Source organism: Sipha flava, unplaced genomic scaffold (assembly GCF_003268045.1).
Source record: "Sipha flava isolate LNK unplaced genomic scaffold, YSA_version1 132_pilon_pilon, whole genome shotgun sequence".
In the NCBI taxonomy this organism is placed as follows: domain Eukaryota; kingdom Metazoa; phylum Arthropoda; class Insecta; order Hemiptera; family Aphididae; genus Sipha; species Sipha flava.
In genome coordinates, this window is record NW_020271758.1 from 1 (window position 1) to 61388 (window position 61388).

Here is a 61388-nt window from a genome sequence, read left to right on the forward strand (position 1 = left end):
GTTGTCACATTGAAATCGAGTTAATAATGATCATAACGATTTTAGTTAGATGTATTACGTTCCTATTCTCCTTGACAAGTTTTCTTTCTCTAGAAAACTCCTAGGTGTTCAAGTGTTGCACCCGATTATATTGCAACACTTCCTTAGGTTAGGTTATGAAGGGTACGTTCACACAAGCGTAATAAAATGGTGATCTCTTCGACAAACCGATGAACTGTTCGCCGAAAAACCAAATTGTCTATACGTATGTTCGCTTGATGTCCGTAAAACAATAAATAATTACTGTATAAGTAAAAATAATAGTTAATATTTTTCTATCGTGTGTTTATAAAAATGTTTGTAGATACATCCAAACACGTCGTCGTTATATCGTTCGACGTTAGGGTGGGATCACACAGCGCGTGACGCGTCGCGATAACCGTGGAATTACGGTGTAAAGTGGTACAGTAGACGTGCCGTCTGAACCGGTATTGCGCGTATAGGTTTGTATGAGCGTCATGCGTCAAAAGAAAATTGGTGCTACGCGTCTCATCAATCTAACAGCGCGTCGGTATCTATTATTTGTTTATCAATGTATCTATTTATAATTTTTCATACATTGAAGTTGATTAATAGTTCATACATTGATGAATAGTTATTTAAAGATGCTATAAGTAATAAAATTTATACATTTATAAATGTTATGTAATTGTTTATAAATATAATGTGATTCCTAATATTTTTAAAATGTTAAAATGTATAATACTTTAAAATAAAAATATATATCAATTGAAATTTTTTTTACATTTATACTATACTGGTATTAGTAACCTTACCAAACAAGTATTCTTAATTCATAATTTGTTTTTTGAGCCAAAAAATGATCCAAAAGTCAAGAAATACATTATTTTGAAAACGGACAGTTGACTACACTGCATATACTTCATGTTGATTTAAGCACAATAAGCAGATATATTATGTATATAATCATTACCATTATGCTTGTGCCATGTGTCACAGATGGTCTCGAATGTGTTCCAGCATTCCTTGGGTACTATAATGTGATAAAACCCAGAAAATTTTAATTTTAATGCGTATGAGTTGATCAACAGATATTATTCTGTTTATGAATATTATAAAAAGATTTGGCTTCCCAAGGAAATTAATAAAACTACTTAAAGTTATCCAAAAATACATGACGATTTAAGCAAAACCAAATATATTACTAATTCATGCATTACATATTTTGTATACATTTAAAAAAAGACACCACGATTAGTAATTAAATATATATATATATATTAATAATAAATAAAGCTTAGAATTGTACACATATTTATATTTTTTTACACTATTTAATTTTTTTGATATACCACTAGCGAGTACGAATACCAATCGAATCGGTCTATATTGCGGTCAAACTAGTCGAAATCAAACAGTATTCGTGGAGCGAATTTACAATTATTAAATTTTTTCATATAAGTATTCAGGTATCTTCCGCGCAGATAATATTAAGTTACTATGATGCAATAACCATTAAAAAAACAACGACCTAGTCCTGATTGGTCTTTAAGTAATTAAGAAATAAATTGCAATTTGTAAAGTAATATATCTATTTCATAAGGAAAATTAATTAACTGTAAAAATTACCATTTCAAAAATAATTTTATCTAACTTTACCATAATATATATAAATACAGTTATAAAAAAAATTGAACTTTTATCAAATATGATAACTATTTATCATCAACTAAGATATTTTGTAACTTTTTGATGTGGATAAAAAATAATGCCTATAACCGAATATATATTTTATAAAACAAATATTATTATTAGGGAAACATCATCGAAATGACAATTCATATATTTTTTATTATTCTTAAAATAAAAATTTAGTAAGCATAATAATAGTAAATACAATTTTTAAACTCTCTTAACGTTGCAAATAATTAATTTACATTTACTTAATATAAGATTCTTTAAAAATATATATTTAATTCAAATGATTATGTGAATATTATGGAAAAATTAATACATCATGAATGAAATCACAAAAACTTAATATGATTTCGTAGTTAAAAAAAAATTACTAAAAAATAATAATTACAATGCAACAATAATTGTTATTCTAGAATACATCTAAACCTTTTAATGCCGCCAGTTCAAATAAAACTCATATTAAAATGTAAAATATACAGAGATAGGTACACTAAATGGCCCAACACAACAGTGAACATCTACAGCTTTAATTGCAAAATGGTATTTTCCTCCAGCAATAATCTAAAACAATTTTATTTAAAATTAAGTTATATTCAAAAGTAATAATAAATACACTTACATTATTTAATGAGCAAATCATTGGTAAAGGAAGAGCATCGACTTTTCCAATTTCTTTCCAAAAAGCACTTCTAGGAATATCTGTAGGTGATTCTTTGTAAGTGAATATTTGATAGTTAGAAATTTCAGCGTGTGTGTTGTTAAGATCCACATTCCAAGAAAGCACTATGGCTATAATAAAAATAATAAAAAAAAAATAATAAAAAAAAATAAAAAAAAGGTAAACAGAATTTAACATCAATAATATACAAATACCATTTGTATTTACAGATACATTAATGGTCATTCTTGGTGCAGGTGGAATTTTTTTTGGTGTATGAACATATTTTGATAACGGAGGAGCAGGCAATTGAGCAGGATGCTGTAATATTAATTTATTACCACTCATAAAATTAATTAATTAACATTCAACACCAAAAAATTAACTGTAACTATACTTTTGGTATAGGAATAGCAGGAAGTACAGGTTTTAATGTTCCATCAGAATTAGATGTAGATATTTGACGTGTAGTGATAGCAACACCACGCTTAACAGATTTCATAACAGGGTTTATAGGAGAACTTTGAATTTGTACCGACTTCAAAATCGATCCAACCTGTACAGGCTTTAATTTCTGCCCAACACATACAGATTTTTGTACTAAATTGGAAGTCATAACTGAAATTATAAATATTTGTAATTACAATGATAATATATAATATACTCCATTACACATAAGATCAACGGTCTATCGTAAAATACGGGACTGTAGATATGGTTTACTGGTACACTCACCACATAAGCGAGTGCTTAATGAGCGCTGTTACCCATTGAAAATGTAGTAAAATTAGACACATATCCCTTCCATCACTGACATACATTTTTTGAGGTAAATAAACTTGTTATTATATATTGAATATTATTTTAATTTTATATCCATTGCCTACCAATCTTCACATTTGTATAGGTATACCTACTTTAAACTTATGGATATTTTTTCTCCAAATGTTGTCCGTTTCAATATAGACTCATAATGTATCCCACTGCATAGGATCAATAATTTTAAAAAAAATAACTAAAATTTTTGCTAAAATACAATTCACACATTTGTGTACGTATTTTCTGTAATACCACTATAGTACAAAAAAATAAAATATTAAATTTTAGCATCATAATACGCATACATATTCGTAAACAAAGCTGCTTTGTCAAAATGCAAATCTGGAAGATATTTTTTTTATATAAATATACACTGATTCCATTACTATAATAACATAAAGGTCATATTGCTAATGTGGTAATTGACCACGATTACAACAAGCAAAGTTTGTGGTTGTTTATGTAATAGTGTGGTAGTACTTTCTTCGAACCGGAAGTATAAATATTTTCTGAATCGACTAAAAAATCGGGTATATATACTTTAATTGTTTAAATATTATTTGATATCTACGATAGCAGATAAAACCAACTTAAACATATATGTAGGTTAAAAATATTTGTAGCTATTGATCACGAAATATAATATAAATATATGATAATCACAGTATTAAATACTTTGATTAATTGTCAAATAGAAACATATACAATACTATACAACACGTTCCTCACCAAATTGCTAAATAACAAGATTGATGATTCATTTTTATTAAGTCAATTAAATTTCAAAGTTAATAGCCACCACACTCGTAACAATCATTAATTCTATATTCCTCATTCTTCTAAAAAGTTTACGTCATACGACCCCATAAATATTTTAATGTCCTCGGGAAATAGTTAATTATATTATAAAACATTGAATTTATTTTTATTATCATTGTCGTTGTTATTATTATTATTGTTGTCATTATCATTGTTATTATAATTATTATTATTATTATTGTTCGATTTATTAATCTTTTCATTTTTTATTGTGTTATGTTTTACTATTTTGAATTGTATTATGTTATTGTTATCTTACAAATATATTGTGAACTGGACTTTTGTCCGTATAAATAAATAAATAAATAAATAAATAAATAAATAAATATTAAAACAATAAAGTGTCAATAAGATATTAATGACTGAGCCTATCGACAAACTTGTAATTCTAAAGAAACCCAATATAAGTTATTCAAAAATTTTGTGTTTAATTTGGTATTTTTTGTTTTTTTTTTCACCTAAATATAACTGATATATAAATATGGTAAAAGATATTACCTATAAAATACAACTATAACAACATGTTTACATAAACAACTTTCTAGCAACTATAAAATAGTCCACTCTTAACATGACATAACATTTTATACATAATTAATTCAAATTAAACACAAATAATACTATACATAAATTACATAATTAAATATCATTTGTTAGTGTATGTTTTTTAGCGTTGGGATATTTTTTCCTGTAATCATATATGGTCTGTACAAAAATTGCTTTTGTCTTCGTTCTTAGTAATTAAATTATTGTAATCACTAATTAATTTTATTCCACGTTCTGCTGCATCATTAACAACTTTTAAATTTGTAAATTTATCAAGTCCTTGTAAATAATGCTGATTGTTTTTCCATAATGCAGGATCTTCATTTAAAAAATCTGTTTTAATGTTAAACCTATGAAATAGTTTAACTGATGAGCTGTTGATAAAATCACTTATACATTTACATTTGAATAGGTTCAAGTTTTTAATATCAATGGTGAAACAATTAATATTATATTCACCGGTGTCAATTGTACTTAGTGCTTCTACCATTTTTTTCATTTCTGATAGTGGAACGTTTATATCAAAAAATGCAAGTACTGCTGTTTCAGGACTTAGGTACCAAAGATGTCCACACATTTTTTTTAATGTTATTAATGCAACTTTTTGATCTATATTTTCATACTCTTGTAATTTTTAAATAAACATAAGATCTTGGTATGGTGCTTCAATTGTTATATGCGCTCGAAACAAACTTTTTATGTAAATAGAAACAATAAAAATGCATGTATCTTGACATGCCTTTTGTTGACGTGGCGACATTTTGAATTGATTACGAAAAATGAATATTTTTAAGCAGTATATTGCCTTGGCCATCCACTAAGCATGATGGGAAGCACCTGGAATACGAAATGATATTCCACGATGTGGAGTTCCTCCGAGAAAAATAATCCTAAGTTCTAGAAGTTCCCTGTAATCCTCACGAAATTATTCATTTTTCGAATTATCGAGAGGGAACCCCTAAAAGTTGTTCGCGCCCTTCACATAAAATTAGTACTGGTAGTCTTTCCACTAAATCTTTACCGGTCAATGAAGGTAACATTTTTTCATCCCAATGTAAAACGGATTCTTTAAATAAATCTTTATTAAAACTTAAGCGTAGTTGTTCTGCTTGCAGTTTTCGTACTTTTTCACGAACTTGGGGAATCGATGAACGGTTTATTACTAAATTATCAACATTATGTCCTAATGCCTGAGCCGCGTTAATTAATACATGAGTTGTATCTCTATCGCTTACCTTGCATCTATCTAAAACAATTACAAGTTTTTTGTTGATGAATATTGTTCTTCCGCGTTTATTAGTTGAAGGGCCGACTTCATAAGATTCTTCACACATTTTCATAATAATAGAGTTATTGGTACCTTGTATGTTTTGGCCTAACTCACAATATTCAGGCAAACTTTCTTCTGTATCACTTGAAGAACATAATTCCACAGTTTCAACTAAAAGTAATAAATTATATTAATTAACATACGACAAATTATAAAAACACAGAGTACGAAATACGAAATACTTAAGATAGATTTCATTTTTTTTTCATTCAATTTTATTTTTTTTCAGATTCTTCTAATTGTTTAAAGCGTTTAAATTATCTTTTTTGACTTATCCAATCGACGCCAATCAATGCTCCTGAACGACCTTTTTGTCTCTGAGTTATTAAAAACTGTTTGTCTTTATTTATAGTCATTATGTCTAATGCATCTGCATGGGCAATGTCGAAAAGTTCGTCAAAACATTGTACAAACTCATTTTCATTATTAATTTGAGTATTTGTTCGCCAATTTGAATTTTTCTGCAAACTTCGCCATGTATTGTACAACTCTTCCAACAGCGGTACACAATTACGAACTTATCTAGTATGAATTCGAGCTTTTTGCCAAAATATTAATGTTTCGTCAATCACTAACCGCACACTTTCACGTAAACTTAACTTGACTTCTCGAATGTTAAAAAATAAGACCGATAAAACTTGTTTGTTTGATGATAACTTGCATCTAACAAGTTGATGAGAAGTAGTACCTATTAAATAAATACTTCTACGAATATTGATTTTACTTTGCATTTTTAAAATTAAAATCAATAAGCATGTTTGTCGATGGTGTGTTGACGGTTCTAAACTGAGCTCTGACGAAAATGGTCGAATCGAATTAATATAAACAACGCGTCTAAAAGCGAGTTAATAATAAACTTGTAAAGATACGCATAACATTCGAAAACTACGTATTGTCGCATTACCCAGTGTATTAACTATACATATTACAAAAAACGCCTGCAGGTCAACGTCGCGATAACGCGTGTAGGTTTCATGTCTGCGCAAGTATAGGCATGTTAGAACATGTCTAATTAATATTGTACAGCTTTGCAATTATGTGTTAATTTGTAGCGTGAGTTTTAACAATGTTAACACTGGATAATTTAATAGCTACTAGAAAATTGTTTATGTAGTCATGTTGTTGATTTTCTTGATACAAAGTATATTATGTACAATTGTACAAACTGAACATGTAAAATACAACAAAAATTGAGTTTTTTTATTTTGTGATTGAATGAGTAGTTGCATGCAAAAAATACAAGTAACATTTATTATAGTATATTTAATTTAAAAAATATTTTTTTTTAATACTTTTTAGCCTATCTTAAATATTTAAGGCTGAAATTACAAAAATCGAAAAGCCCACCCTTCTTTGAACTTTAATCCTTTTGAGGCACGCCTTAGGGTTGAACAATTATTACGAAACTTTACACAATTTATTTTATTATAGTTTTAAACAAATTTCATGGGTAGCCCAATCTTCTATAATATTATTTTGCAACGATTTTATTTGTAATCTTGTACCGTTACATAAGTTCGGTGGTTGAAGATTACGTAATAATGTAATTGGAGCACCAATTTTTAATTTTAGCTTATGAGGAAGAAATCCCGAAGGAGAAAGAGAATTAAGAAATTCTTGTAGATAATGAATAGCATCATCTGTTGATGTAACTGTATCAATAGATAGATATTCACGTGAGTGTCCATAGAATTTTAGAAGGATGATATCATTAATTTCTCCTGCTGTTACATTTCTGAGAGAGATAATAGCTCTTTCACATAACCACTGATAAGATTTATTGGACAGATTAAAAATATCAGGATAAACTGTAGAAATCAACTCTTCCGCGTTATTGACCACCCGTCCAATAGTGTGATTGACAGAAATGTAACCATTTTCATTTTCTAAAGTTCCATTTCCAATTTTCAACAACTGTGCTGAAAAAATATCGTCCCCTCCGCATAAATAAACTCTCATGTTTATTCGCAAATAAAGTTTTTCAACATAGTTCTATATATGAGAAGATTTTAAGCAAGCATTAACGACATCAGCTCGAGTACCTTTAGGGATTACTGGTAAGGTTTGACGGAAATCACCAGCGAAAACAAATGTTATGCCACCCATAAACTTATTATTACACCTAAGATCTCTTAATGTTCGATCAATTGCTTCGATATGTGATCTATGACTCATTGTACACTCATCCCACACAACGAATGAGGTTTCTTGAAGAATTTTTCCAAGAGGGCCATTTTTACGAATCGGACAAACGTATTCTGTATCAAATAATACATTTAACGGTAACTTGAAAGTCGAGTGAGCAGTTCTGCCGCCACTAAGGAGAGTTGCTGCTATACCAGTTGAAGCTACTGCTAATGCAACTTCACCGGAGGATCTAATTTGAGCCAACAACAAATCAATTAGGAATGATTTTCCTGTACCACCCGGATATTCTTGCATACTATTTCATAAAGTATAGGATCTTTGTCTTTGTTTGGTATCTCGGCAGAAATAATTTTATCAATTTCATCTGGCTGAATTTTCGTTTGTAACCACAAAAGAATGTGGCAGTGTGGCAAACCTCGTTTTTGCCATTCAACACTGTAAACATAACAATTTACATCACCGAAAATATATTTATTTTTTAATACATGCATAAACTTTTTTAGTTTGAGATGAAAAACTCTAGAGATTATATCGTGTCAAACGACTTTTGGTCTTGAAATAATTCATTTTTTATTTCCGGCCATTCCAGGTTGCATGTGAAAGTAATAAATAAATCTGGACGGCTAAATTTACGAACAAAAGTCATGACATCCTGATTTTTTTCATGCATGTAACGTGGGGAGCCAGTAAAATAGGAGGGAAGAATTACTTGTTGCCCCACGTTATTAGCATTAATATTTGCATCATTGTTAACAGCATCTCGGAGGTGAACATATCATCCGCACGTAGTTGTTTTTGATGGTTACGAATAAAGTGTAGTCTTTCAGAAATCATTTTTGCTATCATATCTACGGCGAATTGGCTGAAAAATGTTTTGTAATAATGTAGATTATTTAGACTTGTTTCTCTAACCATAAACCTCTAAGAATAAAATTGCATGCAGGAGACAGTTTTTGTTCGATTTTGGTTATTTTTCTGTAAAATATTAACCATCTTCGCCTCTAGTATATATCAATGGATATTGCAGTGCATCATAAGATCTATTCAATTCGGAAACTCGACTCAAGTGTCCACTCCGACCGTGCAGAACTATATCTCTGGGACCTTTATCTTCATTAACTAATAATACAGCTACTTCATCGATGGTAGGTGCATTATATTGACCTCTGTGTTCATCTTGAGGAACTCTGTCAGCATGAATAATTAAATTAAAGTTTTGCAACTCATCAAAAGACCTCGACTTCAGATTAGATCTGAAGCTCTGTATGAAGTGATTATTTTCACGCAAAACTGTTTGCAATGATTCAATGCTTTTTAAATTTGGAATCATATTTGTTCGAATAGATATTTGATCCGACTCTGACATAAAATATATTTGTAAAAATTTAGCATTATTTCCAATTTCGGGTAATAAACTACCTATTAACTAATGCACTTGACCCTGAATTTTAAAAGAGGGCATGAAGTTCCCTTCAGCTATTTCGTATGCTCCAAACGATGTCATTTGAAACAGAGTATTATACCGTCTAGAATTATCAAAGAAATGTTTTGATAGAGGGTAAGAATTATCAATTAAACTTTTAATTAGGTCTGGAAGATCCTCAAATTGGCGTAAAACAACTTTACCGTAATAGCAGCAAAGTCCATAGGTTTCATCTTTCCGTTTTTTTGCATGGCACTTAGGACATAATATAGTCATTCGTCCAATTTGAAGCGCTTTAATATTTAAATAATCAACTCGGATTGATAATTAAACGAAGATTTCATACTCAAAGCGTTACGTTGCTCCTGTGCAAGTGTTTGAGAACGTTCTGGTGTGTTATTTTGATGTTTTCTGTTATACATTCGAGTTGCATTGGCAGTTCTTCTGCCAATGAGTGCTCTTTGTGCTCTCGGCATGATAATGAATTGGCCACTTACCCGCAGTAGGTAAATAGATAAAATACTATTTGCGGAAAAACGCGTTTGGCGTCAGGCGGATCGTAACACTATTAAATAATAGTGTTGATAAATACTATTTATAATCGATGGTAACACGTTTGTTGGCAAGAATATTATTACATAAGAGTATTTTTCGATAACGCAAAACGTGATCGGTATTTTCCATACACTTCTTATAATATTAAAACTATTATTAATTTCGACAAATGTTTTTGGACGCGCGTGTACTATTGATGAATGTCAATTAAATAATTTGATGACCTGTTAGATATCTAACACTATACAAAGGTCAAGTTACAGGTAGCTGTAAACCCGCGGCCCGCTTACAAAGCCGCTAACACGCGACTCTTCTACAATTGATTTTAATTTTTTATGAACTTTTTTACTGACAAAAGTGGTACTAAAACCTTCAGCAGAGTGTCGGGTTTCAGCCAAAAAAAATTTCAGCCAAATCGGTTCAGTAGTTTTCTCGGTTAGCGCGGTCTAAGAAAAACCCTTACAATTTTATATATAGTATAGATAAATAGATAGATAGATAGATAGATATATTATTTGATTAGATTTTTTCAAATATAAAATAATAATTTTCACAATTTTTTAAATAATTATTAAACATTTAGTAATTTTATAATTCAAATTATATTTTTAAAAAATCAATCTTATTCTGAAATAATATAATCAGTGTTTAGTTATACCTAGTTATGATCAATAACTTTTTACGTTTTTAAAACATTTTTGCCTTCGGGCGCCGGGGAACTTCTGTTCATTTTTTTTTTTTTCAATTAGTTTAATAACTTCTTTTCATTTATTTTCAAAACCAGTAGCTCAGAAGAAAAAACATGCTGAAATGAGTGATAGTGATAATTCTGAATGCGACGGTGAAAAAAAAGCACCATTGCGGAGGAGTGTCGAAGTTACACCCTCGACTTCTTTGACTACTGAAAAATGTTTTGAAAATGACTTAAGAGAATGGATTAGACGATCTTCACATATGACAGCAACACAAATAATGGAAATTTTTAAACTTTGTTGGATCCCGTCAAAAAACTGCAATTTTACTAAATAAATAAACTACAAGAATATTTAGGACTGATTGGTTGGAAACATATTCTTTTTGGCTGAAATATTCTAAAAAATTAAAAGGCGCATTATGTTTGTATTGCGTCTTATTTCAATCAATAAATGTATCAGTAGTTTTAGGATCATTTATTATTAAACCTTTTACATGTTATAAACATATACATGAACACTGTAAGAATCATATAACCAACCAATGGCACCACAATCCTGTTAAATCAGCAAACAGCTTCATAGAAGAAATTCCTATTAACATTAAAATGGTGTCAGGACAAAAAAATAATAGAAGAAAATAGGAAAATTATTATATATGTATTATATGAAACATTCAATTTTGCGGAGTTCACGGCTTATCATTGAGAGAAAAAATTCGGATGAAGGTAACTTCCTTTGACTACTTCAAATTTAAATTAGTATTTTTGTTTATTACCAATAATTCAAATAAAAACTTTTTTCAAATAAACAAATTATTTATAGGGATTTTTCAAGCTCTACTTCATTTTCAAATCAAAGCAGGTGATCAAAATCTCAAACAGCATTTAGAAGAAGGTAAGAAAAATGATGCTACTTATACTTCTCCACAAATTCAAAATGATATAATTCGGTTATGTGGAATGGTAATCAAGGACTACATTTTAAAGGATGCTAAAGAGGCTTCTGCTTACAGCTTGATGAAAGATGAAAGTCAAGACGTATTGTGAAAATACCACCTTTAATTGGCATTCGATTTTTGATGAAATAAAACAAGTAATCCGTGAAAAATTCCTAGGTTTTGTAGAATTTGATGCAATGGATGCAAAAACAATTGCTTTGACAATAGACAATTTTATTACAGACTCAGGACTTGATCAAAAAAAGTTCATTGGACAGGGTTACGATAGCTGTGAACCATGTTGGGTAATGATAATAGTGTACAATCTATTTTACGAAAAAAATACACACATGCATTATATTTCCATTGTGCAAGTCATAAATTGAATTTAGTTAATAAATGATTTAAAACTTGTACCTGAAATTCGGAACACTATTGCTACAATTAAAGACATCATCAATTTTTTCCGTAAATCAACTTTAAGACGAAAATATGTGCCCCACATTCCTGCGTTTTGTGAAACAAGGTGGTCTTATAAATACAAAAGCATAGCACTTTTCAAACAGAATTTTATTAACACTGTTAATGGACTGGAAAAATTGTCAAAAGAAGACAATTATGTAACACAAAAAACAGCATTTCAACTGAACAATGCGGTAAAAGATTCAACATTAATTTTATGCTTAATCCTTATATCAAAATATTCAGCTTTACTAGAGCCTGTTGCTAATGTTCTACAAGCAAAACATTTAGATCTTTTCTCATACACTGATCACATAAAAAAAATTCTCAACATTGTGAAAAACAATTGTAGAAATGCTGAAGATGAAATTGAAAATCTTTTAGCAGATTCTCAATCATTAGCGCAAATTATAGGAGTTACGTTTCAGAAACCTAGAGCTATAGAACGACAAAAAAATCGCTCAAATCCGCCATCGATAAATGAAACTGAGTTTTGGGAAACATCACTATTGATACCGTACCTAGATTTTTTTATATCTTCGATAGAACGCCGATTTCACGATGAAAATTTTCCATCTTCTTCACTGTTTCTATTACATCCTGAAAATATGCTAAATACAAATATTCAAGATTTTAAAAAGAATATAAAAATTTTTACCGACTATTACAGTTTACAAAACTTTAACGGTGAAGCTGAGTTAAGGTAATTGGAAAGACAAGCAATTATCAAATAAAAAACTTGAATCCCTTGATTTGTGTGAAGTATTCAAAGAAACGGGCTCCTTTTTCCAATAATAAAACAAGTTCTCCATATTACCTTAGCACTACCATATACAACAGGTATGATTGAAAGATCGTTTAGTACGCTTAAAAGTCAAAACGTGACTGCGTTCAACAATGCCGGAAAATCGTTTGAATGGTAAAAACTAGAATGTGTGTAAAAAAATATTTAACTTATAACTTTTATGAAAAATTATATTGTAAAATTTTGTTTAAATTTCATTTGCAGGTCTTTGTATGTTAAGCGTACACAAAAAATTAGTTTTAGAAAAACAAAAAACATTTGAGGAAAACATTTTAAATCGTTTTGCTTTGGATTCACGACGTTTAGCGTTGCTTTAAAGTTTAAAGTTGTATTAGATAATATGAAAATTAAGTTAAGATAAAAATAAAATTTATATTATTAATAAATAACTGTAAGATAAAGTTCATAAAAATGTGTTTTCAATGCATACGTGCCCTACCCATTGTATAGAGATAAAATGTATGTGATAAGATAGGTTTTTCATGTTATGCTCACTGTCATAACTTGTTATTGTTGATATAAAATATTCAGCGGTATCTCACATCGCACTGTACCATATGCGTAATATTTTTGATATCCAATATATTTCTATGATTGAAGAAATTTTTGTTTTTATTTTTAAATTTAGTTCACTACAGTTATTTTATATTATATTATGTTATTTATATTTACTATTATATTTGAAGTTTCTTGTATTTCTTTTGTTTTCGAAGGTTTAATATTTTGATTATTTATTATGATAAAGTATTTTAATTGGAGTTAGGTCATAGTTATTTTTACCTAAAAAATGATTTTAAACGTTTTTTTTTTTGTTTTTAATCTTGTTCTTAAATATGTTTTTTATTATAATATATACATTTTAACCTTAAAAACAGATATTGAAAACTTCTAGAATAAAATAAAAAGATTTAGAAATGAATTGTACTACAATTTTTAAAAGTAACAATTCATTCATTGAAACGCTAAGAAATAATAATAATTTTTTTGAAAAAAAAATGTAGAAAGATTATTAATACTATACCTACTGATAATTAATATACATAAAATTATTTAAGAACTTAATCTAAAAAAGTCCAAATATTGTTATCAAATGATATGTGGTATGTCACACCGCACTGTACCAATTACTGTTTATTTTTTCAATGTACCAGTTCGGATTACGAATATACTTATATAGATATATTATAGAATAACTATTTGAGTTAATAATTAACTTTCCGACATGATGGTAACCTTTCGCCACTTAGTGGTACTAACCACACCACAGTTAATTCATAAATCATCAGATAGCATGTAAAATATCAATATTTAATCTACCAATTTAACTCAGAAATATACAAGAAATATACGAGGAAGATAAGTTTTTATCTACAATTGTAGTTGATGATAAATCAATAAGGGTTTCCGTTACAGTTTCAGTCTCATTAATGGCTTTAATTGGATCAGGAATATTTTTGCATTGGCTAGAAAAGTGACCAGTTCGGTGGCATTGGAAACATGTTACTATATCATCAGTGATAAATATTCTGAACGTAGTGTTATCTACAGTTACGGTGATAGAATTAGGTAGTTTGGTCACGCTATCTTGATTTATGTATATTTGTCTTCTGAAACTTAGTATGTGTGAATATTGCTATGTAGCGAATCCAGCTTTCATGTGTGTAATTTGCGACGTAGTTTTGATTCCTATTTGATGGAGAGCATTTAATATGAGTTGATTGGGAATGGTAGGGTAAACATTTGATAAAATGATTCTCTTAGAAGCGTTTATCAGTCTTCGAATAGGAATATCAATTCCATTAATATGAATTGATGAATGAGTTTTTAGTAAATTATCCATAACGGCTTGGCTGTTAAAAGAGACGCAAAATCTGTTATTGGAAATACATGAAACAAATATGATATTCTCAGCAGGTATGATTTTACTGATTGCCGATACATATTCAATTTGTTTAATGTTAATGATAGAATTGAGAACAATTGCTTGGTTCATTTTCGGTAAAGTAGTACTTGAAGCTATCTCTGCAAATTTTTGATTGTTAAGTGTGTGTTGAGGACTGTTGATGTTGTTCATATCGTTAGTGGAAATAGGCTTATCGGCCATTGTTGGGATATTATTTAATTGGTGTTACTAATGCAATAAATATAAACATATTACCTGCACGTTGAGTGTACGGGTGCGTACTGCTATCGAAAGCTATAAATGCGATAATATGCGAAACAGACGTATGGCAAGGTCGAGCAGTGAACACGAACTGGATAAATAGTTTGTATGAATAATTATCACCGTTTAGCTTCATATATAATTTTGAAACTTATACATAAAAAGAAAAACAATATCTTTCCTGGGATATATATATATATATTTTTTTTTTTATTAGGAAGCTTTGAATATGTACAATTTATTTCGACATTTAGAGATATAAGTACAATTCGGTATTTACAATAAATTATTTATTTAAACAGATAGACCAGTCTAGAGGATGAAGGATAGAATACGATTAATTATGGTTTCGGAATGGGAATTAAGGATAGATGGGGGAGTTAACTGGATGTTTTGAGATTTTAAAAAGTTAAATAGAATTAAACGATTATGAGATAATGAAGGACAAATGAAGATAATGTGGGAAAGATCACAAATTATTTCCTCAGGATGTTTAGTGCAATAAGGAGAATCGTTTAGAGAAAGTATATAGGAATGAGATGGGAGTAAATGATGACCAACCCGTAGGCGATTAAATTTTATAATCGACGTTCTCAATAATTTTAGATTATCGAACCAAGTTTTTTTTAGTATACTGGGAACAATACTTTTGTATTTAGAGGCAAAATTAGCCGGTAGATTATTCCAATAGGAGGACCAGAGATAGTTAATATGTTGACGCAGAATTGGAAGGAAGTAGGTGGAAGGGATTTTACAAGGGAAAGGCAAAGAGATAGTAGATGTGGACCTAGCCAGATTGTCTGCAATTTCATTTCCAAGAATGCCCGAGTGACTGGGCACCCATTTTATATTAAAGTTATTTTGATTAAGAGAGAAAAGAATACTCTTTATGCGGAGGATAAGTGGAGAGAGACGAGAATTGAGAGGATAGCTAATTAACGACGGAATACTGGACATTGAGTCAGAGACGATTAAAAAACTGTTAGAGGGTAGGGAGAAGATAAGTGTGAGAGCTTCAATAATGGCAAAACATTCGGCAGAAAAGGATGAAGTGGATGGGGTTAGATTGTAAGAATAGGAAATATATAGTTTAGGGATAGTAAAAAAATAACCTGCAGAAAGAGGGGAGACGGATCCATCAGTGTAGACTAAAATGAATAAAGGGAAATTGATGCTAATATAATCAAGAAAAAGGTTGTTGACAGTGGAAGGAGGAAGGAATTTTAGCCTATCCGGGAGAGGTCAAGGAAGCAAGGGTCTTAACAGAGGGTAAATATAAAAGAGAATCATAAGAAATATCAAAACAAGGGAGTAAATTTGAGCTAAAAATATATTCAGGGAAAGAGGATAATGAATTAGCAGTGAGTGAGAGAACAGGAAGTGATTTTTGAACATAGCGCCAGTTAAGAAATAGAGAGAAAAAGGTGTCAAAAATGATAGAGTTAGAGTTTGAGAGGGATTTAAGTAGAAATTTTCCTGCTAACCAGCGACATCTAATATTAAATGGAGGACAGACGGTTTCAACTTCGATGGCTGGAGTAAGAGTGGATCTTAGGTAACCCATAATGGTTCTGAGGCAAGAAGATTGAAATTTATTAAGTTTGTTAAAGACAGAGAATGACGTTGAACCGAAGAGAAAACAACCATAGTCGAGTTTTGATCGGATTATCGATAGATATATTGAAAGTAATGAAGAAGGGTGAGATCCCTACCAGGTACCGGCAACAGATTTAAGGAAATTAGACCAGTTGACAAAGAATTTGGAAAGAGAGGCTATATGAGGAGACCAACGTAGTTTTGGATCTAGAGTTAATCCGAGGTAGGTGACCTCGGGAACTAAAGGTATGATAGTACTATCAAGGAAGACACTAGGATTTAGATAATGATGTCGAGTAAAGATAACAGTTTTGCACTTTCCAGGGGCGACCGTAAAGAGAGAACGATTAAGTATGTCGTTAAGATCCATGAGAGCTATGTTTAAGGTCTCGATAGCGAGATTTAAGGATTTGTTGGTAGAAAAAATTACAATGTCATCTGCGTAGATGAGGAACTGGTGGTCACGTGAAGAGAGATGTTTGGCGATAAAGTTTATGTATATATTAAAAAGAATGGGACTTAAGCAACTGCCTTGTGGGAGACCAGTACAAGTGGAGCGAGTATTGTGAGAACCAAAACGAGAAAAGAAAGAGAGAGACCGGCTAGAGAACAAAGAACGAATTAGGTTGCACAAAGTAGGTGGTAGGTCTAAAGAGGAAAGATGAGAAATTAGAGTAGGGATATGAACTGAATCAAACGCACCTCGAATATCGATAAAAGTAGCGACCAAAAATTTTTTGTCGTTGAAGGCATGATAGATATGACCAGAGAAGATCGAAAGACATTCGAGTGTACCTCTGCCTTTACGAAAGGCAAATAAATTATCAGATAAAATTGCTCCAGATTTAAGCCACCAATCTAGGCGTGATTTGAGCATGTGTTCGAAAATTTTGCATAAAGCTGAAGATAGGGCGATGGGACGAAAAGAAGAGGTAGAGTTTCCTTTAGGTATTGGAATTACGCGAAAAGAAGACCAGGATGAAGGAAGACGTTGATAGGACATCATTAAGAATGCGGAGTAATACTTCGAGTGCGTTAGGAGGTAAGTTTTTTAGCATAAGAGGAGAAATGTTATCAAGACCAGATGCAGATAAATGACGGGAAGATATAGCATTCATTAATTCAGACAAAGAGAAAGGATTTAAGAAAACATGAGGTTGCAAGGGTTGAGTAATTAATTGTTGATTATTTTCGTCTTCAGTGGGAACGTAGCAAGGGGCAACCTTGGAGCAAAACATATCGAACCAATCATCATTGATAGGACGAGGAGAGGGAACAACACATTTTTTAAAGAGTCTGGCGGTGTGCCAAAGTTGGTGGATAGTAGCAGATGGATTTAAGTTGGTACAAAAGTTTTTCCATGCTGTGCGTTTTTCTTTTTTTAAAATCCGTGCTGTTGTCGCACACGATTTACTATAGGCAATAAGATCAGCCATAGAACCTGAACGGCGAAATAGTTTAAAAAGAGATGATCTATTTTTGACAGCCTTAGTACAAGAAGAATTCCACCAAGGAGGGGAAGGAGGAAATGTATTGGAATAGGTTTTTTTTACTGGAATTGAGTTGATCGAGGCTTAGTTTATGATATCGATAAAGGTAGAATAACAAATAGTTGGGGATGTTGTATCTTGTATATAAGAGATACTATTTTGAACATATTGAGAAAATGCAATCCAGTCGGCTTTATTAAGATTAAAATATGAGGAGTTAGAGAAAGAGGATTTTGCAGACTGGTTGAGAATGGGGGATGAGGGTTACGAGAGTAGTTAATGGTGATAAGGATAGGGATGTGATCGCTACCATTAGGGTCATCCATAGTGGACCACGTTGTATTCCAAACCAGATCAGGAGACGAGAAGGATAGGTCGATGACTGAGTCATTAGAGCCCGAGCGCCCGATACGAGTACAGTTACCGTTATTTAAAATACATAGACCAAGGGAGTTGACAATATCGTAGATATGAGTACCTCGGGGGGAAGAATAGGATGAGCCCCACGAGGGGTGGAAGGAGTTAAAGTCACCGCATATTAAAGAAGACGGAGAAATCAAATTGAATAATAATTGCCATAGGTCCACAGAAATATAAGTATCGCCGGGAATATAGCAGGACCATATGGAGAGAGATGGAGAAAAATTGGACTTTAGTAATTCAACGCCAACAATGTTCACTTTTTTTTCAGTAAAACGATTTTTTGTAACCGGATCCAGAGTAATCAGGCTAGATTTTATGGAACTGTGAACCGCGATAGCAGAACCTGCATAACTGTCGAGCGGACCACATCTAAAAAAATTAAATTGAGGTATATTAAAGGCACGAGAAGGAAGTAACCATGTTTCAGAGAGTATAGCAATGGAGCATTTATAATGAGCAAGTAAGTTCTGTAAAGAAGTAATTCAAGCAGGGAGACTTCTAACGTTCCACTGTAAAATGTTTAGAGAAGGAGAAGAGTTATAACTTCTTAGAGAAGACATTACTAAAGAAAAAAATAAAAAAAAAAATGTAAAACTGAGAAGCGGGAAAAATATTATGTAGGAGATAATTATTATTGAGTGATGTTAAATTTAGGAAGAGAGAGTAAAGAATGTATCGATGATTCAATTAAGTTCTGAAGTTGTGGAGGTGAAGGGAGTTAGTAAACTAGGGGAGTTAATCAGGGATTCGGATAATTTAAGAGAAAGTGGATGGACCCAAGAAAAATCGTTAGGACTTTGTTTAAGTGGTTGCGAATTTTGATCATAGGTATTAAGGTAGCTACCATTAGGTAGAGGTGATAGAGATTCGTGAGGAATAGAAAAATGATTTTGGTGGGAGGAGGGGTGTGATTTGATTTTTTTTTTCTAGAGTTAAAAAAATGATGACTAGGGTTTAGATTAGGAAAGTCATCAGTTGTAAAGGAAGTCGGGACAGATGTATTTACGGCTGGAATAGACTGACTATTTACAATATCCGAATATTTAAAAGCGGAGGTGTGAAATTTGTTTTTCTTAAAATCTAGAGCTTCGCGGTATGATAAATTTTCGGTTGCCATGATTTTCTTAATTTCCTTTAGAAATAACCATTCACGGCAACTATGGTCGGTGGCGAGATGAGGAAGATTACAAAAAATACAATTCAGGTTCGTAGTATGGGCCGACGGGCAAGCATCGAAGGAGTGGTCATCGCTGCCGCAATGACTACATCTCGGTTTGCTGCGACAGAATTTTTGAGTGTGGCCAAAACGGAGGCAACGATTGCACTGAACTGGAGACCTTATACTGGGTTGGACGTCGAAGAGCATATTATATATTGAGATGTGGCTTGGAATTTTCGGAGATAAAAATTTGAGTTCGACAATACGTGTTTGAATTATGATACCGTCTTTTTTTATTGATATGCGTTTAAACGCTTCTACTGGCATAGAAGACTGAAGACCATCAGGGAAGTCATCTTCAGAGAATGTATTATCTAATTTGATAATTCCGAATGAATATATGAGCGTAGAAGGAATAATAGCCGTAAAACCGTTATTGCTCAAAATGTTGGAATTTAAACAAATGTTGCCATTAAATACGGAGTTGAACGTTATTTTGATTTTATTTAAGCTGGTGGGCTTAATGTTGGTAATGCCTTCAAAGTTAGAGGAGAAAAATTTTGAAGCCTTGAGAGGGTGCCAGTTACCAAGATTTTTACCTGGGTCAACACATTCGACTAGAGTAATAACAGGACCAGCGTAGTCATGTGAAAAAAGACGTAACCGTGATTTGATATTATCGTTTGAAAACGTAAGTTGATTATCGATAGAATATGTAGACGACTTGTCTGCGATCAAAGTAGAGTCGATAATAATTGCATGATTATCGGTTATATTTGTGCGTGAGATAATGGCGGTATTTGTAGTGTTATCAGTGACAGAAGCAGTTGTGTGATCGGTTGTAGAGGAATCTATATTCATATGCATGCTGGACGACTCATTAAGAGAATTAGATAAGGTGTTATCGTATTTAAATGTTTGGCTGGGCATATTTAGAACAGGTTGATTGTTATAGATTTGCTGTAGCGTGGGGGGAATAGGACTATTTGGTGTTGGTACCTTATTACGATGAGATGCTTTCTTGTTGGTCGCTATGGACCAATCATGATCAGTATTATGTAGTCTGGCATTGAGTTTTTTGGTTTTTCCTGTTGACTGGTTTTGGCCATGCGGCGGGTTGCCACCGCCGACCGAAGACGACGCCGACATAAAGTTTAAGAATATACGAAAGCAGAACTAAAATAACGGAGCGACAAGTAAATTAACGACCTTATTCGACGGTTGACTTATCGCAACTGTTCCTGGGATATATAATTAATATATTTAAAAAAAATAAATGTTAGACATAATATTAAATATTAAACGATTACGACACCAAAACCGTTATATGTAGAAAATAAAATAGACAGTGACGAGAGTGATAAACATCTCTCACTCCATATCTACTTATAATTGGGTCTATATAATGATGATGGTAACCTTTCCTTACTTAGAGGTACCTACTAACCAACACAGGTAATTCATGCATCATCTGATAAAATCATAACAAAAATATCAATATTTAATATTATTTTCATTTTCTACCAATTTTAATCAGACATGTACAATGACAAATTAATATATATTTCAATAGGAAATACAACAAATTCAAATTAATTTGTAGATTTTTTGAGTAACAGATCCTACATTTAAAATTAATATTTACTTTTATAGGAGTTGAATCAGTAGCACATTCAACATTTTTTTAGTACGATGGTTTAGGATTTATTTTTTTATCCAATACTTCAATGACATCATTCTTATCATCACTAGTAATATCCATAGCTTCACTGAATTGATCATGTTGCTGTGAAGAAGTAGTAGCAATATTTGCTTTTGATGACTGCACACAACTATCCTGGAATTATAATATATTTCTTTAAATAATTTATATAACTACATTTTTTTAGTTATCAATTTACCTTTTCTGGAATTAATACTGCTTGTACACCTACATTTTTTGTACTTATTTTTGGCCTAGCATTTGGATTGGTGTGCAAATCATTCATATACATGCTGACAATAGATTTGAGCTCTTCACATTTTCTTTCTAATGATGTATACATTGTTTTCAAAAATTTCGTTTTTTCCAAAATCGTTTCAAATTCTTTGCGGTAATTACCATAACCAAATTCATCTGCCATAACTTCAAGTATCATTTTTTTACAAATAATTTTAAATTGCTAAGATAAAAATTATAGCTTATTTAAGTTATTATTAAATAAATATAAGACGATATTATGTCACAAAAATTGGCAACTGCTAACCATACTCCAATTTGGTTAATACATTTTAAGTAAAGGGGATTTTAGTAATAAGGAATATCATAAGTTAATATGTAATATATAAAAATTTTAATATTACAATAATGGTGCATTGAATGTTTTGAATAATATAAGAATAACTAATTTATCATTTGGGGTCATAATTAATTTAGGATTAAAATTTAAATAAATTAATACTCAACAGCGAAAATTAGGAATACATTGAAACCATTGTACATAAATTTAGTAAGAGCAAGTTGACCGCTACCAGTATCAGTGACACATAACATAAAGAAAATTTCTTACAGCAAAAGTCATATGGTTTTCATTGAAACATTTCAATAAATGAGGATTATCATCATCAGTCTTTTGGCTAATTCCATTCAAAACATTTTGGGTTTCTTTTTCATCACGTACTACTTCTACATTTTGTTTAGTTGCATTATCAGAAATGCTATCTAATCCAAACACTTCAAAATTATTGTCATGGGATAATCTACCTTCTGACCCTGCCATTAAGTGTTCATTAACAGTTATTTTAGATTTTTTAATCTTATCACTGACTAATGTTTCATCTGATGATGTTCTTTTTAGATCATATGTTAACTTCTCAATGGAAGAAGAAGATATGGAAGTTGATTCATTGAGAACATTTAGAGGTCTACCTGTAAAATTCATAACAAAACTATATTAGAAAAAAAATTAGTAAAATATATTAACAAATATCTAGTTAATCTATGTAAATCAATTAAGTTAAATAAAATAAATTAATAATAATGATCAAAATACTAATAATTAATAAATGACATTCATAAATATAAGACAGAATATATTTGAATCTTAGAAATCAGTATAAAATATACAAGTGAAAGTAAATAATGAGTTATTACCATCAATTATTCTTAAAAAAAAAAAAAAACCTTACAGAGTTTGCAAATAATTTTTGAAGACACTTAGTGTAATAATTTTAAATAAATGAATTAAATAACTAAAGTAACACATGCAATTTAAAAAAATTTAGTGATGTTTTTGTTTCAATATTATTATTATTAACATAATATAGGTCTAACTAATAATTTATTCTACCTGATAAATACACATATTAAAATAACAAGACAAAATCAAATTTAGGTCTAAACATAAATAAATTCAAAAGTGTATAAATATATTTTTACTAACATAACTCAACAACTCTGGAAGCCTCTAAGTTCTATGCAAAAATATATTAGACTCATTAGTACTTCTCAATAATTCAAATTATTATTTAATCTTTGTTTAAGCTTATTTAAATAATAAAATTCCACCATTTTATTGTTAACATACAAAATCTTTTTTTTTTAAAATAGTATTTCCCATAGATACCTCATGTTGAACAAAATTTATGTAATAATTGTACTATATATGAGTAATTGTACTATATATACTATAGCATGCTTAGTAGATAAGTTTTTTTCGTGATATTAACAATAATATTATTTTAATCGGTGCATTAAAGTTCATAAAAAGAAAGTGCTATTAGTTTCCAAAAATTTTAAACGATCACACAAGGATAATTTGATAAGTTTTTTAAAAAATTATTAAATCATATATAATTCCAAATATTTAACCATACATTGTCCCATAACCCAAAATAATAAAAATTAAACTGTTAGGTATAGCTGAACTTCGATATGTAAATGCAATAATAATATGTTAAACAAGAAATACATGGTTAAAAGCAGTATCGTGTTCACATAGTTCAAAATCAATGAAAATGAAAATATAATTATTAATAATAATTTTTTAAAGATGGATAAAATATGATTGTCAACCGGATAGATGCCTCATGAGTTCTTGATGGAAATGAAATAGGTAAGATGAGGCACAGAAAATGGTCAATAAAATCTCAAAAGCTAGGTATTCGTATGCTCACATATACCAGTGGCTGGAATACACCAGAAAGATAGTTGATAGAAAACAACGATAAAGTAGGTATTGACTTACTGTTGGCTGTAGAAGATTCAGCAACAGCTTCAGGCTCCTGTGGTTTTTGTGCATCACCATTTTTTTCATTGGCTGCAGGAATTGCATTGGTAGAGCCAATTGCAGATGCAGCAGCCGAGTTGGAGCAAACCAATTTTGAAGACGCTGCGGCCTTCCGAGACCTAGTGACTGTTCCAGTATCTTGAGAAACGGCGGTGGTTATAACTCTATTAGCGACATTAATGACGGTTGCACTAGCGGTGGTAGCAGTAGCGGTAAAAGGTATAGTTATGATGTTGGCGGCAGGAATGGGCGACTGGCGCATCAGGTAAGATAAGTTGAGATAACGGCTGGACAAACTTCGGTTTCGTTGTTCCAGCAGAAAGCACAAATCGTCGGTTAGACAACAGGTTAGCACAGACCGATGGCTTAAACTGTCGTGTTAATCAATTTCCGAAAGTAAATGAAAAGACTTACGAGTAAAAAAAACGAACGAAGATAGATATGTGAACAATCGAGATTTCGTTACTGAGCGGCAGACCACGATCCAATGACAGCGTTTATCAGCGATAGATGCCAGTGTTGCGTGCGACGTTGCCGTGCGCGTGCGCGTTCGTCCGTCGAATAGGTACACGTTGACGAACGTGAGCACACAAAACGTTGCCGGCGTCCCGATCAAACAGACAGATGCAACCAGTTGGCTGACGTTTGAACCGATATTACGGTATGCTATGCATTTGCTAGTTGTCACATTGAAATGTCACAAAAGAAAGTAACTTTTAACTTTTTAACTAGTTACTGCCCATCTTGGGTCAAAAGATTGATAGAAACTTCAAATTAAAAATAAATAAACTATTTATAGCGAACTAAATTTAGTAGTCCATTTTAAATTGGGAACATGTAATTTTCTATTATTAAAATATTATAATATGTAGTAATTGAATTTATTAAATTTATAAATTATAGGTACATTTACAAACTTTAGTTTACTCGGCTGAAAATACACAAATTTATCCACTAACAGGTATTTATTAGTAATTTAGTTTTATTAATTTCGATTATGGTATTTAACACATTAGTGGACAGTTGAAATTTTCGGAGGGAAAAAAATTACTTTCATAAACGCACTAAATTGCTACTGCTATAGTAATATCACAGATTAAATAAAATATTAAAATTATTATTTATTTAATTTTTTTTTTGTTTTACTTAATCTGTGGTAATATGATTTTTCCTGTGATAGCACTGTTCCATTATATCGTTATTTAGAACTACGTACATCGATGTACTGCTATAGTAGTATAATCATATTTCCTAAACAATTAAATAAAAATAATAGTAAAATAATTCAACTCAACAGGGTTTATTTTATATAACGAATTTTGAAAGAAAAAATTATGAAAATACAGTTTTATCAAAATTGAAACATTACAATATAAAACAATGAAATCATTTTTTTACGACATAACTTTGTTCGAGATGTTCAATTGAAATATAATATAATTGTATTTTTAAACGTTCTGAGAAATTCAAAAATTATAGCTATAGGTAATATAAATAACTAAGAATAACCGTATACCCATCAATATTTGTCTATCAACCAGTCTCACGAGTAGCACGAGTCGAAAATACAAAGACTTAAAGTGAACAACTGGTATTTACTTATTCGATTATGAAGATTAAAAATAGTATTCCTCCATCATTCCTTCGTTCCATGAAAATTATTCGAAATATTTTTTCATTCGATACACATTTCAAGATCAAGAATTTATTGTTTTTAAAATGAATGAGATATCACTCGAAATAATCTTTCAGTTATATAATCGAATTATTATTTTGACAATCGAGATTTCTCGATTACGCCCATGAATACAGTGCCCAATGTTCTGAAGTGTAGCAGGGGGACAGTAAGACATGCTTTTTCATATGAAATTGTTGAAATTAAAACTGCTATAACAGTACTGTGTTTATTTTAACGATTTATATTCTACTTCTATAGTAGTATTGATTTATGTACATCAACTTTTCAAATTACTGCTATAGCACGAATGTGCTAAGTTATTTTATTGATAGGTGGGTCGGTAAGTGATTGAATAAATATATTTTGCTCCTTTTATTAAAATTGCTTATTACGCCACTGAGTTGTAATGCATGGATACATTTGAATAAATAATTATTAAAAGAAAGTAATACTATTATATATATTGAAAAAAATTGTAAATGATAAATATTTTTTTTTGTCAACATAAATATTATTTGTTATTTTTTAGTTTTTAATAATTCATCAACATCAATAATAAAAAACTGTGATAGTGTTCAAGCACTTCAAGTAAACCCTGAAGAGAACGCTAAATGATAAACATTCATATTTATATTTTATTTTTTGTCAAAAATACTAATAATATATATTTTTCAGTTTTTGATAATCCATCAACATCAATAATTAAAAATGCTGATAGTGTTCAAGCTCTTGCACTTCAAGTAAACCTTGAAGAGAATGGTAAATGATAAAATATATTCTTGTTTTTTTTTTTTTTTTTTTTGTTAAAATAATAATTATTTCTTATTTTTTAGTCTTTAATAATCAATCAACATCAATAGTTAAAAACTCTGATAGTGTTCAAGCACTTAAAGTAAACACTGAAGAGAATGGTAAATATTTGGTCATATTTATATTAGTATTTTTTGTCAAAAATACTAATATATATTTTTTAGTTATTGATAATCCATCAACATCAAAAGATACAAGCTCGGTTGATATCTTAATTGGAATGCATGGTTAATATTCTTAATATTTTGTTGTTTTATATTAGCAGTTTTTTTTAGTAACTCATTTTTATTGTAATACAAACCAGAAATTTAAATTATAATATAATTTTAAAATTTAATCATGTTTTAGATTTTCATTTATATTCGAACGATCCAGGAAATTTCCCTGATGAACATATTTTATATTTTATGCAATATGGACCATGTCAGCCTTCTCCATTAGAACTAACATCAAGTATTTTTCCCAAAGCATGGATCCAAATGGTGTATCAAGAAGTTTTCACGAATCTTACTATCACAAAACTATACAAAATGTTCAAGTGCAACAAAATTGGTTATCATATTCACCTTTCCAAAATAAGGTATATTGTGTATCTTGTAAATTATTTGGATTACCCAAAGCCAAAAAGTCTGTTTTGGCATATAAAGGAACAAATAGCTGGCAAAATTTAAAACGTAACTTAGAGACTCACGAACAAACTATTGAACACTTACAGTCTGAAATAAGCCGTGGACTTTTCTCAAAAAATAATAGAATAGACTTGACCCTGTGTCTTTCTAAGAATTGACATATCGTGGAAAATAGAGAAGTGTTGAGAGTTATCATTGAAGTAATCATTTTCGCTGCTAGGCAAAACATTGCTTTACAGGGCCACGGTGAAAACGTTTCAAGTGATAATCGTGGTAATTTCTTGGAATTAATTAAGCTAATGAGTCATCATAACTCAACACTTCAGTACCATTTAGAAAAAATAAATTCAAACAATCATAATAAAATTACCTTCATGTCTCATAAGAGTCAAAATAAATCATTGTTAATTATTGCAGAAATTATTAGATCCGTTATTGTTAAATGACTCATAGCAGCTGGATTATTTTCTGTTATCGTTGACACAACGACCGATGTGACAAGTCTGGAACAATTTTCTTTTGTTGTTAGATATGTTTCGTAAAGGAAATATTGAAGAACGTTTATTAAGTTTGGTTACAGCATTAGATGCTACAGGAAAAGGGCTGTATAATACTTTTTATACTATTACAGAAATGTATCAAATTGATTGGAAAACAAAATTATGCGCCCAATCATACGATGGTGCTGCAGCCATGCAAGGGTAGTACTCAGGACTACGTTCATATATTCAAAATGAAAACCCCAAAGCAATTTATGTGTGGTGTTTGGCCCACTTACTTAACCTAGTTATTGTTAATACATTGGATTCTACAACTGATACAAAATTATTTTTTGGAGACTTGCATGGAATTGTAACATTTATGCGAGCCAGGAAAAGAACTGCTATATTTTATGAATGTCAAAAAAAATTAAATATTGGATCTAAAGCTAAAGATAGAATTCGAAAAATTAAAAATTTTTCAGATACACGGTGGACGTCCCATGATCGTGTTATTACAGTAATACATGATAAGTATAAAGCTTTAAAAAATACTTTAGAATTGCTATTGGAATCCATAGATAGAGTAACTGCTTCAAATTCAAAATAGTTTTTATTAATTATTTCTTCATTTCATTTTGTATTGGTTCTTAAGCTAATGAAAAGTATATTCGCAATAACTACACTAACTGCATGTTTTCTGCAATCAAATAGCATTGATTTTATTCAAACCATTATATTGGTAGATGAAACTAAAAAAAGATTATTAGAATTGCGTTCCGACAAATTTTACCGAGAACTTGTACAAAATACCAAACAATTTACTTATGAACATAATCTCTGTGAAAATGATTTTAAAAAACTCCGAACGAGGAAAACCAAAAGAATGCCTAGAGAAAATGTACAAAATGAAATCAGTTCCTCAGCATCAGACAGGTTAATAAATTATTTAGCATTAAAATAATACTATTATTAAATTGTTGAATGTGTAACTTTTATTATAGATTTAGAGTAAACATATATTACAAATGTTAGGATCAAATGATTTCATCTTTAGACAATAGATTTAGTAATGCCAGAGATATACTGAAAGATCTTGCGTTACTATCCCCAGAGCGGTTAATTGAAGCTAAACATAAATCTGTAATGAATCTTCCAGATAATTGCTTTTTAGATTTGTCTACATGGATTACTGATATTAATCCATATCAATTTAAAATTGAGTATTTATTATTTAGTAAAAGCTTAAAAGAATTGATTAATGGAATGAAATTCCTAGATAATCAATCTAATAAATTATTATTGGATTCATTAGAAGATGAACATCAAAATATTGTAAGTGAACCAAAACAGAGCATAACACTTGCAAATATATTAAATGTTCTTTCAAGTTTTGATATTATGAGTGCTTTTCCAAATTTGTATTGTGCTTGTAAAGCATTATGTATAATTCCAGCCTCATCAGCCTCAGCTGAAAGAAGCTTTTCAAAGGTATAATAATTATATTACAATTTTTTCTGTAAACTGATAATGGTTACATTTTAACTTTGTTTTATTTAGGTTAAATTGATCAAAAATAGACTTAGGTTAATAATGTCCCAACAGAGGTTAGAGAGTTTGATGTTGATTTCTTGTGAAAGACATACCAATAGATATTAATGAAGTTATAGACAAATTTGGATTGTCATCAAGTGTATTGAAAAAAGAATTAATGTTTGGATAGTTTTAATTGAAAGGATGCTCACCGGCTTATTGTACAATAAATCGATGATAGGAGCTTATATTCCTTTAATTAATAAAACAGTATTTATGTAATTAATAAAAGTTATTTTTATTATGGTACCCGTAATATCAATTTTCAATAAGGCAAATTTGATAAAGAATTTTGATAGGTGGTGTGGGGGGCGTAGTCCCCCACGGCTATGTGCAAATTTAATGGGTGGGTCGTGTGTACTGAAACTAACATTTTCTTGCCTCACTGTCGAAAAAGTTCGCGCCGCCACTGTCCGGCCGTTAGACTACGCAAGATCGTCGACAGCGGTTACAAAAAAAGTCTGTGTCCGGTACGCGATGGCTTTTGACGGAAAAAACGCGAGCGGTGTGTATGTGTATCCGGCGGTATGTTTTCGTTGCGTGTTTACGCGGCGGCGGGCCCGGTGTTTTGTAAGCACGGTAATCACGCCTGCGGTTATCACGTCAACGATAAATTGATAAACGACGACGGTGGTTTATCGACGGCGGCGGCTTATCGGTGATTAACGACGACGCGGACACGCGGATCTCGGCGGCGGCGTTTCGATAGACCGGTTTCCGGCAGTTCGTCGTATATTTTATTTCAATCGGTTTCAGCGGTATCGGTTTACGCGGCGGATCGGTTGGTGCGAGCTAATTAAATTGTTTTCCTACCTAGCCCGTTTGTGTCCAGCCGCTATCTCACGCACGCGCGTCTATTTTCGTTGCCCGGGTCCCAATTATTTAGCGATTGTGTGCTGTGTCTGGGAAGTCCGTACCTCGCTCGATAATATTAGAATTTCCTAGGGCGACCTGACTTATACAACTACGTAAGGCTAGGATTAGTGCTCGACCGACGGTCAGCGCGTACCGTCGGTCGGGACAAAGCGTTTAGTACATAGCAGATCGGCAACTGTGTCGGTCATATTGTGTATTTTATTTCGTTATTAGTCAATTTTTTTAAATACTTAAACTTAAACTTTTGGAATTATGAATCCATACCTAGTATATTCTATGATATGTGCGTATTATTTGCGCAAACAATTAATAAAAAATAAAAAAAGACGTAGAAGATATCATGTCCATGTATCGATGTTCATTGTAAAATTATAATTAACAATTATAATTTTATAATAATATAATAAAAATTAAAAAACTTGAGTATGCGCTCACGGTCGGTCGCTCAATCAGCGTCAAACTAAATGGCAGCATTTACCGATATGGCCCGTCGGTCGACAGACGTACGCGTGACGGACGAGCTCGACCGACGGTCCTCGTCAGCGCGACGTAGCTGTACGCGCATATCAACTTTTCAGCGCTGCTTTGTAGTTGTTCGTATGCATTTATTGATATAACTACGTCGGTCGAACACTAAATCCAGCCTAATATAAGCAGGGCGTGTGGTAAAAGCAAGCGAAAATTTTACTTACCCTTTTCGCTGACCGATTCAATTTTTCCAGGGAGCCAATTTGTCGTGGACCGGTGGGGAGCACGACGCACAAATTAATAATAATATTAAAAAAGTAAATAGTAGTCGAGTGTGCGGTGGTAATGGCTGGTGGACCGTGTATTTAACTGATGAACACAGAAATAATAATAAAAATAGTATATAAGATCAAGTGCAATGTATCGAACACACCGAATGCGAAATATTAATAAGTGGTCACAAGGTGATGCGAAAGATTCGTGACGTGCGAATAAGGCGTGCGACCGCACGAAGACGAACAGTCCGTCGTTTCGACGACACATGCCTCCGGCGGTGTTGATGCTCCGCTTTCCCCGCTCTTGTAGGAAGTCGCGGGGTGCGACGTATCGGTATCGCGATCCGCGAACTGTCGGCTGATTAGAAGACTATAAATGCGGTCAGCGGCGTCCGTCGTAATAACGGCCGTCGCCGGGTCCGCGTCAAACTGTTCGCCGAAAAACCAAATTGTATTTACGTATGTTCACGTTATATCCGTAAAACAATAAATTATTACCATTGATTAAATATATTATATATATATTATATTAAATATATTTAATCAATGTTATTACTGTATAAATAAAAATAATGGTTAATATTTTTCTATCGTGTGTTTATAAAAATGTTTGTACATACATCCAAACTGTTCGAACGCGGAACGAGTCTGCCCGGTATATATATATATATATATATATATGCTTGTTTCGGGCATCACAAATAGTGATGGGCAGAAACGACTATTTGATACTACCTACTATTATTCGGTTTTCATTACGTACTACCGACTATTATTCGACTAATAATTTACACGACCAGCTATATACAAATCATAGAAATTAGTCGAATAATTAGTCGACTATTTTTTTCCAACCAACTAATATGAATAAATAAAATTAGTCGACTAATTATTCGACTACTTTTTTCCAACCAACTAATATGAATAAATGAAATTAGTCGACTAAAATAACTGATAACTCGGTAATTCTAAGAAATTTAAATTGTAGTCGTAATTCTATTTAAAGGTAAAGTTTTGTTTCCGCAGTTGACTGCAGCAGTCATACATAGTCAAAACAAAAATAACGATAATGACACGCACGGCGCACGTCGCACACACTACAAATTTAAAACAGTTGTAAATTTGTATTTATTTTTCCTAGTTATGTTTATGTTTTTTGTTATATTATTATAATTTTTGTTATATGTTGAATTAAAGTAATTCATGCTAAAGTTTGCAATCAGTCCAATAAAAATCAGTCGAATAATAAAAAAAAGTCAAATTGAATAATGGTAATTAGTCGAATAATAATAACTTGTCAAATAATAAAAATTAGTCGAAGAATAATAATAACTAGTCGAATAATAAAAATTAGTCGAATAATAATAACTAGTCGAATAATAAAAATGTCTGAGTAACTAAATTAGTCATTTGATACTACCGACTAAGTCGGTAGTTATTAGTCACTTTTGCCCATCACTAATCACAATGTAGCGGACATAAAACCACCTCCCAAGTTCTCCCTCCAGCGTTCAGCGACAGGCCGTCGAGCGAAAACGATGCCGCCAGTCAAGACCGTTGACTGACGAGTGAAAAGTTTGTCTTTTTCCAACGGTTGGGCCCGACACACGTCTGTGTCCGCCCATCATTAGGCTAGTCGCTGACATGTGTCATACATACAGTCACAGTTGTGCGATAGTTGCGCAACAGTTTCATCATACCGCACTCACAAATGTAACTGTACTCTCGTGTCACATTATGATACATAGGATGTAATCGCGCAATCGAACGATTTGTGACAAAACACAAACTAATTAGTTGGTCAAACTAATCAGTTGCACGTGAGCTCATCGTCATTTAACGCTGTAAAATTCACTAATGCGATTAAACTGTTGCGCAACTGAAAATTGCATGTCAGCGACTAGCCTTAGTGTGTGCCATTTTTGTGCTGCACACCAAGTCATTCGTGGCCGATTTTTTATATATTCCTCATTTCCTGATGGACCATACCATTCCCGATTGTCGGTGTTGTGTGGCTGGACCATCGTGCCATTTGACAACTGCGGGTCAACATTACGTGTATCGACGAAGAGGGTATCACGAACCCGGTCGTCTTTTTTCATTTATTGTAATATGTGTAATATGTGTATTCCAATGTTCTTGTGCTTTAATTTATATATTGTGTAGCGTATTAATTATTTTATATTTTACCTAAAACCTTAGTATTCCCGGGGCACCCTATATTAAGTTATAATTATTATTATTATTATTATTTAATTTATTGTGATATATTATTTTTTTATATCTAATTGAGTAACCCACTTCACTCCTGTCTACATCCATAACACGCGAGTCGTTGCCGACAATCGCCTATCATTGTAGGATCGGTAGCGGCGCCACATTTTTGGTAGCAGAGCGTGGTTTCGACCTTCTAGGGGGGTTCGGAGCGTGTGTGTTGTGTCCTTAGGCCCATTTCACACAGGACGGATTCGTCCGTGCGGATTTTAATCGTACGGATTTTATTTGGTAGTAAACAAATAAAATTAATTGTGGCTTTCACACGGGACGGTGGGCGAATTTTATCCGTACGGTCGCCGTGATACAGCCGTGTCAACGACTGAAAATCACGGCGCCGTGCCGTCGCCGTCTTATCAGTGGCCTACGTGACTAGACACGCGTATTCATACTTCACGGTTTTTAGTCGTTTACCGTCTACATGGCAATGATGCGTTTTCGACTCATGTTGAAATTCAACTGAGTTAAAAAAGATAAAATATAACCAAATGTAGACGATTCACGGAGAAAAACTGTATTGTGTGAAAACAACGTCCGTGCGGAGAAAAATCGTACGAATAAAATCCGCACGGACAAAACCGTCCTGTGTGAAATGGGCCCTAAGGCCCAACACTAATGTTGTGTATGGAGTGGGTTTTGATATACATTGTTGGGTCCGGGTAAGAGTGCTCGTGTACTCACGTCGGCCGAGACCATAAAGTATAAATAGGGCGTGTGCGATAAAGTTTAGTGGTTTTACCGGTCGTTAAGGGTGAGGAAGCTAGGCAAGAGACAGACCGTGTCATTCGATTATTAGCTCGTGCGAAGGTCAAGCGCACCAGCATTATCGCGCAAATTCGATCGATATATGATTTAGGCGTGCGGGTAGCAAGTGAACCAAGTGTAGGATCCTCGTTTTCTGTTATCGTGGCGGATCTAGATTCATTATGGACTCAATTTAAGACCGAAGATGATAGTGTATTAGATTATTTAGTTATGTTAGATAAGCTCGATGAGTACTCGCCTGATGCGATAGCCGAGGTGCACCGGCTTATCACCGACTCTAAAGCTGTGGCCAATTCGTTAATATCTAAAGAGGTGGAGGCCATTGATCTGACTTACTTACGAGATAAAATCCCGTCCCACACTGTCGCGTCCGATGATACCGGTAATACGTTCTCGCGACTACCAGAAATCCCTTTACCCACCTTCAATGGTGATTTCCAAGCGTGGTCCACCTTTCGCGACCGGTTTACGGCAGTAGTGGACAATCGTCCTAAGTTGTCCGACATCGATAAAATGTACTATTTGATAGGCTGTGCTGCTGCGGAGGCAGTGCAAGGTATACCGGTTTCCGCGGATAATTACGCGTTAGTGTGGTCCACGTTAGAGGTAGTAAACTGCTATTAAATTTAATAGCAACTGCTAATGCTATTTGAAAATAGCAGTGAAAAATAGCAGCTACTGCTATTTCCTTAGATAATAGATATCAACCAAGTTTTAAATGCTATTTTAATTATTAGCAGTAGCCAGTAATTATTAGCAGCTAATTCATTCTAGTAATCATTTTATTGGGTTATAGTTTTATTTCATAATATGAATTCTTAGTCAACTGTGATAAATTATTTCTCTGTAAAGAGTAATAATTAATGCACTAGATTACTAGAACTAAAATATAACACTAATAATATATAGTAGATCAGTCATTGTCATTGTCACATGGTTAAGATGTTCTGGGGTTTAAACCTTCTCCATTAAAAGAGTATTACATTTTGATACTCGGAAAACAAACTAATACACTTTACCTATTACCTAAGTCAATTAAGACAGTTTAATGGTTAACTTTATAAGAAACGAAAACCAAATCCAAACCTCATTCCTTGTTTAGTTGTTGAGTTCTTCCAACTTAACTCGGTCAGTTGTGTTTTATACTTTTATTATATTTTGTATCTATAAAAATGAATTTAAATAGAAAATCAAGTTCTGTTTAATCACATTTTACTGTGATCGATAACACTAGTTTTGCTAAATGTGAAATTTGTAAGCGAAAATACTTGTTTAAAACTAGTGTTACAAATTTAAAAACGCATCTTGCAAAGGCCCATTAGATTCAAATGACTCCAAATCAAGTAAATATTTTTAATTTAAATATATATGGGGAAGAAAAAAATTAATACAGTTCTCCAAGTTGTTTTAAATTATATTCAAACTAAGTAGTTATAAAAGTAAAATATTTGACTAAAATTGTATACTTATTTTGAAATAAAAATACCATAATGATAATATTATGCATAACATAAAATATAAAATCAATTTATAATCAAAAATAGACGTATCTTAATTATAATCAATTCAATCAATAAATTATATTTGTTGGATTAGAATTTTTCTAAAATCCTTAAGGCTAAAATTCATTTTTATTAATCTAAAATCAAATAAAAATTATTATCTAATGTGAAACATTTTAAACATTCATTCATTTCCTTTTGCAAAGTAAAATAATATTTATAAAATCATTAAAACCACAACATATTTTTAAGTTAAATCAGTATTCAGTAGTACAATTAAAATCTTCAACTAAAATCCTAATAAATTAACTTTATATTTAAAAGGATTAATAATATTTTGTATTCATATTTATAAAATAAATTACTAATTGAAACTGTTTATAACAGAATAATGAGTATCATAAACTTTTTGGTATTATAGGTATGGTGACCAGATATAAAAATTTAAAAAGAAATACATTTTAAAACTTTGCCTTTTTACCACGAAAAACCTTTACCCTGATAGAATTGACTAATGTCTATACATTCTACCTATTTTGACTATAACCAATAGTCTCTAGCTATAAAATTTGTGTCTTTATTTAATTAATTATATAATATATTTATATTATCAATTATATAAAGTATTTATTATTTATTAAAAATAACAATTTCATTAGAGTGTCAGCTTATTTGGTGTGTGTCTTTATAAGAAAATAATTTGTAACTGAATACATTAAAAGAATTATAAATTTGCATGTAAATATAATAAATTAAAAATTAAACTTTAAGTACAAAACTTTAATTAAATGTTTTCTACAAATTTAATTTTAATACAATTTGAAATTTTATGATATAAAAACAAAATATTTAAATTTGATAAAAATAACATGTTTCCTACATGTTTAACTTTATAAAATTAAACTTTATAACATTGTATAATATAATTTTTTTTTTTTTATAAATATTAGTTATAAGTTAAAAAATAGTACATTTGTGTGTACTTTACACTAGTATTAAGGACAATAGGACAATGCATCTAAAAAGAGTACTGTCCTATGAAAAAGAGTACGTATGGTCACCATAATTTTAGGCTTACTTCACTGCTAGCCTGAAAAAAAATAAAATAAATTAAAAAAACATCAGTAAGTTAGCTTAAATTTAAAGTCAAAAACATATCAAAATAGTATATAAAAACAATTATATTACTTAAGTTAAGGTAAAAAACCACAACATTAAATTAAGTACAATTATATGTATATATCTAATAATTATAAAAACTTAAACTTATATTCATAATATAAATAACTCAAATTTATACGGACAGTTGAAAACGAAGAACTTGTTGACAATCCAGATACAGTCAATAATCTACTATCAACATCTAAATTATCTGCACCATTAAATGAAACAGTCCAAAGTAATTTAGGTTCTCTTTTACATCTACAGCCTTCTAGTACTAGTTCTAATACAGTAGTACCTCCAATACAAAACAAACGAAAACAAGCAACTATAACTTCTTATGTTCCAAAAAAAATGACTTTTGATGTTAAAAAAAAATTGATGATGGGCTTATGAATTTGTTTACTAAAGATTTCCAACCCTTAAAATGGTAGAAGACAAAGGCTTCAAAGATTTTGTTCAGCTTCTTAATGCATCATATAAAATGCCTGATCGCCACACAATTTCTAAAGTTCTTATTCCAGCCAAATATCAGAAATGTGTGAATGATACAAAAGAACTCCTAAGAAACGAAGCTATAAAGGGTTGTCTTATAACTGATTGCTGGACTTCTTGAAGCAATATAGCATATATATCCCTAACATACCATTTCATTAATACTAATTTTGAACTAAAATCAGTATTGTTAGGCTGCTATGAGTTTTCTGAGAGTCAATCTGGTCTTAACTTATGCAAAACAATACAAAAAACTTTAGATGAATGGGAAATATTAAATAGCACAATTGTCTTAGCTGTGTCGGATAATGCCAGCAATATAAAACCAGCAATATAAAAAACGCATTAAGTTTATTAAAAATAAAATCGTTTGGATGTTTCGCTCATACACTGAACTTAATTGTTCAAGATGCGCTAAAACTAGAAATTGACTTAATTGAAAAAATAAAATCTATTATCACTCATTTCAAAAAAAGTAGCAGAGCATCTCATAAACTAAATGAGTATCAAAGTAATAATGGTTTCAAAATACCTAAAAAACTTTTACAAAACGTATGTACTCGATGGAACTCCACTTACTATATGCTGGATCGTTTTGTAGAATTAGAAGATTCCATAAGGGGAACTCTTGGCCTATTAGACAACCCACCTCAAGGACTGACATCAGAACAATGGGTCATCTCTAAACAACTAATCCAAGTGTTACGTCCTTTTGAGGAAGCGACAAAAGCAGTTAGTGGTAGCAAATACATGACTGCTTCCATAATTCAAATTATAGCACAAGAACTCAAGATTTTTTGTGAGTTGATGACTCAAAAACTGTTTTCATCACCTGTTCAAAATGTTTTACAACAATTAATTAGTGGTATGAGTCATAAGGACAGATTGGGGACAATAGAACTAAGTAAAACATTAATTTGGTATACCTTTTTAGACCCGAGGTTTAAAGATGTTTCCCTTTCAACATCATTGAAACAGTCCACAAAAAACGACATAGTTGAACTTACTGCTGCTATAATTTCTGCTAGCAGAGTCCCCAATAATGCTGTTAGAGAAGAAATTGAGTCCATACCACAACAAGAACATGAAGGTGATAGTAATAGAATATCTATTTGGGACTCAATAGATTCTAAAGTAGCACAAGTACAACCTATGGGAACAATTGTGGTACATCAAGGGCATTAGTAGAAGTTCAACGGTATTTAGAAGAGGCAATCCAAAATAGGAATAGTGATCCTCTTAAATGGTGGTTTGAAAACAAACATAATTATCCTTACCTCAGTCAACTGGCAAGAAAGATGTTATATGCTCTTGGAATATCGGTACCTCGCGAAAGAGTTTTCTCCGAAGCGGGACAACTCATAAGTGATCGACGCAGTAGTTTAAGTAGCAAAAAGGTGGAAATGCTACTTTTCTTAAATTATAATGCGTAAAACTGTTATAATGATTATTTAGTTTGTTATTGGTCTTCAAACTTAATGTTATTTTCATTTTTTTCATTCACAAATGTAAGAAAATAGTAAAATAAAATACTTTTTTAATCATGTTTTCACTTTAAAAGAATTGTGATTTATTTTTTACATCCTTCTAGTTATAGAAGTTCGAGTTTTCGTCGATCGAGTGGGCAAGTTTAATCTGAAATAGTATAGTATACATTTTAGCACTACGAAGTAGCAAGTACCAAGTATAATAAACTTATGGCAAGGTAAAATTAGGTGATTGTGTAATACACAATAATGCTACTTTGAATAGCTTTGTGTTATGATAGCAATAGCAGGTCTTTCATCAATATAACATTTATTTCATATTATCATTCTATCATATTATTTTGCAGTGTAGGTAAAGTGATAAAAAATAATAGCAGTCTCTGTTATTTTTGTTTTAGATTAGCAGCCTGCTACTGCTACAGTAAAATAGCACTGCTATTACAGCTGCTACTGCTATTCTTTACCACCTCTAGTCCACGTTGTCCGACCGTTTTAATCGACTGCGCTTAATAGCTACATCGATCGTCGACAATTTATTACATACATCGACGATATCACACGAATCGCTCCGTGATCTCAACAAATTTGTGGGTACGTTCAATGAGGGTTATTCATTGCTAGAGGCTCTTAAGATTCCGGATTTAGGATCATTTATTTTATTCTCGATCGCGTTTAGAAGTTTACCGATGTCGACCCGTCAATTATTTGAAGCGAGTAGTATGACTGATTATCCGTCTTTAATTAAATTATTAGAGTTCGTACGAACACGCGTAGCAATATTAGAGGTTGTCGGGGAGTTACCTAACAAGGCAGCTTTGTCAGCATCAGTTAAAAATAATAGAACAACTGGTCCGATCCGAAAAGGGGAAGAGTACGCCGGGAAGTCACAGGGTTATCGCTTGACGTCGATGGTAACTTCCAAAAATGATAAGGCCTGTCCATGCTGTACTGGGCCCCATGAGTTAGTTTCATGTACCCGGTTCAAAGCTTGGGATGTCGATGAACGAGTCGGGTGGACGCAGGAACACAAAATGTGTTTTAATTGCTTTAGTCCCAAGCACTGGGCTCCGAAATGTAAAAATAAACCGTTCGCGGAGACACCATTCGCTGTTACACGTGTCCACCGGCGATCGATATACTACTGACGACGCACAACCCGCCCAAGTTATGTGCGCGTCTGTTCCACAACCGCCTTCCCTCCACCCCGCCACTATCATGTTAGGTACGGCGCTCGTCCACGTGCGCGATCGAACCGGGTCGTGGCAAACCATGCGCGCGTAAATCGAATGCGCGTCGCAAATAAGCGCTATCACAGTTGCATGCGCCGAACGCTTAGGCTTAAAGCGATCACGTTGGACCGCCCCGATAAGCGGCTTATCCGGCGTACCCGTTAATGTTCATGGCCGTGTCGAATGTACAGTACAACCGCGGTTTGCGACCGAGCCTGTATTATCAGTACACGCATGGGTGCTACCCACTATAACAGGCGATCTGCCAGGCAAGTCGTTACCCGCAGATATCAAAAACCGGTTTTCTAATTTGGCATTAGCCGACCCGTCCTTTTACGTTCCGTCGCCGATTGATATATTATTAGGTAGTGACGTCTTTACTTCGGTCATGGACGGACGTAAATGTAAAGTCAATAGCGCGTTACCGTCCGCATATAATTCAATTTTTAGGTGGATATGAATTGGCGTCGTGTCCGAACCGGAGAACAGTCCGTATCAGTCGGTACTTGTCTCAATGACCGTTTCTATCGAAGAGCTTATTGAGCGTTTTTGGTAAGTCGAGGAGCCGGAGATGGCACCGGCGACATGTTTGAATGACGGAAAGTGCGAACAGATATTTCAGGACAAAGTTGTACGTTTGTCGTTCGGACGGTTTTCCGTTCCGCTACCTTTTCGTTTACCAGCGTCAGACTAGCATCACAATGTAGCGAAAATAAAACCACCTCCCAAGTTCCCCCTCCAGCGTCCAGCGACAGGCCGTCGAGCGAAAACGATGCCGCCAGTCAAGACCGTTGACTGACGAGTGAAAAGTTTGTCTTTTTCCAACGGTTGGGCCCAACACACGTCTGTGTCCGCCCATGTTAGTGTGTGCCATTTTTGTGCTACCACACCAAGTCATTCGTGGCCGATTTTTTATATATTCCTCATTTCCTGGTATTCCAATGTTCTTGTACGCTAATTTATATATTGTGTAGCGTATTAATTATTTTGTATTTTACCTAAAACCTTAGTATTCCCGGGGCGCCCTATATTAAGTTATTATTATTATTATTATTATTATTTAATTGATTGTGATATATTATTTTTTTTATATATAATTGAATAACCCATTTCGCTCCTGTCTACATACATAACACGTGAGTCGTTGCCGACAACCGCCTATCATTGTAGGATCGGTAGCGACGCCACACAAACACGTCGTTGTAACATCGTTCGACATTAAGGTGGGATCACAGAACGCGTGACGCGTCACGAGGAGAGTGGAGTTATGGTATAGCGTAGTATAGTTGATGCTCCGTCTGAACCGGTATTGTGTGTTTGTAGTTAATGTTATGAGCGTCACGCGTCAATGGAAAATTGGTGCGGCGCGTCGGTATCTATTAATTGTTTATCAATGTATCTATTTATCATTTTTCATACATTGAAGTTTGAACCAAATTTATAGTTTTTGGATTTTTGATATAATTCTTATAGTTCATACCTACTTTTTTAGTACATCAAGAATCAAAATACTGATCAGTTTGAAATAGTCTATACAATTATACCCAATCTTTTTGTACCAATCCCAAATCTTTTTGGGATTTCGCGCGGAAAAATAGAAAATTTTCCAATTTGCTTACTGCTGTCAAATTAAATGGTATTTTCAGTTTCGACAGAACTACTATGTGTGAGCTTCTCTCTAAACAATTTATTTCTGTTTTTTCGCCACATGGCATTAATGTTGATTTTTGTGTTCCTGTTGGATTACCTTACGATAATCCTTCTTGTTATGTTAGTCTAACCGATGTTCAGACAAGCTTAGTTAAAATTACGTCTTACAAAATCGATCGGCCCAAATTTGCTCTCAGGTTTTTTTTATTTATAAACTTAGGGCTGTTTATGTGTTTTCCAGTATTACTTTTTTATAGTAAATCCTTATCAGAAGATGTCTTTCCTGATATAAGGAAAATTAGTTCGGTTACTCCGTTTTTAAGTCAGGCGACATTACAGATATCATCAGTTACAGGTCAATCGGTATTATTAGTCGCTTTGCCAAATTACTCAAGTCATTAGTTTTGAAATCCATACATACACCTTTTAATAACATCATTATCGAAGAACAACAAAGGTTTTCGCCGTGGGCATTCTGTTACGACCTGTAATTTAATTTTTACTGATTACGTTTTTGAGGCTTTCAGCAAACATTCACAGCTTGATTCCGTTTATTTGGAGTTCGCAAAAGTCTTTGACCGTATGAACTACCGTGCATTGTTGAGCGTTCTGTTAAATTTTGGGTTTGGTTAGCCCTTATTATCGTGGTTCAGCTCCTATTTGTCTGAGGGGAAACTGCTTGTCAAGATCAATGGTTTCTGTTCCAGCCCAGTTAGTGTAATCTCTGGTGTCACCTCAAGGTGGGCATAGTAAGTTAATACATAATAAAACACATGTTTCCCGTGGTAGTTGAATCACACGACCATCACAGAAGACATACTTTGTGTGTTAGTCTTCTGTCTTATATGCATTTCGCTTAAACAAGTTGCATTTAATTTGCTTACGTGCTAATTGAACATAATATAAAAATTATAAGTAAAACGGTTGTTTTACAATTATCTTTTTATACAGTGGCATCATTAGGTTTTGGGTTTGGGTTTAACCCTCCCTCCTCGACATTTTTCTGAAGTTTTTACAAATTCTACGTAGAAAAAGAAATGGTTTATCTTGAACACGCGAAACGGCTGATTGATATGAAATATGAGTACCTAAATAGGTATTAGTATTATAATTGATAACAATAATATCATGACAATATGGAAAGTTTTGTAACGTTCCGTTAAACTTCAAAACATCAACCTAACCTTGCTACTACAATTTCTCGATAGTGAGTTCTATAATTCTTTTTTTGTGGTATCACAATATGAAATAGTATTTAAACAGTTTAATTTGTATCTTAACAAAAAAGCCTGTGTTATATTATATAATATTTGTATCAAATATAAAATAAACATGCATTTGGATCAATTAGAACCACAGTTTCAACATGAGACTATTGATGCTGAAGTTATGAATGATGGTGGAAATAATGGTTTTAATATAAGAAACTCATTTATAATTAGACATTTTATGTAATAATTAAAGAATACAAAATAAAGAATATCATACTTATTATACTTACAAATGTTATCATACATTTTTTGATCATGACTAGTGATGTGCCACTAAGAATATTCCCCAAGGAATGTTCACGGGAACAGGGAATATTCCCCAGCCTCTCGAGAAATTTCTTTAAAAAAAAGAATTATCTATGAATACGATATTGATGAAAATTCTAATGTTTTACTTAAGAAAGTATATACTAAGTTTAAATTAAGTATGATCTATGAATACAGCTATGTATATATTAGTGATAGGTCGAACTGTTCGAATCTCGAACCGAAACCTTGATATTCGGTTCAGTCCAAAATTCGAACTTGGCATGAAAAAAAATCAAACCGGATTATCAATCATCTTTTACTGTTCGAAAATTGAACTTGAAAATATTTGTCGAACCAGACTTACTGGCCACGATAGTTCGAAAACCAAATATTTGTACAATTCTTCAAAACTTATTTTTGAAAAATAAAAATTGATAATGATTATTTAGAAATAATTGGACTATTGGCGATAGAAAGTGATAATCTGTAAAGTGCACGTTATGCATTATTTATAATAATAATGTTATTTTTCTAGTCGCATGTTACACATCCACCCTCCGCCTACCAAAACATTAATAAATTGTTTATCACGAATATAGGCAGTGTATCTACATTCATAAATTAACTATTTTTGTTTTTATCATATTTATTATAAAGGTTAAAATCTATTTTGGGTAAATCCATGGTAATATTCCTATACCGCGACTGTGCTATTAATAAAATAATGTTTACAACTTACGTCTTACATTATAAATTCTACTAATCATTCTATATTTGTGAATTATAGTTATTACTATTTTTTTATATATATTATTAAAATGTACTGATTGTGTTGTCATATTACACTCAATACTCAATGAATATTTTATAAGCTACAAGACAACATGAGAGAGCACAATACTGGTTTTGAAAAATAATAATAATAATAATAATAATAAGAAATTATCTAAAATTTAAATTATAATTAATTATGGTTGATTTAATTTGTAGGTAGGTACAATGTACATGATAAAAATTATTGAGTTCGACTTAAAACCATAATAGGTTCGGTTCAGATAGGGTTCGAAAAAATAATTTAGAGTTCGGTTCGATTTAAAAAATCAGGGTTCGACCCATCACTAATATATTTATATATTCCACTACTTTCTTTTTATTAACTGAAAAAATTGTTCAATACTTAAATATATATAAATAGGTACTATAAAATATTATTATTACTAGTTTAAAAAAATTATTGGAAAACCCCCTTTTTTTAATAATACATATTTTTTTTATTTTTTTTACATTCATTTTAGACAGTTATTTTTTTATATAAGTGGAATGATTTGGATTGAAATAATTTTAATAATACATTTTTTTTTTTTTTAATTCAATTTATATGATTAGATTTTTATATTGTGTTACATGTGGAATGGTTTTCTTGAGTCATTTTGTATGTTTGAACATCATTGAATTTATTCCGAAAATTATTTTGAAGTAAGAATAATATTTATTATTATAAACTTAATATTTATAATTAATAGATTTAATTTAAATGATTTATATATATATATATCAAATAAATATTAAATAATTAACTATAAAAATATAAATAATAAATAATAAACTAATACTCTATATGAATTTGTTTTGCAGATGTACATATTTCTTTCAAATGATTTTAAACTAATTACATAGATGCCGTTGAGAATAGTTAAATATTTTTTATTTAAATAAATATTGTCATAACTGTACCTAAATGAACTTAAATACAAATCATAAAGTTACTATCAAACAAGATATTTACAAATAAAATGTTCTATCCACATGCTGTATAATTGATAATTGCCGACTTCATAATTATAGTTTATAACTCCACAAAAGCTAAAATATAAATAGGATACCTTGAAATAAGCAATATTAACAATAATAATAAATAACTAAAAAGTTTAAATAAAATGTATGGTATTCATTATATTTGCAAATATAATATTTATAAAAACTAGGATAAAATAATTTAAAAAATTATTGACTGGTTATAATCAGTTATCGGTTTACCGTTTGTTGATGGTCATTCAATTTATCAATATCTGATATTTCAACTTCCATTTGTGTATTTTGGAGAGTGTCACAAGTCTGATAAAAAAAAAAAAAAATTCAAAAAACTATTTATACATAACCGTTTTATTTAAAATAAATTAATAAAATAATGAATACATAAGGGGAAGTTATAAAGTAGTATTATATATTATACATCAAAACCTCAATTTATTTAATTATATGGTGCTGCATATAAAATATATAAATCAAGGATAATAAATATAATACATAATCAAATTACAAGATTTCTATTTAATTTAAGCATTATGTTTTATTATATTATAAATTATTTAATGGATATTATAATTAAGCAATCATGTATTCATCAATGTTTTCTAAAAAAAAAAAAATAACGCTCCTATGAAAACAGAAAAATAAATACTAACTGATTTTATTAAAAAATAACCTAGGAGGGATAAAAGTTTTAGATTGGAGTAATTCTACATAATAATACCTAATATTAATAATATTTGCCTCATATTTATTAAGTAGTTGTCAATAAATTATTATAAATAAAAAGTTGTTATATATTTTATCAATTTCAGCAGGATGTATTTAGTATTATATGTGGTCAAATAATAATTAAGTATATGAATTATCTCTATTTTTTTTTTTTTTTTAGTGAAAATAATACAATCTTAATTTTTATAAGTTTTTTATTTCCCCCCTCCTCCCCTTAGAAATCCTGTATTCGTCACTGGTGTGGCCAAAGAAATATATTATAAGGGCGTCAAAGAAAAATTCCTAAATATCCACTTATACATACAATATTTATACGTTTAAAAATAAATTATACTATGAACAATTGTAAATTATTAAACATAAATTAGTTTATAATTATTAACTTGTGTGAGTTACAGATATAAATTAAGGATTCTAATATTTTTCAGCTGATTGTGAACAAGTCTCTACTGAAATATTTTTTGAAATACAATATCAAAACATCTAATATATAATAATCCATAAAGCACGTGAAGTCACTGTATTTTTTCCAATCATTAAATAAATATTAATTCAAATAGAATAATTAAGTGATAAAATAGAATTTGCACTCAATATGTAGTCAAAAACTTGAATGCCTATCAAATAATTTATGATGTCTGGCCATATCAATTTATTATTAATATAATATAACATAAATAAATAGATTTTAGGGCTAAGTTGTAGTAATGTGAAAACAGCACCTACTCGGTTCTCGATTCAAACAGAAAAAATTAATAAATTATAACCTATCATAATTTATATATATTATATTCATTTTTTTATATCCAATATTTGATAATCCATTAATTTATGTCAAGACTAACCAACACCAAGTACAAAATTACAAACAATGAATTAATAATTAAAAAATTCATTCTTTAAGTTTTGTACTAAAATATTCAATAACTATGGTGGTCTGACCACAAATTATCATAAAATTTGTTTGAACTCTCAATATTTACTTCATTAACTTAATTATATTTATATTTTTATTGTAAATATATTGGTATTGGATATCAGTTTATACTAATACATTTAAATATATATATATATATATGTATACAATTTTTTATCCATTAATCTGTTGATAAGTATAAAACTTATGTTTGTGAACATTTTAAAACAACTGTTTAACACATTTATTTTTCAATACATTTATAGAACTAATCTTTTTACATAATTTATATGACTCTTTGAAGTAAATATCATATTTTTTTAGTAATACTTATATTCAATTTAAATTGGTTAAAATATTACTTTTGGTTGTTCTTCGTTGATGTCTGACACTTCTAAATGAACTTTTAACTGACACAATTTTTCTAACACAGCAATACCTTAAATATAAAATAATCTCATCTTAGAAGATATAAATTATTGAAATAGATTCAATTTTATTATGGGAATACAGAAGAACCTTTAAGTTCAATGATAAATACAAGAAAAATGTATTTGAGTTATCAAAATTATAGATTGCAGAAAATTCTAAGGAAATATTTTTTTTCTGAAATGTATTCGTTTATAAGTTATCAAAACTGACTCTGAAAATAATAATCTAGCTAAAATAATAATAACTGTTATAGTTATGTAAAACATACAATACGATGAAGTTTTGAACCTTACCTTCTTCTCTTTTATTACTATATTTACATTCCCATGCATCAAAAAGCATATTATAATACCTGGGACCATCAAAGAATTCATGATATTTAAAGGATGAAGTAGTTGGAAACACTTTTTGAAATCTAAAATTTAAAAAATCTTTTCTTTAAATATAAATAAAATATCATACAATAATATAAAATGTATATAATTTATCATCAAAGTACATACGATCCAATTTCAGTAAGTTCATCTTCATATGTAATAAGATGTCGAACATCATCTGGTAAAAGATCTTCTAATATGGTGTCAATATACTAAAAAAATTTAAAACAAAATTTATTATTTATTTATTAAATGTAATTAATAATTTAATACTTTTTCTCTAGATTCAACATTTGCAAAATATTCTTGTTTTTTTCTTTCTTTAGCTGATAAATTAAATGTATATAATCTTTTATCATAACATAGTGGTGAATTGACTCCTAACATTTTGAGTAATATATTCTACAATTTTAAAAAGTTACAAATTAAATATTTAATTATAATTTACATTTTTATAAACTACTATAACTTACATTCGTAGTAAGTGACATTTTATTTGGTATATGGTAACCAACCACATTCATTAAGTCTTTAATTAATGGCCCTTTGACTGCTACGTCAAGTGGAGAAGAAGTATGAAGAGAAGGAGATATGTTAACCTAATAAATAAAACAATTAAATAATTCAATCTTCTAAAAGTTAAATTTACTTTACTTCTAATATCCAAGGCTTTAGATTTTCATCAAACAATACATCAATCCCAAATAACTCATATGCGTTGTATCGGTTGCCTAGGTTTGATGAACACATTTGGCTCATAGGCAATTCACCACTGATTACTGTTTTAACAACTAAATCGGCCAAACTATCCCATAATTTTTTAACATCAATTTTACGCTCTTTTTCCATGTAAGTCCACAATGATCGCAATGTCCTAAAATAATTATAATTGATAAATAAGGACTACATGGTGAATAAAAATTTAAAAATTATTAAGATAAATATAAATTTTCTAAAATATATTTACCATTTATGTCCTTGGCATGCATCAGCATCTTCATTTTGAGTATACTGACTACTGAGTCTGTTTATACTGTAGTTAGTCAAATGCATATATCGATCAGATATAGTAGTAAGATCAGATGAGTACTTGACTGAAATTAAAAATAAATATGTGAAAATGTCAAGAATTCAGTGAAAAATATTTAACCTGAAGCAAATCGTACAAGCCCATTATCATATAGATAAAGCCGGAGAGGATTGATTGAAGTAATGAGGATATATAGTCTTAAATCAAATTTTGTATCATTGATTAAATAAGGATTGTCAATATACCTTTGTACAACTAAATGTTCATTATTTGGTATTTGACTTAATTTTGATATCACACAAATTCCAGTTCCTCTAGCAGATGCTGGCTATAGTAAAATTAGGTTTAGCAAAAAACGTTTATCAACAAATATTAGAAAATAATAAGTTTAATAAATACCGGTTTAACAATCCATTTATCATTTTTCTTCCAGACTTGTTTTAAACTTCTAACATCACGAGGTAATATGTATGATGTAGGTATAATACCGAATTGATCGTTACCATATATCAACATGAGCCTATGTAAGTTTTTCCATAATCTATCTTTACGTCCAATTTCAAATGTTCCCGGAAAATGATTAAATTTTTGTTGATCACGAAGAGTTTTAAAATTTAACGATTTCATATGTTTACCCCATGTTCCAAACCAATCATTAGATTCTAAATTAAAACATGTAATTAAATAATATTCAATATTATATTAAGATTTAAAGGAAAGGTTAGTCAAAATATGAAAAACAAACTCGAGTGGATCGAGGTAATGTCATGAACTCATTGAGTACTTATAGGAGTAGTCACAAAAAAACATTAAAAATAGGTAGTGTACTACCAAAATTATTTTGTAAGGTTATATAATTTTGATCTTTAGTGAAAGAAGAACTGTTTAAATTACTAAATAAACTAAACTCACTTCCCACTAATTTAAAATCACTGTTTTGAATGGTATGACGTACAACAATTGGAGTCATGCAATTTATTTCCCATTTCAGCAGTACTTTCAAAGCTATTGGAAATGATTCACCTATAATAAAAATACCATTACATTTAGATTTTAAAATTAAAATTTTTTTTTTTAATATTCATTCATTTCGAAACTTTGTTATAATAAGCCTTATTATTTATATGTAAAATAAAATTACCTTTTACATCATGCGAAGAAAATCGTATGTATGGAGGTACACTTGAAAATAAACTTAATCTTAGGGCTGAATGTGGTTCAGAAATATTTTCTTGTTCGCAATTTCCTATAGTTAATTTTATAAGTTGAATATTGTCATAATTAATGTTTTCAAATATTAATTTGGAACTTTAATTTAAAATGCATGATTTAATTTACTGTAAATATAAACTAATTTTTATGTTTAAAATTATAACTAAAAATTACAATGTATTAGCTCAGTTAAAAATAAAATAATCGTATATATATAAGTATTTATTTAATAAGAAAGCTACATAGATACCTTAAACTTAGGTAACATGTTACCTATTGATTATCTTACTTAGTGAATTGGGAGATCTAGATAATTTATTTGAGAAATTTAAATTTTTCAAGCTAGGATTAGTACCTAAGATTGGATCCGGAGCTAATTTCGGAAGTATTTCTGAACTGAGATCTATCTTTTGATGTAGATCAGCACCAAGTATTTTTTGAGTATCTATTATAAAAACAATATATAAATTAATATAAATTGAATATTGCTTAAATTAACATCAATAAAATATTTTTTTAAATATTAATTTGGAATTTTAATTTAAAATGCATGATTTAATTAACTGTAGGTTTATAAACTAATTTTTATGTTTAAAATTATAACTTACAATTACTATGTATTAGTTCAGTTAAAAATAAAATTATATTTTTATAAAGAATAAGTATTTATTAAAAAAAAATAAACTACATATATACTTTAAATTTGGATAACATGCTACCTATTGAATGTAAAGATCTGGATAGTTTATTTGAGAAATTTAAATTTTTCAAGCCAGGATCAGTACCTAAGATTGGATACGGAGCTAATTTCAGGAGTCTTTCTGAACTTTGATCTATATTTTGATGTAGATTAGCTCCAAGAGTTTTTTGAGTATCTATTATAAAAACAATGTATAAATTAATATAAATTGAATATTGCTATAATTAACATCATTACAATATTTTTTCAAATATTAATTTGGAATTTTAATTTAAAATGCATGATTTAAATAACTGTAGGTTTATAAACTAATTTTTATGTTTAAAATTATTACTAACAGTTACAATGTATTAGTTCAGTTAGAAATAAAATTATCTTACATATATAAAAAATAAATATTTATTAAACAAATAAGTTACATAGATAAATTCAATTTGGGTAATATGTTATCTATTGATTTTCTTACCTAGTGAATGAGGAGATGTGGATAATTTATTTGAGATATTTAAATTTTTCAACCTAGGATCAGTAACTAAAATTGGATCCGAAGCTAATTTCAAAAGTCTTTCTGACCTAAGATCTATTTTTTGATGTAGATTAGCACTAAGTGTTTTTTGAGTATCTATTATAAAAATAATATTTAAATTAATATAAATTGAATATTGCTATAGTTAATATCAACAATATATTTTTTAAAATATCAATTAGGAATTTTAATTTAAAATGCATGATTTAATTTACTGTAGGTTTATAAACTAATTTTTATGTTTAAAATTATAACTAACAATTACTATGTATTAGTTCAGTTAGAAATAAAATTATCATATTTATATAAAATAAATATACATTAAAAAATAAGCAACATAGATACATTCAATTTGGAAGACATGTTACCTATTGAATGAGGATATCTGGATAATTTACTTGAGAAATTTAAATTTTTCAAGCCAGGATCAGTATCTAAGATTGGATACGGGGCTAATTTCAGAAGTCTTTCTGAACTAAGATCTATATTTTGATATAGATTAGCACCAAGTGTTTTTTGAGTATCTATTATAAAAACAATATATAAATTAATTTTAATACAAATAAATAATAACTTAATGATTTTCAAAAATCGTTTACTTTTAGATGTCAACGGTACTGATAAATTTAGTTTATGATTATTCAATAATCTGAAATGAAACAATTCAGTTTTAAAAAATAATACTTGATTATTTAATTTTTGTTTTTTATTCTCACTTAATAGGGAACGCAGAAGCTTTATTTGAAGTATTAACTTTCTTTTTAATTTTAATTATTACTTTTTTTATATTTTTATCCGATGATTTTATTTGTTCCATGATAAAAAAATTTTACACTAGATTTGTCTGGAAAAAAATAATACATTTCCGAAATATAAGTATAAGCCCGGATTGAGGGGTGCAGAGGGGACCATGGCCCTGGGCCCATAATGGATATCAAACAATTGTAGGCCCCTGGTGGATAGCAGGTTTTTCGTTTTTTAACTAGTATAAAATAGTATATAGTTTTATGGTTTTGTGTTCAGAGAGTAATGTTTTAGAGGTAATTAATACCGATGATATAATTAAATAGTTTACTTCCAAAAATGAAAGAAAAAATTATTCATATAAATACTTAACATTTTAATTTTTTTTTTAAAAAAAAAAAACAAGAAATAAATGTATAAATCAGAATAAAAATTTTTTTTTTTGTCTCTAAAATATATTTGTGTAGGTCATTAATATTTTGATTATGGTTATGGGTCCTTAAAATTGTTTGGCCTCGGGCCCCAAATTATCATATTCTGGGCTTGTTAAAGTATGTTTATTAATTAAAATAAAAACTTTATTTTTTAATGATAATAATTAGAGCTAGGATTTATATGCATTTGAATGTTTTATTCCGAAAGTTTAAATTGATTGTTCGTCAGTATGTTCACGATATGGCTTATTGTCGATTAAATAAAACATTTTTTTTTTTTTGCATATTTTTGTATATTTTGAACATAATTCATATAATTGCACATTTACAGATTGTTGAGAATCTTGTTAATTTTTAAACTTAGATTTTCAAGTTTTTATTATTTAGTTAATTTTAAATGGTATTTATTTAATGAACATCTATTTTTCAAATCGTCGTAAATATACTACATATCAAATCTTAATCCATTATTTAACGATGCACTTAACAGAGCAGCGGTTCCCAAACTCTTTTTTTTGACCGTGGAAACCTTAGGAAATAGTTTGTGTTTCGTGAAACTTCAATGTCTCTGATTACAACTTCACACCAGTTTATCGACAGTTTATTGAAAAACCAGTGTTCCAAAAAATGTTAATTAAGTATAGTTCACGATTACTGTTCATTACAGTTTCTATTCTCAATATCCATATCGATCTTGCGGAACTCTTGAGATTGTCCCACGGAACCTTTAGGCTATTATTATTGTAATGAAATGCGGCCTAAGCAATCATATATTTTTAAAATTTAATGTATAATAAAATAATTATAAGAATTGTTACCCATTAAAGATAAGGATAAGTTATTGAATAGAATAAAATAGAACGATAAGATATCACACACACACGTACACACATACACGTGCACACACACATATAACATTAAATATAAGAAGCTCAGTTTTTAGTCACGTGGACAGACGCGTTCTTATTGTCTTTTTGTACAGACGGTCAAAAGTGAGTATAAAAGACTACGCAGATGGTCTATGTAGAAAGACATAATTAGTTGTAAACGGTTTGTAATAATTCAAAATACATGTATTAATGAATGTTAAAAAAGTTTAAATAAAATTAAAAATAGTGAGTCAAAGAAAAAGTTATTATTATTTTAAAATACAAATTGGTCACCTTATCTTATATCTCAGGTGTCAACCACGGTTTCAACAATCAAGTCGATACAAGGACCGGAGAGGTAATATTATTTATTTATAATATAATAAGTAATTGATTTAAGGACATATAACCATTCTCGGTATCTTAATTTAATTTAAATAAATAATTAAATAATTTAGTTTAATTTTAAATCATTACATTATATATTATACATTATATAAATTCATACGCACCCTCAGGGGAACACCTAGTGTTACGGGTTTAGCAAGCTGAAGCATATGGAAAGTGGCGCTCCCCTCGCCCAGTGTACCTTAATATGTGTACTGCAGTAGCCCAACCCTTACCTTAATTGGTTGGGATAGTCTGGTCCTTCAGTTAGGGAGTTGAGTGTCGGGCTAAAAACTCGACATTATAAAAAACTTTACCGTTAAGAAACCATCAAATAAGCCTCGGAACTGGATCAATCATGGAAAACAACTGAAATCGGAAAACGAACTAAATTTGGGAACTTGGAACATAAGAACTTTAACAAATCTGGAGATCTAAAATATTTACTCAAAGGTTAAAACAAGTATAAACTAGACGTATTAGCTATACATAATAGATTTGAAAATTTAAAAGCCCAGCGCCCGTGTCTTGTTTAAAAAAAGCCGGGCTCGGCCTGGGTTTAAATTTAATGGGACTAGATCATGTTAGGTACCTAGTACTTTTGTGAGACAATAGAAAATTATTTCATTTAATTTGTATGACTTATAAACTATATAAGTGTAAACTAATATTTAATGTATTCAATACATACCTATAAATATAAGTATGAATAATAATTTTAGAAATAAAAAAATTTGTTTTTGCATATTTTGGTAAATAAAATGCATATTATACAATTTTTATTGCATATAAATCCCAGGCCTAATAATAATGTTTTGATGTAAATATCAATGATATGTATAATTTTTTGTGAGAATATTGGAAAAATGTAATCAACAAAATTATTGTTTTAAATAAATTATTAAGCAATAGAGGAAAAGAAAGAAGTAATATAAAATGTATTTAAAATAAACGAGGTCAGTAGTTAAATAGTGACATGCATAATTATATTCGGCACAAAATTTCACTAATTAAAAAATACAAGAATTATTCCATTTATAGAATGACATTAAAAATAAGTTATGGTTCAAGTTATTTAAAAGGCTTATCTTCCAATCAGATTATCTAATAGTATTTTTTTTTTAAATATTTTACAAAAATAAATATATAATTATTTATTATATTAAACATTTAAAAAAGTACTAAAAATGTATAATATATTTTTCAAATTACTAATAAAATAAGATGTTAATTGACTTAAATGATTTTTTTTTTACAATATCAATTTTAATTTGAATATTTATGTGGAAACTTCTTAACAAACACAGAAGAAATGCAAGAGTTTGATAGAATGTGTTTACTTAAAAGTTAAATTTAGTTAAATTATCTGTAATATTTGATGCATTTTAAAATAATTCTTTTATTGTCGGTTAAATATTAATTATTTGATGACTAATAAATTTGATCAGTTATTGTATTGTTTTAGTAAAGAGTCTTCTTTTTCTCCTTCGCCTTCCAGCTATTTGAGGTTAGCCACCCTTGTTCTAAATCTCCACTCATTTCGGTTTTCTACATCCCCTACACATTTGTTTTATTAAAGAGTATTTGTATATAATGTTTGTAATGGTAACAGAAAAATTAAATAAATTAATCCTATCTAATCAATTCTTCAAAATAATATTCAAAAAACTTTCTACTCAAATACATATACCTATATATTTAATTATCAATATCATTAGATGAATCATAAATTTGGTAGATTAGGATTCTATCAGTTTATTTAAGGTGAAAATTAACTGCTTAATACAATTTTTTCTAATGTATGTATTATATATATTATATATTATATAATTGATAATTATAACGGTAGGTACAAGTCATACTTAACAAAAGATTCAAAATGGTTTATTTACCACCTTATCCTTTAAATAAATGACCCAACATTCAATAGCTTCCTAAAGTATTCTCTCTGTAATCTAAGAGACAACATTTTATTTATTGTATCCGTATCATATATATATAATACGACTTCTATAAGTAGTAGATCTAAATACCAACACACAATTTTTTTCTTACTTTTTTTGATTATAAATCATGATGAAAAATGAAAGTAAACTAAATCAATATATTTTTAAGATAAATATATTACATTAAATTATTGAACTCCATCAAATATGTACTGTAAAAATAAGTTTAATTTTTTTTTTTCAGTGAATTAACTAATAAATTATATAAAATAGGTTTTTGCAGTTTTGTACATAAATATAGTGTATAAACAATGTACATCAAGTGACACAAATAAAAATTGAGGCAACTCAAGAAAATCTCTAACAATTAACAAATATTTGTTTTTCAGTTAAATGCATTATATTAGTGAAAGACACTCAGAAAAAGAAATAAGCATTAGTATTTTATTTTATCAAATTAAGAGAATCAAATTTAAATAACAAGACAATTTTATAATTTACTGAAATCAAGTATTTAGATGGCATAGCTATATTAGACAATTTTTTTTTTTTTTTTTTAGTAGATTAAATATTAAACTATTACAAAATGTGGGTACTAAGTACATTAAGATAATATATTTTAATAAATCCTGTACATAAATACTAATAAATAAAGTGTAAAAAACATAGACTGCATTTCATTTATAGTAACAATAAATAAAACGTAAAGGATTCAAGAAGCCTATACGTTACATACGAATAGTTACTAGTCTATAATTAATTTTTTACTTAAAACTTAGGACATTCAATTTAATTTATCTTTTTTTTTTTATCTAAACTGATAATAATACATGTATATACAATATATATATATATATATATATATTCAATAAAACGCCAAAGAATATCTTGGAAAATTTTCATTTCAATAATGTTTACATATTTGTGTATAAGAATTGAAAAAAATGTATATTTATTTTATAATAAATAATGAATAAGTTTTAAAACATTTAATTAGCATAAAATAAATTATCTTGTTCGAGTAGGGGATGTAGAAAATTGAGACGAGTGGAGGTTTAGGAAAAGGTTGGCCGACCCCAAATAATTGGGAGAAAGGTGAAGAAGAAAGGATAAATTAATATTATAACTAAAAAGTGCTTAAAAAAAATTGAATATAGGTGAAATAAAGACATTTTTACATTTTTTTAAAGGAGTAATTTTAACTTTCGATAAGAATTATTTACTAAAAAAAATAAAAAAGGCTAAAATTATCAGTAAAATACAGAACAAACTTATTTAAATATAACTATGTTAGGTAAAATACTCACAATTTATATAAAGCCGATGAAACGGTTAAAATAATTGGAAGCATAAAAATGGTAATGGATAATTAATAAAGAAAAAATGTTTATCCCACCATGGATATAAATAATTTAAGCAAGATAAAAATTTCAACAGCTCTAGATTTGCAGGTAAAACATAGACTACCCTATGAGGTGAAAACCAAGGACACATCAACAACCCGAACCCGCCAATCGAGTAATTTGAAATGATAGCAAAAGAACATGACGTAAGAAAATTAAATTACAATTTGAAAACAATTAAAATGGCGTAGAAATTAAATGTACATATTATAATATTATAATGGTTATTACACTGATGGTAATGATTTTAAGCCTATAACGTTATGACGTTCTTGTCGCTTATAAAAAGAACTCTGTATTTAGAGAAATGAACAAAACGAAAAATTATGAAAAAGAAAAAGAATACATTGAGCAAGATCAGAATACCAGTATTTCTTTAGGTAAGATATATTAAATAAGATACTGGGGTAGTTTTTCGATTGATATAATATATGAAGCAAATAAATTGATTGAATCATCAATTTTTCGATTAAAAAATGTTTTATCATCATATCTTTCGTGGTGTATATTAATTAACCCCAAGCTTAGGTACTCAGTCATTCGTATCCCATTTTATATCTAATCCATGTACTGAAACATAATTAAAAAAATTATTGTTAAATATTAATTTATATACTGATAAAATTTGTAACAATTTTGTAACTGACATGAAAAATCTCAGGGGGGGGGCTATAGTCCAGTGTGGCTCCCCTTTCCGGACGTCTCTAATTACGAATATAATATACTTAAACGGGTTTTTAACGAAACGATGGTTTATTATAGTATATTTACTAGATAAGGAATAATATTTTAATAATAACAGGAATTGGAAACTGTTCCAATCCCTGATATAAAATGTAATTTAATCCTACTTAATCTCTCTACACTATTCTTGTTAAGTATTTTATTATATTTTTTTTATTAAAATAAATTATATGTATAATTTTGGGAGTTTATAAATCCCGCCGAATATTTTTATATATCGATTCCGCCGAAGATTTATATATGTAAATGTATAAGAATATAACATTATATTATAATATTAAAACATTTTTGGATTTTTAAATACATAATATTGCTTCCAGCAGATTTTCTACTAAATACTGACACAGTAAATAATATTTTATTCTACTCTACAAATTCTTATTTAAAATTACTATGCTCTAGTGACAAAATATTAAATATTTTGTCAAAAGAGCAATACAAATTTTGTAGATGGTACATTTTATAGTTGCCCAAAATATTTCTATCAACTGTTTACGGTTGATATTTTTAAAAATGAACATAATGTTCCATTATTCTATTTCTTATTGTCAGACAAAAGCAAAAATACATACGCTACCGCATTTAGATGTATTATTAAAACATGCTCAGTTCAAAATTTATACTTCAATCCAACTACAATTATTGCTGATTAATAGTCAGTTATTATTATATATATTATTATTATTTATTTATTCTATAAAATGTATATGTTTTTTTCTTACTTAACTTCGTGCCATCATACCGTAGTGCTAGATATGGTATATACACGTATATATATTATATATAGTATATACAGTGAAACTTCCATATAACGAACTTCCCCATTTAACGATATTTTCTATTTAACGAATTATTTTTGAGAACCATGACTTTCATTGTTAATTACCTACACGTAAATTTATCTCCAAATAACGAATCTGATGTTTCTATATAACGAAATAATTATTCGATAAAAAACTGGTTTTTGTAAATGTTATCACTATCAAATTTTAAACATAGTTCTAAAATTGTACATGAACAATATATCCGATAAAGATAAACACCGAAGGTAGGAAAACTGATTAATTTTACTGCAATATTTCAGTTCCGATATTGACGCGAACGAGTATACATGCGAATTTTTTCTAGTTTTCATTTTGTCCGTACAAAAAAAAATGTCGAAACGTAAATGTTTATCTATCGCCGATAAATTTTAAATTTTAAACGAAGTCGATAAAGGTGTTAAAAAAAAGATATTGCCGAAAAATATAGTATTCCAACAATTTCTCTATCAACCAATGGCGTAGCTAGGATTTTCTGAAAGGGGGTGTTATTGTAATTATTAAATATTATATATAATACGTACAAACTAAGACTTTTATTTTAATTAATTAATATGTATACATAATGTCTGTAATAGAGATGTAATGTATATTCGAATTCGGATAGCTTTACCATAAATTATTCGAATATTTGACTATTCGAATATCAGTATTCGACGCTACAATGCCCATTATTATTAAACGTTTTGTGTTGCACGAAAACGTAAACGAATAATTTTCGTCACGTATTGTCGCAATCGCGATAATGTTAACCTGTATATATGTAATTAGTAGGTATTGTGCATTATTTTATATTTCATATTGAATTATCGATTTACCTATATTCCGATAATAATGTAATACAGTGGTTCCCAACCCATGGGCCGCGGCCCACAAGTGAGCCGCGAGCAGGTGGTACTGGGCCGTGAACCATATTTTATTAACATTACTTACATGTATTTTTAAAATATTAAATATCAGCAAGTGAAGAAGATTCGTTGATTGAACTCAAATGTGATCAGACTCTAAACTCGTTTTTTAAAACTACACCATTATTACCATTATACTTAAATATTCGGCGAGACTTTCCAGTAATTTCTAAAATTTTACTTAGAAATTTGGTGGGCTATATTTCAACAACCTGTGTGTCTTTGTGAACGAGCTTTTTCTATTTTTTAAAAAATAAATGTAGGAATAAATTGAATTTTGAGTGATTTAAGGCTAAAACTTTTCATTTTTAATCCAAATATTGATTCTCTTATTGGGAACAATCCAAAATTACATTAAATTGTTTAATTCTTGAATAATCTACTTCAATAAAGTTCTATTTTTTGATAAACAATTGCTTTTTAATAAATAAATTGTAATAACTGACGTATATGCATATTATACATATATAACTATTGGTGGGCCTCAAACATTTTCTACGAAATTGGTGGTCTGCACTACTAAAAAGGTTGGTAACCGCTGATGTAGTATATGATACGACTCAAGGGGGGTGTCATATCTACCAAACACCCCCCTTGTATACGCCACTGCTATCAACCATTTTGAAAAACGAAAAAAGTACAATTTATAAAAATAATAAGCAAACAAAACTCACTGATTATTTCTTTTAGATTATTATTATTATTATTATTATTATTATTATTATTATAATTATTTAGATTATTTCTTTTAAATTACATTTAAGGTTAAAAATTAAATTAAACTGTATTACGATTTTTTATTATTTTTTCACATAATTCACTAATTATTTCTTTTGAATTATAAAATTAAAAACTAAATTTAACTGTAGTATGATATTTGATGCTGTTTTTTACATAAAATATACAACTTAGAAATACATATATTCATACATACAAACATACATAATTAAATTTAAAAAAAAAAAGTTGAAAAAAATACGTAATTCTATTTAACGAATTCCTTCATATTACACATTTTTTTTGTTGCTTATTCAACTTCGTTATACGAAAGTTTCACTGTATATTGTAATGTGTATATAGTGATGTATATATGATCGATAGGTTTTTTACAGGTAAAAAGACCTTTTCGGCGAAGTCGATATAGGCCCATCATTTTTGAGTATTTTAATTTGAAATAATCTTTCATAATGCTTGAATATCTGTTTTAATTCATCTACTTCTAACATATTATTATAATATTCTACATGATACTGAAATAACTTTCCTAAAATACTTAAAATTCATGAATTCAAAATGTTTCATATTTACATACAATAAAAGGGGAATGTTTATTCTGTAATTTTATTGTAAAAATATAATTCAAATTCTAAGATGTATTTTATACATAGTAAGAATATCAATGGAATTATTATTTTTATCTGTTTTTTTTTTTCAGAAAATGTTAAATAGATCTAACTACAAATATACTTAAATGTTATTTACCTTTTTAATTGTTAAAATATATTGTTTTTTTTTTTTTAACTTAATAGTTGCCCGTTATTAAAAATGAAGAAATGTAAACAAATTAATAAAATACGAAAATTGATATTATTAGTCACATTATGTTAATAAAATAATAACAATTTAAATAAAAATAAAAATTATAAAATGGTTAATACTCCTAAATTAACATTTAAGTTCTTCACCTTCCTTTTTAAAAATCAAAATATTTTAACTATATTTTAAATACATTTTTCAGTGTATAACAATGTGTTAATGTAATGATTAATAAATTATTAGTGGATAATTGTTACCTTTAGTATTTGATACATCAGATATAACAATTGTTTTTTTAAGTCTTTCTACCAATACTTCTTGTTCTTGTCTTTTTTATATTTTACGTTATTTATAATCAATTTTTTATTTATTTTTTAAAATTTAAAAAAATATTTAAAAAATATTCAATAAATATGCATAAATATAGTTCAGTTTACAACTTCATTTCTTTGAACGATTATTACTATCCAAGTTAGATTGTATGCATATAGTGTTGCTATTTAATCATAGAAAACAAAGTTTGAGTGGTTAAATTTTATTTATTTATTTATATAACGTTCCGAAGACAAAATGAACGCAAAAATAATTTTAATTCGATAAAAATTTAGCTTATATCTGTTGGCATGTATTCACCACGACATTAAGTGTAAATTATTCCCAATAAAACTAAATTTACGACTAAATAACGAAACCAGCTGACAAACTCCGATTTGTATACTTTATTTGGTTAAATATCTTATTCGTCTATCCCCTTATTCCAGACCTTTTTTATATATTCATGGGACTGAATGGCCTATTATGGTCTGACAAGAAATTTTCGTCACATATTTTAATCTAAAAATATGTATATGATAGTACTGAGAATTATTTAAAGCATTCTGTGGTTTTAGTACCGGATATAATTGGTAGAATAATATAGAATTATATTAGCAACTATTGTGCATTTAATATAATAGTTGACCTCTTTTTCATTGTT

The 61388-nt window shown here is 29.7% G+C and overlaps 4 protein-coding genes and 2 pseudogenes across 5 annotated transcripts; 2 read left to right on the top strand and 4 right to left on the bottom strand.

The window, feature by feature from the left end:
• Positions 1–1921: 1921 nt before the first annotated feature.
• On the bottom strand, positions 1922–3189 carry LOC112679238 (activating transcription factor 7-interacting protein 1-like; the record flags this gene model as incomplete). Of its 2 annotated transcripts, XM_025548955.1 has the most annotated exon segments (5): positions 1922–2259; positions 2318–2487; positions 2572–2677; positions 2754–2974; positions 3092–3189. In XM_025548955.1, coding segments are annotated over 4 exon segments (597 nt in total). In that variant the 5' UTR covers positions 2973–2974; positions 3092–3189.
• A 2292-nt stretch (positions 3190–5481) lies between these two features.
• On the bottom strand, positions 5482–8312 carry LOC112679220 (ATP-dependent DNA helicase pif1-like). Its single transcript, XM_025548939.1, has 2 exons — positions 7991–8312; positions 5482–5981 (listed from the first exon to the last, which is right to left on the bottom strand). Exons 1-2 carry the CDS (start codon positions 8310–8312, stop codon positions 5482–5484), a joined length of 822 nt encoding a protein of 273 aa, XP_025404724.1.
• Positions 5824–25135, bottom strand: LOC112679237. Its single transcript, XM_025548953.1, has 6 exons — positions 24410–25135; positions 23954–24291; positions 22277–22635; positions 21629–21889; positions 21373–21564; positions 5824–5981 (listed from the first exon to the last, which is right to left on the bottom strand). The coding sequence occupies exons 2-5, from the start codon at positions 24255–24257 to the stop codon at positions 21412–21414; spliced, it is 1077 nt and encodes a 358-aa protein (XP_025404738.1). The 5' UTR covers positions 24258–24291; positions 24410–25135; the 3' UTR covers positions 5824–5981; positions 21373–21411.
• On the top strand, positions 11826–14465 carry LOC112679221 (annotated as a pseudogene).
• Positions 25136–27643: 2508 nt separating the features above from the next.
• Positions 27644–29773, top strand: LOC112679222 (annotated as a pseudogene).
• Positions 29774–36386: 6613 nt separating this feature from the next.
• LOC112679223 (tubulin polyglutamylase TTLL4-like) lies at positions 36387–52485 on the bottom strand. The gene is made up of 21 exons (XM_025548941.1): positions 52464–52485; positions 51337–51415; positions 51220–51269; positions 50989–51144; positions 50561–50716; positions 50114–50269; positions 49750–49839; positions 49324–49428; positions 49095–49205; positions 48582–48844; positions 48303–48510; positions 48120–48246; positions 47807–48026; positions 47626–47751; positions 47426–47554; positions 47279–47364; positions 47069–47190; positions 46706–46782; positions 44924–45001; positions 42868–42975; positions 36387–36434 (listed from the first exon to the last, which is right to left on the bottom strand). The coding sequence occupies exons 1-21, from the start codon at positions 52483–52485 to the stop codon at positions 36402–36404; spliced, it is 2502 nt and encodes an 833-aa protein (XP_025404726.1). The 3' UTR covers positions 36387–36401.
• Between the last annotated feature and the right edge of the window lie 8903 nt (positions 52486–61388).

Bases quoted from the DNA above. Each gene is read 5' to 3' on its own strand.
- LOC112679220 (XM_025548939.1), bottom strand. From the start codon at position 8,312: ATGCAAGAATATCCGGGTGGTACAGGAAAATCATTCCTAATTGATTTG. The intron at 5,982-7,990 runs GTAATAATAAGT...TATTACTTTTAG, and splicing joins AACATTAAGAGATCTTAGGT to TTGAAACTGTGGAATTATGT.
- LOC112679237 (XM_025548953.1), bottom strand. From the start codon at position 24,257: ATGCGCCAGTCGCCCATTCCTGCCGCCAACATCATAACTATACCTTTT. The intron at 21,890-22,276 runs GTAAGAAATTTT...TTTTTATCTTAG, and splicing joins AAAACCATATGACTTTTGCT to CAATTTAAAATTATTTGTAA. The intron at 21,565-21,628 runs GTAAATTGATAA...TTATAATTCCAG, and splicing joins CAGTATTAATTCCAGAAAAG to GATAGTTGTGTGCAGTCATC.
- LOC112679223 (XM_025548941.1), bottom strand. From the start codon at position 52,485: ATGGATATTGAGAATAGAAACT. The intron at 51,270-51,336 runs GTGAGAATAAAA...GTTTCATTTCAG, and splicing joins GCTTCTGCGTTCCCTATTAA to ATTATTGAATAATCATAAAC. The intron at 47,365-47,425 runs GTATTAAATTAT...AAATTTTTTTAG, and splicing joins ATGTTGAATCTAGAGAAAAA to TATATTGACACCATATTAGA.